At 37.4% G+C, this 72,089-nt stretch overlaps 1 protein-coding gene across 1 annotated transcript; it reads right to left on the reverse strand.

The window, feature by feature from the left end:
• Positions 1–6,520: 6,520 nt before the first annotated feature.
• On the reverse strand, positions 6,521–56,786 carry HSPA4 (heat shock protein family A (Hsp70) member 4). The gene is made up of 19 exons (XM_027849104.1): positions 56,657–56,786; positions 45,894–45,951; positions 44,886–45,026; positions 41,539–41,661; positions 36,982–37,081; positions 33,756–33,889; positions 26,676–26,920; positions 25,637–25,713; positions 20,917–21,068; positions 20,133–20,239; positions 19,623–19,756; positions 18,296–18,477; positions 15,080–15,169; positions 13,495–13,647; positions 12,730–12,855; positions 10,780–10,887; positions 9,446–9,565; positions 8,089–8,250; positions 6,521–7,735 (listed from the first exon to the last, which is right to left on the reverse strand). Exons 1-19 carry the CDS (start codon positions 56,761–56,763, stop codon positions 7,532–7,534), a joined length of 2,523 nt encoding a protein of 840 aa, XP_027704905.1. The 5' UTR covers positions 56,764–56,786; the 3' UTR covers positions 6,521–7,531.
• Positions 56,787–72,089: the final 15,303 nt, after the last annotated feature.

Here is a 72,089-nt window from a genome sequence, read left to right on the forward strand (position 1 = left end):
CAAGGGCGAGGTGTTTACTCCTTTCCTGGCCTCTGCTCTGGTCTATGAGTGGACCACAAGCACTATTTTATGTCTTGGAACTGTGAGGAGGATTTCCTCTCCACAGCCACTATAAGCTCCACTATGCCAGCACTCCTCCTTGCCCCAAGACCACCACCCAGAACTGTGACCAAGCACAAGCAAAGCAAGAGAATCCTTCACCAGCACAGAGATCCCTGCAATCCCAATCTGATCAGCCATTTGATTACCCCTCAGTTTGTGGGCCAGAAGCTCAAGAGGTAGCTGCCGCCCTGGCGCTGTGCTCAGGGACTGGGGCTGGGACCCCACGCTTCTCTCTCACCACAGACCTTTCCTACTGACCTTCTAAGTTGTCTTTAACGTTCATGGGTTGAGAAGTCTGGAAACTGCCATAGCTGCCCATGAATCAGCCCTCTGAGGCCTGCTCCAGGTTTGCTGCAGCCTGCGCACCCACGCCAAACTGCCTTCCTCTCTCAGCCTGGTGCGATATACCTTCCCAATCAACTTGTCTTGGGCTGGAAATTTGTTTCACTCTGTCTTTTTGTGGGTTCTACTGCTTTAGAATTTGTTTAGAGCCATTTTTTACAGGTACTTGAAAGGATTTGGGGAAGAGCTCAAGCAAGTCACTGCTTTCACTCCGCCATCTTGGCTCTGCCTACATGTGTTACTGTGGAACTGGCACTTGGTAGGAAGGGAGTCAAGCCTTAACTATATAGCTTGGGAGACTCCTTCCCCATTAAAGGATAGCAATTAGGAACTCAGCTTGAAACTAAAAATTCTTTTCCCCAGACGAACAATATTTAAGGGAATAGATAGATATCATTCTATGTGGCTAGCCCCTCTCTCTGAGAAGGGCAGAGTGATTAGCCTCTGGCCCCAACTTCCTATTTCCCCTCCTGGCAGGTATCAAAGGGTAGTGGGCAGCAGGAGTAGAGATATTTGTTCATGTCTCCCTGAATACCACATTTAGACATATTCATGCAGACACCCATTACTTACGTGGGCAGCACAATAAATTCTTTACATACATAATAATTTCAACTTACAGCTTTCAAAGCTATCCTGCTTGTTTATGCTTCTTTATGAGTTCCCTTCTGTTCCTTCTCTGTATTTTTAAAACAGATATTCCATTGACCCTCTTTCTTAGTTTGGTTTACTTTTAGGCAGCTGATGGCTCTGTGTCACAAAAACTGGGAGTAACAGGTTGTCATAGGAGTTTGCTAGCTGTAGCTGACTGCAGCAGTGAGTAGGAGCAGCTCCATTGAAAGGAGGGGTCATTATTTTATCACTGTCTCTATGGCTTTAGTTCTTTGTTTCACAGCTCTGTCTGCCCCCAACCAGGGATCTGTGGAGCAGGGGGATGTGAGCAGCAGTGGGACGCTTTGGAGGTGGTCAGGGCAGGATGTGAAGTTGGAATGGTGGTCAGGGCAAGCCTGTAAGTATGTAGTCTGAGCATTCAGCCTTCTGTAACAGTCTGAATGTGCTGGGCAGGGCCATAGAGAAAGAGTCCAAACAGTAATCACACCCAAGTCTGCTCAGTTTTAAGATTAAACATTAGGAGGCATCTAAGCATGTTTTCTCATACCTACCCCACCAATGCCAGTTGTCAGGGATAGAGTCATGAGCTGAAGGCATATTAGATCTCACCTGGGCTATTCCTGATGTGGCTGTATTCCTACCATGATTTCCACAATTTAAAAGGCTTTTGGAGATAATTTTCCTAGGTCCAATTGAGAGGTAATAGCTCTTATGAAGGCAAATATATAAGCTTTGGTAAAACTGCTGCCACCCTCCCTCCCTTAACCACCCAAACCTTTCAACTATCCAAAGGAATTCCTGGGATCATGATGAAGTATGTCCATTGAAAAAAGTCATTGGTGAAGAATTGCCTTTGACCTCAGGGACTAGTCAGAAGTCCCTTGTTTATTTTTCAAAATAAATTCTTATTGGTATCTTCTGTTATTACATTGCATAATTTTCCTCCTATATCCCTCCCCTCCCCCAATATAACATTTCCATATATAAGGAACAGAAGATCATATATGAAATAATGAATGTTATATACAGCTTGTTTTTTCAAGTATTTAGCAAATTTAACACATTAATATTTATTTAACTAATTCAACACATTAGTTCCCCATTCCATCACCAGAAAAGAAAAAACAAAACCCTTGTAATAAATATGCCAAGTCAAACAAGACAAATTCATGCTTTGGCCATGTCCAATAAACTTATATCTCAATCTGCACTGAGTCTATCATCTCTAGGTCAGGAGATGGGTAGCATGCTTTATTGCGGGTCCTCTGAAATCATGATTGGTCATTGTGTTAATCAGTTACTAAATCTATTTGTACTACTAAATTTGTTTGCCTTTTTCCAATATTATTATTGTATAAATTGTTCTCTTAGTTGTTTCCCTCACTCTGCATCAGTTTATATAAGTTTTCATAGTTTTCTCTGAAACTATCACTTTCATCACTTCGTGCAGAATAGTATCCCATTATATTCATATCATCATTTGATCAGTCATTACTCACACCTCCTTAGTTTCTGTTCTTTGCCACCCTCAAAAAAAGCTGCTGAAATTATTTTTAGATATATAGGTCCTTTTCTTTTTTCTTTAGTCTTTTTGGGATATAAATCTAGTAGTGCTATCACTGGACCCAAGTGCACACAGAGTTTACCAACTTTTGGGGCACAGTTCCAAACTGTCTTCAAGAATGGCAGGAGCAATTTATAACTCTATGAATAATGCATTAATGTACCTCAACTGCCTAATAATATTCATTTCCTTTTATTGTCACCTTTGCTAATTTAATAAACATAAGGTAGAACCTCAGAGTTGCTTTAACTTGCATTTCTCTAATTATTAGTGATTTGAAGCTTCTCCTCTCTCCTCCCATCTGACTATTGATAGCTTGGATTTCTTTCTCTGAAAGCAGCCTGTTTCTATCCTTTGACCATTTATCATTTCGGGAAAAGACTTTTGCTCTTATAAATTTGAATCAGTTCTCTGCAAATCTGAAATGAAATATTTACCAGCGACAGATTTTTCTGTTACCTTCTTCTCTTTGAATCTTAGCTACCCTGGTTTTGTTTGTGCAAACATTTTAAAATTCTATGTAATCAAAAACTGTCCATTTTCTCTTTTCATCTATCCTTTGGTCTTGAACTCTTCCCCTTTTTATTTTCTGAAAAGTAATTTATTCTTTGTCCCTCTAATTTGTTTTCTGATATCACTCTAAGTCATGTACCCATTTGGAGCTTACCTTGGGACATAGTGTGAGATGTATCTGCCAAACTGCTTTCCAGTTTTCCCATTTTTTTTTAAATCAAATAGTAAGCTTTCATCCTAGTAACTGGGATCTCTGGGTTTATCAAATACTAAGCTATTGTCTCATTTCCTTCTTTATATTGTCTACCTAATCTGTTCCACTACTCGGCCTTTTTTTTTTTTAACCATTTTTCTAAAAATGCTTTGTAGTAGTTTGAGATCTGGTACTTCTAGACTAACTCCCTTCCCACTTTTTTCCCCCATTATTTCCCTTAAGATTCTTGACCTCTTGGTCCTATAGGTGGCTCTCATTTTTTTCTAGTTCTATATGGCAATTATTTGGTAGTTTATGACATTTAGATAATAATGTCATTTTCCCTATATTGCCTCAGCCTACACGAGTAATCAATATTTCTTCATTTACATGTTATAATTTGTGTAAAGAATGTTTTATATTACTTGTACACTTCCTGTGTCTCTTACCACATAGATTTCCAAGTATTTTATATACCATTAAGTTCTCAATGAAATTTCTCTTCCTGCTAGGTTGTTGAAATATAGAAATTATTTATGAGGGTTTATTTTCTATCTTGCAATTTTGCTGGTTAATTATTTTTAGTTGACTTTCTAGAGTTTGCTAAACCAATCCTCCAACAATCTCCAAAATATTATCACTTTATTTTGCTCTTTTCTTGTCTTATGGCTATGCTTACATTTTCGCAGTGTAAAATGGTAAAAGGGATAATGGACATTCTTGCTTTACCCTTGATCTCACTGGCCTTTAACTTTTCTCCATTACCTGTTTGATCTTGGATTTAGAGAAATATTGCTTACTACATTAAGGAAAGGTCCATTTGTTTCCATTATTTCTAGTTTTTAACATTAAGTGATTTTATCACAAGTCTTTTCAGCATCTATGGATATAATCATGGCTTTGTTGATTTATGTTGACATTTTTCCTAATATTGAGTCAACCCTGCATCCTAGGCACAAATTCAACCTCATCATAGTGTACAAAACTCACATTATAATCTCCTTATTAACATTTTAAAAATTATTAATTAAAAATTATTACATCAATGACCATTAAGGATTTTGACCTATGGTTTAGGAATCAAAACTAAATTATTAAAAATTATTACATCAATGACCATTAAGGATTCTAGTCTATGGTTTAGGAATCAAAACTACCTTTTTATCACAGAAGAAATTTGGTAGTACCCTTGATTTACAGCTGATCTAATTATTCTTTGAATGTTTGATATCATTTGCTAGTAAATCTACCTGGGGTCAGAATTTTGTTTGGTTTCATTTGGGAGCTCATTTATGGCTTATTCCATTTTAGAGGGGCTAAATTCTCTATTTTCTGTTAACTTGAGCATTTTACATTTTTGTAAATATTAGTCCATTTCACTTTGGTTGTCAGTCTCATTGACACACAATAGGGTGAAAGTTTCTGTCAATTTAACTAATACTTTATCTTGGCCTGAAAGAGGTATACTAAAATCCTGTACTGCTTGAATTGTAATTTTTCCTAGAAACTTTCCCTTTCAGAATTTAGATGCTTTAATCTTCAACTGGAGCAAAACACATTTTGATCAAAACCCAAATTTTAATTCTATATGCATCATTCAGTTTCAAGTGTTTTTTTTTAATATGGCTTTCTTCCATTTAATATGGACGAGTTCATCCCATTCAATTATAATTGTTAATTACGTATTTCCTGCCATCTTATTTTCTCATACTTTTCAAGACACATCTCTGTGTAGTGACCTTGTGTCTCCTTTGTGGGTTACACCCACCCTTCAAGTTGCTGGTTCAGAAAATCCTCCATCATTAAGCATTTGTCTTTCATACCTGTACCCAAATCAGATTACCTCTCCTCTGAGGCAGTTTAGGTGGCACAGTGTATAAAATACAGAATCCAGCCCCAGACACTTACTAGTTGGGTGACCCTGGACAAGTCACTTAATTTGATCACCTGTTTCTTCAACTGTAAAATGAGAATAGCACCTGCCTCACAGGTTTATTGTGAAGATCAAATGAGATATTTGTAAAGTTCTTAGCACATTGCCTTGCTATTTAGGCTCTTAAATGCTTATTTCCCTTCCCCCCCTTGCACAAGGTCTTACATATGCCCAGTTCCTGACCATCTAAAAAAATTCCCACTAACTTCTGTTCTGGATTCATCTCACAAAATTTGACATTCTAAATAGCTATTCAGCCCTAAACTGAGCAGAATCAATCACCTCCTCCCAATTGTTAGATTAGCTAATAAAACCCCTTCATGCTTTAGATCAATGATCCTATGAACTAAGCTGAAGCTGAAAAAGGAATAGAGCAGTCCACACTACACATGTTCTATCTCCTCAGAATAGGAATAGAGAAGTAATCCAGATATCGAACCCCATGTGATGTAGGATAAAGGTGATAGGTTTTGAAGACGGAAGGTCTGGATTCTAAAACACATTCTGTCACTTTCTACCTGTGTGACCCAAGCTTTCTGGGACCATTTCCTCATTTTTAAAAAGAGGAAGTTCCCTTCTAATGACAATGCTATATCCTACTCCCCTTTCCCATTATGCTGTGGCATAATGATATAATAAGCAGTATACCATACACATGCAAATTATTTCCAATGTATGTGAATTACAGTCTGCCTTATAAATTTCCAAATTATATTATGTGACATTACTTACAAGAGTCACTAAGGAGGGATTATTAGTTTCACCACACACAAAAAAGTGGTTGATGACATTTCCTGTGGTCTCCCAAATGCTAAACACAACCACTATTTTCTCTCACTGGGTACATAAATATCGCTTTAACAAAAGTCCCCAACTCGTGGGCCAAGGATCCCTCAAAATTACTGCAAGGTGTCCATCTCACAAACAGCCTAAGCATTAACAATACTGTCTGTAGAGTGAATATCACACACGAACATGTATTACTAACTTGTAAATACATCCAGATGCTGTTGTGAATAAAATACAAATTCAATTAAGTCACTGAATTCATAGTAGTTTTAAGCTATTTTTTTCAACCCATGATATAAGTTGGGATAGGGGGTGGGAAAGGGGCAGATAAGGTCCATGAAATTTTTTTATGAGCGCTACCTAACATAAAAGTTGGAAATCACTGCTTTAGTGCAAAATTCTGAAGTCCAACACCAAGAATATATCCGAAGTTTCCATTATATCTATTCTAAACCAATTTAAAACTCATGCAGTATAATCCAGTGTATTTATTTCTTGTTAACTTTTTGTAGTTTTGCATCTATTTGATTCAAAATACACAAATGAGTATTTGCAGGTTCATCATAGATATTCTATGGTAACAGCCAGTGTGTGTCTGAACTTAAGAAATTTGCAACTCTTACTTAACTAACTCTTCAGCACTTCCCAAGGCGGACAAAACATTCCCATTAGAATAACCATCTAAGAGTACAACTCAATCTGAACAGAGACTAAAATGTACATTTCTTGGATGTGTTTATCTTGATATACACCCTACTTCATATCTACTAAATTCAGGAAAACATCTTAGCCATGATATCATACATCCATTAAAGATCTGCTTAAACTTTGGTGACTGGGATATATAACACAACTTAAGAAGCCTCTTTCAGGTCTAAAACCCTGATTAAAACACGTCCCCACTCATTTAATTTGTATTCCAAATAGATTAACATATTATGGAACTTGCTATGAGGGAATCTGTTCATTTAAGGAGTGTCTTAATATACAAGCAAAGAAAGAATTAGGACACCATCTTTTTCTGTGCTACAGAAAAACCTCAGAAAGTCATGCCTTTCTAGTTTCCCTCCTTCCCACCCCCAACAATGTTTAAAATACAGTTATATACTTGCAGGCCCATGGCCAGAGCATCCTAACAAGCTTCATCAACAGCTAATTACAGTTCTCTGGCCTAGATCTTCATAATAAACTTCTCCAATCTGATCAAATGTAAAAAATAAAAAAGGAACTGCTGCTTCAGGAAGTTTAAAGTAAACAGGTATAAGATAAGAACTATGAGGAAAACAGACAACATACTGGATGGTGTATTGACGCATTTTGCAGTTTTCATATTCAATACATGGATTTTCCCTTCAAGAGAAAAAAACTAGAAAACAAACTCTAAATAAATTGCAATATTAATCTGTTTCTTTGCTATTTTAGAACAAAGTTGACAACTTAAAGCTTTATGATAAGTGGGTTTTAATATAAACAAATGCTGGAATTAATCAATGTCCATTTCAGGAAGTTTCTTCTCAGAATCTGGGGAGGTGCTTGGATCTATATTCTGCTCAGTGGACTGAGCCCCTCCGTGGCTATCATCTTGTCCTTCTACTGGTCCATTCTGTTCCACATGTTCATCATCTTTTGGAAGCTCCACTCTGGGTCTAGGTTTCGTAACTATAGGGTTACAAATGCTTGTAAGCTCCTAAAACAGAGACAAAATCATTGGGATTTTTTTTTTTTTTTTACAAATGGCCAAGAAATACTTTATTTTATTTTAGTCCCACTTCTGATTCTTACTACGTGTAGGAGCCCAGGCAAGTTACTTAATTTTCCTGGGCCTCAGTTTACTCATCTGTCAAGAGTAAATGACCTCTACTGGCTCACTGAGCTCTAAATCAACAATCTCAAGAAGTGGCAACTGGTCACATTTTATCCCAAGTTCTATATATTAAAATACTTACATGTTGCTCTCTAAATTATACTCAAGAACTAAGTCGAGTCATGTAATTAAGCTAACTAAATGGGAATAAGGTCATAAACATGTAAGTAAATTACTTTGATTTTTGCTTCAATATCCTTCGTCTTCACGATTGGATCCACAGTAAGACTCTGCTTGTTTTGAAGATTTAGCTTGCTGTTCATCCATTCCATTGCTTCGTTACTGCTCTTTTCAACTTTCAGCACATCTGCTGCATCCAAATGGTCATACTGTTCTTCCTATAACAGGATGAAAAACTAATCAATAAGTCAGGTCAGCTGCCTTAAGATGTTTTTCCCTACCAAAATACAGACAGAATTTCACCTTCCATCAAAACAGGTCAGATTGTACACTCAGAAAATTAAACATCTTGATTAAAATACACAATATGAAACAAAGTGCTTTCAAATGTCTTTAAGGAAGAAATAATTCCCTGATACTGTTTTATTAGGACAGAGGTATTAAACTCCAAGAGCATCTGAAAAGAGTATTAATTGAAAGACTTCATTAGGATTCAAACCACTTTGCATATTTTTAAAAAAGGTGGTAACATAAGGAGTTGAAGAGCAAAACCAAATGTGTTAAAAATCAACTTTTATTCTTGTAAAAGCCATTCCCTCAGTAAAATCCAAGGTGCCAGTTTTATTGTATAAGCATTAGAAAGTAATAAATATCATTAAGCTATTAAATAAATATCAAATTAATGAATATTAGAAATAAAAATTAGAAATTAAAGGTCTGTACATCCAGTTTGTAGAGGCAAGTAGGGTGGGGCAGTGGATAGAGTCTAGGCTGGACCCAGAATCAGGAAGATCTGAATTCAAATCGAGCCTCAGATACTTACTAGTTGTGTGATCCTGAGCAAGGTACTTAACCTTTGTCTGTCTCAGTTTCTTCAACTATAAAATGGGGATAATAAAAGCACCTACCTTGCAGGAATGTTGAGAGGCTCAAATGAAATCTGTAAAGTGCTTAGCAGTGTCTGTCACATAGTAGTTGTTATAAATGTCTATTTATGTCTATTAGTATGCTGTACTGTCTACAAGTGGAGGTGGAGGGAACACTAAAATATCCAGCAATTAGAGTATATGCAGGGCAGTAAGTCAAAAGAGCAATGAGACTCAGCACCAGAATTGGTGCCAAAGACTTTGGCTGGAGTCCAGGTTCTTGACATGTACTAGCCGTGTAACCCAGATCAAGTCAACCTGTCTGTGCCTCCTTCTCCATATATGTAAAAATGGGCAAATACCAGAGACTATTATTATGTAGTGATACTTCCTTTGGAGTATTTTAAGATATCTCAAAAAAGAATACTGATACTAGAAACCTGGATGACTTTTTTTTTTGTGATAGAAATACTACTCTTTGAAGGGAATAAAAAAAAACTGAAAACTCCTCAAAACTACCCCTGCAAAAGGAAAAGGAAAAAGATACCTTGTTTCTGAAAGAGTCAATTATTTTCATAAACATTTGGATTTGTTTCCCCAGTTCTTCAAATGCCTTTGGTCTTTCTTCAGATTCCTGGAACCGATTTTTAATAGGCTGACCCAGATTCTTGGGGAAAAAGAAACACACAATGCATTGTTAGGGCAGTTTCAGGGTAACTAGAATATTATTTTTCCTACTGTTATGTAGAACACTGAAATACAGAAATTATTACATATCTGAACAAGTATATCCCATGTATGAGATGGGGATAATCATTTCCAAGTCTAAGCAATGAGTCAGCTTCTAGACCACTCCTCTCTATCACCTCAGCACTCACTGCTTCCCCTCTCTGTGGCTATCTCTACAAATTACAGCAGTCATGCTGAGGAATGCCCAAGTCAAATGCCACGCAACACTTATTCTTGCCATAAAGGAGAAAGGCAGGAAACTAAGCTGCAGGCCAGTCAGGTCACCCCTTCCCAGAAAAACACAGTGCCTAGAACATAGTAAATGCTTTAATAAGTTCTTATTGACTTGACATTGTTTTCTCCTTATTACACGTTATGCTAAAATTCTATTCTCCCCAATGCATGAAATGCTAATTTAATTTTAAATTTCTAAACCTCCCAATTACATTAATCGCCTCGAGTCAGGAAATTTTTTCTATTATTCAATTACATGAGCAAAGTTTTCAGTACTACACTTTGCTGACACCAAATAGGTATTAGTTACACTGAATTTCTTGATGTTATAACGTGTAACTTAACTATTACAAATGAGACTGACTAGGCTACAATGTAAACAACTTGAAATCACCACCTTATTGCATTTCGTCTTTCACTGTAAAGGCAGCACAGTGGATAGAACACTGGGCCTGAAATCAGCAAGACCCAAGTTCAAACCCACCTGAGAAACTTCCTAGCCGTGTGATCCTGGACAAATCACATAACTGTCTGCCTCAGTAATCCTTTCTGTCCTACCTCTCAGGGTTGTTGTATAAAAAATGGAACAATATTTTGTAAATCACTTTGCAAACCTTAAAACACTATAAAAATGCTAGCTATTATTATTGCTGTGATTACTATACCTTTATTCAGACAAGAAATCTTGAGTTACATTATCACTATACCTTGTAAGTAAAACTATCCTGTAATAGTTAGGTGGGTATTTTAGGAAGCCCCCAAACCTTCTGGGAATGAGGTCCAAGATGGACCTGACTTCCGCTGAATTTTTTCACTTGGTATAATAGGATTTCAAGAAATTTTAGTTCCAAGTTTATTGTAGTTTCATTATGTCACAATAAAACAATATTTTTACTGCACTAGTCAAATAGCAGTTACCTTCAATTCTGTTAATTTATCAATATAAACATGTTTGGGCTGGTCTTCTCCATCTTCATACAACCAATTTTCAGTATCTTCCAATTTCAAAGTAAAACTGTTACGATCCTAAAAGTTAAAAAAGAAAAATTTAATATATATAACCTAGAAAGAAAAACAATTTGCTAATAAAGTATGTTCAGACAATCTTCTTATCTCTCTCCTCCCTTTCACCACCAAAAAAGAAAAAGCTGTCCCCACTGGCTGCCTTGACTTCCTCTCCTCTCTCACTCAACTTGCCAACTCTCTACAGTCTGGTTTCTGATATCATCACTAAGAAGAAGCTGCTGTCTACAAAGGACTAAATAGGCTGGCCTCTTAAGTCCTCATTCTTCTTACCCCAACATAACATTTGACACTACTGACTATTTAATAAATGCCTGTTGATCACATCCTTCCCCTCCCTCCCATAACTCTCCTCTCTTGACTCTGGTGATACTGGCTTGGTGCTCTCTGGTCACTCCTCAGTCTCCTTTGCTGGGTCATCATCCATCTCTAACGTCATTACCAAGGATGTCCCAGAGGATTCCTTTCTATCTCAGTAGTCTCATCAGCTCTTATGGGTTCACTTCTCTCAATGTAGATGACTCTCACACCCATGTATTCAGCCCTACTCTCTTTCCTGTGCTGTAGTCCCACATTTCAAACAGATGTCCTTGGAAGCATCTTAAACTCAGCATGTCCAAAATATAACTCATTTTTTTTTTCTCCAAATCCATCCCTTTTCCTAACTTTCCTCGTTCTGTTGGTAACACCACACCCCTCCTAGCCACTCTCTTTCCCGGCACTGAAATGATCCAGTAAGTCTTGCTGTCCCCTTTCTCTACTCATAGAGCCACAAGCCTTTCCACTGACTAACTCTCCTCTGTCCAATCTATCCTCCACAGTATCGACTCTATCCAAACCCAGGTCCAACAATATCAAAAGCCTTGCTGAAAAAACTTCAGTGAATTCCTACTCTCCCCAGGATAAAGTACAAACTTCACTGTTGTACTTTTTGTGACCTTTGCAATCTAAACCCAGCCTATCTTTATAGCTGGACTTCACACATTTCCCCTCCTACTCCTCTGTTCCAGCCAAAAAGGCCAAAATGCCGTACTGAGCTCCCACCTTCCTGCTTCTGCACAGGAAGGGTGTGGTGTTCCCATTCCCTCTCACCCCCACATTCCTAAGCCTGGAATAGACTCTGTTCTTATGTGTACCCCTTAGAGTAATTAGCTTCCTTCATAGAAATTAAAGACAACAGGTGGTACAATGGATAGCTGGGCCTGGAATCAGAAGACCTGAGTTCAAACTTGGCCTCAGATACTTACTAGTTGTGTGACTTGAGGCGAGTCACAGGACTGCTGCCTGCCTCAGTTTCCTCATCTGTAAAATGGGCATAATAACAGCACCTACCTCCCAAGGTGGTTGTGAGAATCAAATAAGATATTTGAAAAGTGCTTAGCACAGTGCTTGGCACATGGTCATCATTATATAAATGTTAGCAATTATTATCATCATGACTATTCAAGGCTCAGCTCAACTGCCATTGTCTACAGGAGTTCCTTCCTGATTCCTACAGTTATTAGTATCCTTCTCTCCATGCCTCAAATTATTTTATATTTACTTACGTAATTTTGTATTGACTTAACTGTATACAAAAGTTGTGTTTACTCCCTCAACTCCTATGCCACAATTGAATGTAAACTCCTTGAGGATTCCTAGAATCCATTCTATTTTTATCTTAGTATCCTAACTAAATAAAAGCATGTTGAATCCATGAAATTCTAGATTGATCAACTTCAATCATTGCTCTCTACAGATTTAAATAATTATTCATTAGTTCATTCTGAACTAATTTTATTACCTTGCAAAACATACATGGATCTTCAAAGCGCACAAATTTTGAATTTCCCAACCAGTACTTACATCCTCACTAACAAATTTCTCATATAGGCCATTTAGTTTGTCTCTCATTTCATAAACATATTCTTCTACAGCATTCTTGGCATCATTTCTTTCCTTCTCCAGCTTATCCTGCATGATCATCTTACCCTGAGAAAAGGAAAAATTAGTAAGATGTTGGCTAAAAATGCTAAATTATGAATGTAAGAATGTTATGAATGTTAGAGTCCTACAATCTGCAAGAGCAGAAGGCGGAAAATACAAAAGTTTCTCATAACTCTCCCAACCAAATCCTTCCAAACAACAGAATGACTTTTTTAAGGATGAAAGAATGCATTTTCATTTCAGTATTGAATTCTTTAAAAATAAAATTCCAAAGAAGATTTTATGCAAATACTATTTCAGCATATGTGGGAGGGGGAGCAAATGTTATGGAGAACTAGAAACACAGGCAGACAATATTGTAACTGAACAGAATAAATGCTTTCTCTGGCCCATAACCTATGTCACTCTGACCAAAGTACCTGTTATGCACTATTTGAACTGGAAGGGAAGAAATGAACACTCAAGAGTTCATCTAACAGTACACTTCAAAGGATAGCTATACATCTCTAAATTTCACAAATTATTCCTTAGAACAAGACAATTTATAATGATGCAGAAGATTTTGCTACTTATATTAGCTACTATATCTCAAGTGAAAATCTACTTCATTCACTAAACTCAAATGTCTTTATGTTCCAAAGTATTAAGTCATTAGTTTGCAATTGAGAAAACATGAAAAATTACCTCATTTTCAATGTATAAGTTCAACATTTCTCTTCCTATCTGCCATAACAACTGATTCTCAATAGGGAGATCCACAGTAGTGGTTTTAACTTTTGCCTTCTTGGCTTGAGGTGGTTGATCCATTTTTTTATCTTTGGACCCAGGCTGAGAAGTCTACAAAACAGAAAACAATGACAATCAAACATGTAAGGACAGGCTGTTTTCCAGTTTTCATTTGAGTTCTGAAGCAAAATTTGATCTAAGTCAGTTTGATGCTGGAATGCATTCTCCTCCTAGAAATAATCTGATAAATTACCCATAATTTATACAAATACAAAGCCCAAATTATCCCTCACAAGTTCTTTCACTAATACAATTTAGATTTGAAAACAAAGAAATCCATCCGTCAATACTATTGTGCTATAAGAAATGATGAGCAGGCAGACTTCAGAAAAACCTGGAGAGACCTGTATGGACTGATGCTGAGTGAAGTAAGCAGAACCAGGAGAACCTTGTACACAGTAACAGCAACACTGTGCGATGACTAACTTTGATGGACTTAGCCCTTCTCAGCAATGCAAGGACCTAAGACATCTCCAAAGGTCTCATGATGGAAAACGCTATCCACATCCAAAGAAAGAACTATGGAGTCTGAATGCAGATCAAAGCACACTATTAGCAATTTTTTTTTCTTCTGTTTTGTTTTTTCTTTCTTGTGGTTCCTCCTATTGGTTCTAATTCTTCCTTACAACATGACTAATGTGAAAATACATTTAACAGGAATGTATATGTATAGCCTATATCAGATTGTGTGCCATCTTGGGGAGGAGGGGGAGAAAAATTTAAAACTCAAAAGCTTATGGAAGTGATTGCTGATAAAAATAAAAAAATTAAAAATTAAAAAAATTTAAAAAAAAAAAAAGAAAGAAATCCATCCATCAAAATTGGTCATTAACTTATCAAACTGGATAACAATCTTTTCTTAAGGTAAGGTCAATACTTTGACACCCCTTCCAAAGTATTTTAAAAAGTTAAGATGATGCAAAATAATACAAGAAGCAAAATAGCATTTCAAAAGACTTTCACAAATACAATTAAAATTAAATGTAATCACAGATACAATCAAAATTAAACGTAAAAGTCAAATTCAAAATAGGATCTAAGTAATTTAGAAACATGTATTTGTACCACTCGGATTAAATTTAAACTCAGTTATGCTAGTGTTTAAACAAAAGCTTTATTTACAAGAAAATCTAAAATCATGCACATTTTTAAAAACAAAAATATCAAATCAAAGTGAACTCCAAAATTCAGACTTTTATTGAAAAATCAGTTTAAAACACAGTTTAAAATATACAGTGTCTGTGGAATACTTTAATTACTTAAGAGCATTCTAACCAGTCATGTGGATTAGTTACTACTACCCTAGTAATGTTGAAATTTCCTGATGGCCTGTATTAATAGCCAAATGCTGAGGAACAAGTCTGCAAATGCTAGCCACAGTTAATGTAAACTACAAAATCTATAAAAAAACTATTCAGCACTAAAACAAACACAAAAGAATTCCTAATACTAATTATTTTAAAGATTCAAATGCAATCTATACCTCCATTTCTTCAGATTCTGTCTTATTTTCCCCTTGTATTGGATGTTGGTTTTCCTCAGTTTTCTGTTCATCTTGGTCTACCTGCATTTTCTGTGAAAAGATGAGACCAAATTTTATATTATAGCCAAGCCAGAAATACACATACTTTAAATAAAAATGTAACTGGGAAATATTGAACAAAACAAAACAATAAAATACAAATATTAATCTGTGGTCAATATTCACACCTTATATCATATTCCACAAAAGATTACAAATGTAGGCATGACTAATATTAAAGATCACACCATAAAAAATTAGAAGAAAAGTATATTATCTACTTTTCACTTATGTGGGTTAAGTGACATATTCTTCACCAAACAAGGGAAAGTGGCAATTACAAAAGATAAAATAGATAATTGACCATACGACATGGAAAAGCTGCACTGTCATTCCATAATAATATATGTAATAATAGCATTTTTACAACTTGAAGCTTGCAAAGTGCTTTGAAAAATATTATCTCATTTTATCCTTACAAAAACCCTGGGAAATAAAAGATATTCTTATCCCCATTTTACAGATGAAGAAACTGAGGCAGAGGTTAAGTGACTTGCCTGAGGTCACAAAGGTAGTAAATGTCAGGAAGGATTTGAACTGACATCTTCCTGAATCCAGGTACAGCAGTCTATTCAATGTGCGAAGGACATGAACAAACAGTTCTCAAAAGAATCGCACACTTAAAACAACCATACAAAGGAAGATTCCTAACAAGGTTTCACCTCACACCCTGAAAACTGGCCCAGAAGACAAAAGATGGGAATAGTTGATGTTGGAGTGGTTGTAGGAAGATAGTACATCATTGCACTAGTGCATTGTTGGTAGAGCAACTATTGTTGAAAGCAAGGTAGAATTAAGTAGAGCCAAGAAAACAATATGTGCAACGATCAAAAGAATGCTACAGATTTATAAAGAACAAGCATGGCTAGAGAGAAGAGATATGAGAAGATGCCCCCATGCCATCCCTTTGCAGAGGTGAAAGGTCCATAAAAGCGGTACACCACACATATTTTCAGACTTTTTCCCAAAGCATAAGTTGCTCATTCCCCCTCTTCATTTGTTTTATTATTAAAATTATTAATTATTATCTGGGATGGCTTCCTGGGAAGAATATTGTGGAAACTTTTGGTGATGCAACAAAAAAAGACTATCAATTAAAATATATTTTAAAAACTCACAGAAGGATGCATACTTGCATGTGAATCAGTTAACTACTTTTAATATCAACTTAAAGATACTTTCTCCAAATCTCAATCAGAACCATTTTTATTTTTATTAAACCAAGTCCAAACTCAATTTGAGCACTTTTCAGATTAATGGTTTCACTTTCTAATAGTATTAGTGGATAGATGAGGAAATAACAGCTGCCTCCCCCTTCTTTTACAACAGAATTGTATCAATTCAAACATTTATTCATATATCTGCTACATGCAAGGTATAGAGTCCTCACTCTCAAGCAACTTTACTAGGTTATTCAAGTTTGGCTTTTTTGTTTGGACGCTGGGTCTGGAGGAAATAACAGCAGAGCAGAATAACAATGATATACAAGGTGACTTACATACACATGTAATCAACCAGTAAACACCATTAAGCACCTACTATATGCCAGGTACTGTGGTAGGAGAAGGAGATACAAAAGTAAAGAAGGAAACCATCCTTACATTTCAAATGAAAAACAAAAGAAAACAAAAACAAAACAAACAAACCAAAAACAACAACAAAAAGCCCAAAACAAACACACACACACACACACACTCTCTCTCTCTCTCTCTCTAAGTCAGGGTGGGCACTAGGGGGAACAAGAGGGTTAACACATAACCATGATGAAAAGGCAGGCTGGAGTTGGGTTGCGAAGGACACAGAACATCAAAAGAGATAAACCCAGTCTCAAGAGGGAAGCCATGGAGTTTACTGAATATGAAAATGACAGGGGAGGGCAGCTAGGTGGCCCAGTAGATAGAGCTTCAGCCCTGGAGTCAAGAGGACCCGAGTTCAAATTCGATCTCAGAAACTTGACACTTAGTAAATGTTTGACCCTGGGCAAGTCACATAATCCCATTGCCTAGCCAAAAAAACAAAAAACAAAAAACACACGATCAGATGTGTTATGGGAGAAATATCTCCTGTTTGTATCCATATGGTAGGTAACTACCACCAAAACAGTTCTACTACAATGCTGAAATTAGAGAGGTAAAAGCCTAGGTTTTATCATGCTTAAGCAGAGGTTCCGAGGGATAGAAAAACAGCCCCTGAACAAAAACTAGGATTCTAACAAAGCTTCTTATAGACAAAATTATGTCAAAGTCACAGAGAAATAATCTTTTACATATTGCAATCTCATTCTTTCTTTTAGGCTATAAAAGTTAAAACAGATTTATAATTCCATCCTTCCTTCAATATCATAAAAGTTGAACAAATTTAGCTTAACAGAATCATATTGTCACATATCCCCTAAGTAAACAAACCTAATTAAACAGATACATTATAAACTAAGTCAAGTTACAGATTAAACTAGAGTTAGAGGGTTCACAATGGGCTGATTCAGAGAGGAGATTCACGTGCCTACAGAATCTGTCAATAGAATCTCTTCCTCAAATCAAACTACTTGGGAAGCCTTGACTCCCTTTTTGATTTATCTGAGGAAATTTTGAGGCCTTAAAACAGCTCTGACCACCTCCTCCTCCAAAATAAAAAAAAAAAAAAATTCCTACAAAACCCATGTATCATAGTTTCAATAAGACATAACTGGATTTATTATATAGTGAAATAAACAGAAATGGCCCATTCAAAATCTTCTAAAGCCCTCTAACACCAGAACAAACTAAGAGACAGAATAACGATCAAATTACCCACAAAAATCATTTAATTTCTCTGTGACACCAACTGTATTTATTTATGTTTTGATTTTTTTTTTTTGAGGGGATGTGGGGGAAAAAGGCAATCAGGGTTAAGTGACTTGCCCAGGGTTACACACCTATTAAGTGTCTAAGGCCAAATTTGAACTCGGGTCCTCCTGACTCCCAGGGCCGGTGCTCTATACAATGTGCCAACAAGCTGCCCCCACCAACTGTATTTAACATCCAAAAATTATCCTAGACAAGGACTGCAATCTGTAGCCAGTTTGTTACTATTTTTGTACTGGGTTAAAAAACGGAGGCCTTTAGGACCTGAGATTACCTCTTCCTCTTTTGTATGCTGATCTGTTTCCATAGGCTCTTCACATTCATCAGACTTGTGTACCTCCACGAGGGATGCACTAGACACACTGAAAATACCATGCACATTGACTCGAACTTTTACTTTCACTTTTGAACTGGATCCATCAGTCTGCGGAGTCACTTTCTGAACCAAAAATTGGGCTAAACATATCAGGGACAGAGGAGAACAATGCTTAATTAATAAAAGAAATTGTAACAGTAAAACAAGCAAAAAGAAGAAAATGAAAATAAGAAGCTACAAATGGAGGTCCCATGACACCTGCAGTTTGTTTTCAATGGTCACTTTAAGTAATATAAAATGTAGGGGTACTCTCAAAATTATTATCAGCCATCTTTAATTTTTTCCTTTTATACCTAGATAATAAGTTTTGCTAATTCTTGCTTCTACAGCACTCTATTCCTCTTCATTCCTGTCATCCTAATACAGGCCTGCCAATCTGTACCTGAATTAATTTTTATAAAAGCATCTATAATGATCAAACTGGCTCTACTGTCTCTTAACACTTCAAATTCATCTTTCATGCCACTGTCAAATTGTCTTACCACACAACGTGAAGTCACATTGTCATGGTCAGCCACATACCACCCACCTACCTTAATAATTTCCAGTTACTTACTACAGCTAAAATTCAAATTTCTAGCACCCAGGCACCCTACAACCTACCCCCAACATTATCTCTTACTTCTAAGTAAGAACCTTTTGCTCTAAACATACTCCCCCAAACACACACTGCCATTTCTATACCTGTGCTTGGGCTATCCTCCCAGTATGAGGTGTTTTCTTACCCCTCACCACAAATACAAATCCATCTATTATTCTTCATCAAAGCCTTTCCTAACCAGGATAGCCTGTCAATGATCTCTTCATTCTCTAGAATCAGACAGTCCCTATCATTCCTTTGGCATTTAACATGAACTGAACTGGAATATTTCTTTTATTGTTTTCTTAATATTCCATTTCTTTCTAATCAATTATATGCACATCAATGTGTACATATTGTAAGTATTTTCTGATTTAATCAGTTCTGAAGATTGGTAGGATCAGGGCTGGAAAGGCTACCTGAGAAATCATCTGGTTAAATCTCCCATATTTTATGGATGAGTAAATTGAAGATCAGAGAAATTAAGTGAACCCAGGTACTGACTTTAAGTTTTGCATTCTTTCCATTGTACCAAATTTTAGAATTTTTCCTAATCTCCAAATTTTTCTGATCCCTCAATTCTCCAAGTACACAGGAACAATTCTGAGAATATCCACCATCTTATTCCTAACCCCTTTAAAATACCTATAGCAGGATCTGGGTAAGGTAAATCCTTAGGAGAACTGTAATAGGCCTCAAGATTAAATGGTTCCTTTCTATAAAATGTGAGAACTTTAGAGAAAGGGGCTGCATGATTCTTCGGGAAGACTTCACAATCACTAGAAAGAAGGAAAAGAAAAGCACACATTTAGAATAGCCATAATACTTTAAAGTACATCCTAACTTTAATCTATTCTTGGTTTTTACTGATTCCAATTTTTTTCTAGAAAACATTTCACTATCATCTGTTAAACACACACACACAAAAAAAAGATTAAATTGACCATAAATTTAGGAGGGGCATATGCTATCACTTAATATTTTAATACCTCAACTCCCCTAGCATGGTGCCAAACAATATACATAAAATATTTGATAGCTTTTCTGATGATAAACCTGCCTTTTTTTAATCTATGCCACAGACAATTCAATAATTGTGAAAGATGCTACAAGGAACATGGATGCAAGTATTAAATTGCTGGAAGATTTTATTACCTTATTCCTTCTTCTGCTGGGGAATTCCATCGAAGAGATATTGGATATGGTACAACATCAGTGGTAGAAAACTCTCGTACTTTGAAAGCAGGAGACAATATCGCACACTAAAACAACAAATTCATCTATTACATTTTTACAGGTATAGGTAGTCAAAAAATACCATAAATCCAATATCAACATATCTATAATTTACTGATTTGTGACAAATTGGTCTTCCTTAAAATTGAATTCACATATTTGAATTCACATTCTTATTATACTGTGTCAGAATCAGCATTTGCTGGTAAGTTTTGTAAGCTTGTCTTACTTCTAAAAAATTAGCTATCTGTATGGCATGGTCCATCAAGAGCTCACCAAGCCAACAAAAGAAAACTTTAGTGACAAAGGAATACAGTCTAACCATATCTAATTTTACTTCCTTCCCCCTTTCTACCCATCAGCACAATATAATTTGTCAAAATTCTAGTAATCATTTAGCTTTAGTTTTAAAGTATATATTTCGCTATTTTTGTAGCCAAATTTATCTTAAATTTCTTAATATGTACACTTAAGTATTATTTCTTTTATTTTAGTGATGTTACTTTCCATTTTAAGAAGTTAGGAAAACATTTCAAAAATCTTAATTTGAAGAATAGTCAATACTATTTACATTCTGATACCAAACTGTGATCAATTAGATGGCAGAATGAGTCACCGCCATATTATGTCCCACAAAACAATACACCTATGGACTTGTGAGAAATCATCTGAAGCCTGTTAGTAGTTCATGAAATCAACTCACCTGTAATGCACATCCTCGTGTGACTGCTTCATCTGCATTTAATGTTGTACTAAGTTCTTTACCAAAGAATTTGCTGATCTTCTCTTTCACTGCAGGGATTCTAGTGGCACCACCAACTATCTCTACTGCATAAATATCCTCTTTCTTTAACTCTATTTGAAAGAATAAGAAGTATGCAACATTGCTAAGATATTTATTTGAATTACAAGCTTGTGATGAAATATATAGACACTATGATTTCATTATATTTAAAATTTCATTCCCAACTATCGTTTTCATCATTAGCCATATTGACTAGACAATAAAAGTGAAGTAAAATATAAATTGAATCAGAAAGGAAAGAATTATATCAATGACAATGACAGAAATACATCTAGAATATAATGTCATATGGCAATCTCTGGATAAGTGATTTTGTTTTCTAGCTAGAGTTACCCCAATATAAAGGTTACCCTGTTAGAGAGACAATGTTCTCAGTGGTTATCAGAGTTCTCCATTCTGAATCTATATCCTGACATTTGGGTCATATAAGTAAAATTTCCTATGAGACAGGGACATGTCAGGTTATCAGGTTTGATGGTACTATCAATCTGACAAAGAAAAAAACAGGTTTTGTTTCTGTTTTCTGGTAAAAAGAGAAAAACTTTTAAGCCAAGATGACATGAATGGTTTTAGCCAAAGTATCCTGGGTAAAGAAGCTTGTACTGAGATCCGTCCATCTCCAAAGACATGCATCTATTGTAGCATCTTAACCTCTTTCAAGATATCTTTGCTTCTATTCATTAGTTCAACAATCATTTATTGCCTTTATGTCTATTGCCTATTATGTGTAAAGCAATCATGTCTATATCTAACCTCAACTCCTCTCTCTGCAACTGAATCCATTTTCGCTTGCTCTGGCCTTCCTGGTGATAACGGTTGATCACCATCTTCCATAGAAAAGCTTTTCATATGTATACCTAAGGACAATTATTAGGGTACACTCAGCTTCTCTTCTCCAACCTAAATATAGCTTATATAACTATGATGAGTATAAGACTTAATCTTTTAGGATTTTATCTACAAAACTTGGACCTAGGCAGCACATAGAAAACATCACAGAATTTATATTTTTAAAAAAGAGAGAGAGACTGGCATAATGGTCAAAGTTAGTATCACATTATCAAACTTAAAAGACATTCTTGGAGCAGCTAGGTGGCGCAGTGGATAGAGACCCAGCCTTGGAGTCAGGAAGACCTCAGTTCAAATCTGGCCTCAGACACTTGACACTTACCAGCTGAGAGACTCTGGGCAAGTCATTTAACCCCAACTGCCTCACCAAAAAGCAAAAACAAAACAAAACAAACAAAAAAACCAAAACCCAACAAAACCAATATTCTTTCTGTTTAAAAAAGTGGATAAATCCAACCTTTTCAGGGAATGCACTTTTATAAAAGAGTTTGTTGGGAAAAGCCAGTCTATTTCAAAACAAAATGTCAACAATTTTACTTAAAATTTTTTTTTTAAGAAAGTCAGTGACAAGCAGCAGAACCCATAAAAAAAAAACAGAGTAAAACAAATCTCCAGCCCAAGATAACCTAGATGGCTGATCAGAAAGGTATACTGCGCCGGGCTGGGAGAGGAGCACAGTTCAGCATGCGCGCGCACGCCACAGCTTACTTGGAGCAGGCCTCACAGGACTGAATCGCGGGCAGCTGATGCAGTTTCCAGACTTCTTAACCCATAGACGCCAAAGACAACTTAGAAGGTCAGTGGGAAAGCTAGGTCTCAGCCACAAGCCTCGACTGCAGGCCGCAGCTGTTTCCTGAGCTTCCGGCCCACAGACTGAGGGGGAATCAAGTGGCTGATCAGAGGGGGACTGCAAGAATCTCTTTGCCAGGGCTGAGGCAGGAATCTCTTGCTTTGCCCGTGCTTGGATCTGGGTCACAGTTCTGAGGGGCACTCCTGGGCAGAGGAGGAGCGCAGGCAAGGAGGAGCGCTGACGTGGTGGAGCTTGTTGTGGCAGTGGAGAGGAAACACCTCACCCCTTATCATAACACCTTGGAAGAACTGACACTTTTCAGGTCCCTAGAAGTATCTCTGAAAACAGCTGTACAAACCCCTGAAGGTTGGGACAGTACATTCTTCACATTGGAAACAGACTCTTATCTTAACAAAGAGTTTAAAACTCAAGTAATTGGTTGGGATCATGAGCAAGCACCATAAAAAGAGTCAGACTATATTATCTTACTTTGGTGACAAAGAAGATCAAAACATACAACCAGAAGAAGACAACAAAGCCAAAGCTCCTACATCCAAGGCCTCCAAGAAAAATATGAATCAGTCCCAGGCCTTGGAAGAGCTCAAAAGGGATTTTGTGAAGCAAGTAAGAGAAGTAGAGGAAAAACTGGGAAGAGAAATGAGAGTGATGCAAGAAAATTATGAAAAGCAAGTTAACAGCTTGCTAAAGGAGACCCAAAAAATACTGAAGAAAATAATACCCTAACCCAAATGGCAAAAGAGGTCCAAAAAGCCAATGAAGAAAAGAATGCCCTAAAGAGCAAAACTGGACAAATGGAAAAAGAAGTCCAAAAGATTACTGAAGAAAATACTTCCTTAAAAATTAGAATAGAGCAATTGGAAGCTACTGACTTTATGAGAAATCAAGACACTGTAAAACAAATCCAAAAGGATGAAAAATTAGAAAACAATGTGAAATATCTCACTGGAAAAACAACTGACCTGGAAAATAGATCCAGGAGAGAGAATTTAAAAATTATTGAACTATCCGAAAGCCATGATCAAAAAAAGAGCCTAGACATCATCTTTCAAGAAATTATCAAGGAAAACTGTCCCGATATTTTAGAACCAGAGGGCAAAATAGAAATTGAAAAAATCCACCAATCTCCTCCTCAAAGAGATCCCCAAAGGAAAACTCCTAGGAATATTGTAGCCAAATTTCAGAGTTCCCAGGTCAAGGAGAAAATATTACAAGCAGCCAGAAAGAAACAATTCAAGTATTGTGGAAACACAATCAGGATAACACAAGATTTAGCAGCTTCTACATTAAGAGACCGCAGGGCATGGAATATAATATTACGGAGGGCAAAGGAGATAGGATTACAACCAAGAATCACCTACCCAGCAAAAATGAGTATAATCCTGCAAGGGAAAAAATGGTCATTCAGTGAAATAGAGGACTTTCAAGCATTCTTGATGAAAAGACCAGAGCTGAATGGAAAATTTGATTTTCAAATACAAGACTCAAGTGGAACATGAAGAGGTAAACAGGAAAGAGAAAATCATAAGAGACTTATTAAGGTTGAACTGTTTACATTCCTGCATGGAAAGATGATATTTGTAACTCATAAGACCTTTGTCAGTATTAGGGTAGTTGGAGGGGAAAAATTATAGGTACATATATATAGATATAGATAGATAGAGGGCACAGGGTGAGTTGAAAATGAAGGGGTCATATCTGGAGAATAAAATTAAGAAGTGAGAGAGGATTATACTAGGAGAAAGAGAAAGGGAGAGGTAGAACGGGGTAAATTATCTCACAAAAAAAAAAGAGAAGAAAAGGCTTCTACAGTGGAGGGGAAACGGGGGAAGATGAGAGGGAATGAGTGAATCTTATTCTCATAGAATTTGACTTAAGGAGGGAATAACATACACACTCAACTGGGTATGGAAATCTGTCTTACCCTACAGAAAAATAGGGGGGGAAGGGGACAAGAGAGTAGGGGGATGATAGAGAGAAGGGCAGATTGGGAAAGGGAGTAATCAGAAGCAAATACTTCTGAGGAGGGACAGGGTCAAAAGAAAGAATAGAATAAATGGGGGGGGTGGGATAGGATTAACGGAAATAGAGTTAGTTCTTCACAGCATGTCTACTATGGAAGTGTTTTACATAACTGCACATATATAACCTATATTTAGTTGCTTGCCTTATCAATGAGGGTGGGTGGGGAGGGAGGAAGGGAGAAAATTTGGAACCCAAAGTTTTAAAAACACATGTTTAAAAGAAATGTTTTCACATGCAACTAGGAAATAAGAAATACAGGAAATGGGGTACAGAAATCCACCCTGCCCTACAGGAAAATTGAAGGGGAAGTGGATAAGAGAAGGGAAGGCAGACTAGGTGAAGGGGTATTCAGAATGCATGCCATCTTGGGGTGGGGGGAGGGGTGAGATGGGGTAAAAATTTGGAACTCAAAATCTTGCGAAAGTAAATGTTGAAAACAAAACAATAAATAAATTTATTAATGAAAAAAAATTTTTAAAAATTTAAAAAAAAGAAAGTCAGTGACATTTAGAATTAGTTTGTCCAACAAAATGTTCAACACTAATGAAACTCCAAAATTCCTACAGGGAATGAGACAATCACTATTAGCATTTAAAAAAAAAATAAAAAGCAAAATTCTTAACTCAGAATATTAATAAAATTTTAATTTTAAAAGAAGGGAGCCCACATTTTACTAAAAGTATCTGAATTACAGTTATTAAGGCTTTATCTGGATTCTCTATCTTTGAATTTTTCTAAATATGAGAAAGGGAAAAGTTAAGAAGGTGGAAGGGGTAAAAATCATCCTAAGTAAATCAATCAAACAGTTCATATTATGGAATTTTTACAGGTAATTGTAGGAAATGATACTTAAAATATCTAAATTCCCATTGAAGTAGTTAAATGTTTGACTTTGAGACATATCAACCACTTATTCCCCGACAATAAAGAACTTACGGGCTTGTTCCAAAATACTTCGAAGTGGTGGCTCCACTCTAGCTAAGAGATCATCACACATTTCCAGAAATTTGCTCCTATTTTAAGAAATAAGTTAAGTTATATTCTCCTTTTAACAAACCAGGATTTAAAAAAGCAATTATCTACTTACCCCCTTAACACCCTAAGACTTCAGAACTCAGTTGGACAGTGTGCTTTAAATAGACCATCCAACACATAAATGCTAATTAGCAGTCTCAATAAAAACTGTTAAACTCTCCCTTCTACAGTCAAAAAAATAACCTTCCTTAATAAAGTTAACAACTGTAAAGTACTATCTTTAATTGTTCCTAACTTCTACTTCACACCTTTGAAGAAGGAGTTAGATCATGCTTTTCCCAAACTTATCAGTCAAGTATTTATTAAGCACCTACTAAGTACTGGGCACTCTACTTGCTAGTCACTGAAGTTGTAATACAAATACAAAGAATGAAACAATCTGCATTTCAACTTTGTCAAAAAGATTAGAATGACCAAGGGTGGGCTCTGGGTTCTTGAAAACTATGCCAAATAAAAATGAGCTCTGTCAGACTCTATATACCAAGGTAGAAAGGCCTGCAGACAGACTATTTGTTGTCAAGAACTAACTCACACAAATTTGAAGAGGCTTATAAGAGGGCCATCAGGGAATGATACCTTCTGAAGGAAAGACTAAATAAGCAACTATCTTAAATTAGAGGTATCTGTTTGGAATTAGCTGAAAATTTCTAGTTTACACAGGTTATTTATGGCAATGCTCAGCTAACTCAAATATTAATCAAAACTTGTCAATGAACAGTAACTTATTTTATTAGAAATTCATTTCTCAGCCATAATGAAAATAGAAAGGTCAGACATTTAATTGGAGGTTTCAGTTTTGCTCCTCACATAAACTAGCTTATTAACCATTTCAAACAACAATCACTGATATTCAAATTTCAGGTTTGTGGTTCAGAATAATACAGCAAAACTTAAGTTTAAAAAAGTAATTTAGCCCTTATTTTAAAATCCTAAGAGATACCTGTTCATAACTCCAGATACATCAACATCATTCATGAAACATTCTATGTTCATGGGGAGGTCTGAAGCATTTGCACTCATCAATTTCTTGAGCTTTTCACACTCCTGAGAAAGGCGCAACAATGCACGGATTTTGGACTTGATGTCTAGTTTGTATTTCTTCCCAAATTCTTCACAGAAGTGATTTACTAACATCTCATCAAATTTTCTACCTCCCAATGTTGGATCAAATGCAGTGGCAAGAACCTAAAGAAGAATGTGATTAAATTACTCCAATTAGCCATCAATTGAAAAATGTGTTACTATTAATAAGCATCAATTTTTCACAATGACACAGTACTTTAATGTTGGCAAAGCACTTTCTTTACAATAACTCCGTGAAGAAGGAAGATTTTCTGCTTAAGTTAGTACCCAAAGAGGGTAAAAACAAAGAAAAACTGGAAAAAACAAACTCACAATGTCTTTAAATGACAGGTACAATCTTCTAAATGAAAGGAAGCTTGGCCCTTTAAGTACGGAATGCTCTAAGAGTCTCAGTGCTGTTCTGTCTAAGTCTTGGAAGTTTACAGACCCTCCAGCTTCACCAAACTTCCCATCTCCACCGATTGACATATGGCTAAAACACACCTTGATATAGATGATTGGGTGCCTTTGCTCTTTTCAGTGCTCCTTCCTCTAAAGGTTTAATACTTGAAAAAGCATCATGAAATGAGTTTTAAACACAAACTACACCAAGTAAATGTATTTTTATGACTATTTATATTTGAGTACATTAATTTCATCATATAAAATGTACTAATTAAGTACATGTAAAATTTACTGGTCACTGTGTGTCATTTTCTTTTTATCTATTTGTTGCTATATGTCCACATACACATTTCCACCCCTTTTATATAAGTTGTTGGTATGTAAGCTATTTTTACCTTCCTGCTTCCTTTTTCTTCACATTTTTATAGATCTTTCTATAAACACTTACATCCCCAAGCTTATCTATCACAGAATCAAAGAATTTCAGAGCTTAAAGGAACCTAAGAGTCTACTGAGTTCAACCCAGACTTGAAAAACAATTCCCTCTAAACAACAGAACAAGTGCCACACAGCCTTTTCCTGAAGAACTCTTCATCATGAGGAATCTATCACCTCCAGAAGTAGCCCACCCATTCACCGAATCATAGAATAAGGTAGAAGGACTCTCATTTTACAGAGATAAAGTAACTTTCTTCCTAAGGTCAGAAAGGTAGTAAGATTGAGATGTAACATTTGAATACAGGTCCCCTAAATCCAGCTATCTTTTTCACTTAACCACACTGTTCTCCTACAATGCACTATGGAAAGGCTGTTTTTGTTTGAATCAAGCTTAAATTTAACTTTTGCAATCTCTACCCCAATGCTCCCTGAACATAAAGAACTATATAATCCTTCTCCAACATGACCACCCTTCCAAAACTCAAACACTGTTATCAGCCCCAATTCCCCATCCCAACCCCAAAAATCTTCTCTTTTCCAGGTTGAACATCCTTAGTTCCTTAAACTGGTCTCATGACAAGGAATCAAGTCCCTCCACTGCCCTGGCTTCTCATCTCTTTATGGCTCTCCAGTGTATCAACAACACTCCCAAAAGGCAGCAGCTAGAACTGCAGCGACAGCATAACCATCACCTAACTCTTATTCCTGAAATCTATGCCTCCCTGAACATAGCCTAAGCTTGCATTAAGTTTGGGGAGTTTTTAGTTGCCACATTACAGTGGTCTTACAATGATCCTGACTTTTGTCCCAAGGAAGCTGGTAGATCTTTTTCAGACAAACTACTGTCTAACCATGCCTCCCCTCATCTTATACTTATGAAGTTAAATTTTTGAGCCTTTGAAGTTCATCTTATCAGACTGAAATCACTGTTGCAGCCTGACCAGATTTTCAGGGATATGTCACATTAGCTATCCCTCCTATTTTCAAATATCTGAGATGGATGGCCTATCCAAGACACTGACAAAGATGATAAGCAGTATAGAGCCAACTAGAGATCTCTGGAGAGCCTCTTTCAAAGCTGACATTGAACCAATTACAAAATAATCTTTGGATCTGACCATTTAACCAGTTCAAAATCCACTTAACAATACAATTGCCTAGCCCACATCAATCCATCTTTCCCACAAGATATTACGAAAAATAAGTACTACACCAAAAAACTAGGCAAATCGTATCTACATAGCATTCCCATGATAGGCCAGTTTTGCAATCTTGTTTTTAAAAAAAAAGAAATCAAGTTAGAGTACCATGACTTGTTCTTGCCGACGCCAAGCTTGCTTTCTGATCATCACTTCCTTTTCTAATTGTCAATCGTTTTTTTAATAGAACATTTTAGAATTTTGACCAGAAGTGAAGTCAAACTCACTATAATTTGCAGGTTCTACACTCCTCCCTTTTCTAAAAATCAGAATGCTTGACCTTTTTTAGCCTGAGATATTTAAGATAAAAGTGGCTCAGCAAAATCTGCCAGTTCTGGAATAGTATAATTAAATTACACTATTCCCATTATGTCAACACACTATGACTTTAGTCATCCTTTTCCCAACTATAGGACACTTCAGTTTCCAGGTTTTTGCAATAACAATGTTGCTATAAGTGTTTTACTATATACCTTTTTTCTTTTATAATATTCTCCAAGTAAATGCCCTCAATAATAAGATTACTGGGGCAAGTTTGTTTCTAAAATAACTTACACGGTTTTCTATCAGATTTTTTTCTCCCTAAAGATTGCACCATTTTGAAAATAACCACAGTAGTATATGGCTTTACTTATTTTTCCACAGGCCCACAAAGCACTGAGTTACGGCATTTAAATTAGTTTAGCCATTTTGATGGGTACAAAGTGGTACCACAAAGTTGTTTTAATTTGTTGGAGTTCAAATCTTTTTCGCAAGGGCCAATTTATAGTTAACTTCTTCTTTGACAAAATGTTCCTCTCGTTTGACCATTTATCCACTGGAGATTGGATTCTATCCTTCAATATTTCATTCAATTCCTTTTAAGTTTAAAAAATTAGTTTTTTATCTACTATCTTACAATGTCTTCCCCAATTTTTTTTAATCTTGATTGTACAGTTTACTGTGCAGGAATTTTTAATATTTTAATAAATATCAGCATTTCAACCTAATCCTTACTAACTTCTATTTATATTTTTAACCCTATGCTCTCCTCAACAATTAGAATATAACATTCTACTTCTTCCATCTTTTAAAAAAATAGGCCTTTATGTTTAAAGTCTATAATCCAATTAGAATTTTAATGTGGTACAGATCAAATTTATTTTTCATTATGCTAAGCTACATGTGCCTAATGAAGGAAGTCTTTCTTCAGTTTTTGTTTTCTATATTTTTACCAAACATCCATATTTTACTATTTGGAAGCTCTATTCTAGTACATTGTGAAGAAAGCAATATGAGATGAGCAGTCAAGGTTGTTGTTTTCAAAGAGGACCAATGACATCACAGGGTAATGTCTTGACTTGTCATCAAAGTCCAGCAACAAGACAGGCAATGGCCAGGGATGCAGTGGATGACCTTGGCGTCTTCAATGTCTGGCCAAGCTCTAAGAGATCCACAGAACCTGCTTCAGCTGTTTTCATGGCAGGGGCATGGGGGTCTTTGCATGCTTGGGGATAGATATCCCCCTAAGTTACTGACAGGTTTGTGGCCTGTCAGTTACTCTCAACATGGTTTGGCCTGTATGCCAAGATGGTTTACCAGGATGCAGCTGCTTCCTGGAGTCACAGATGAGATTTGGGTGAAGGTGGAAACCAAAGGTGGACAAGCAGCCCTGAAAAGGGTTTGGTAAGCACTCACTCAAGAGGTGTTAGTCCTCCTGGAACACCCCATATACCCCATGGTGTCAAGGTAGTCTTGGTGTGAAAGAAAGGTGAGAGTCTACCCATCAGCTGAAGGAAATCCCCGTGGGCACTAAGCATGGTCTGGGGAAGACCAACCCAGAAACCTGAGGTATAATTTGCCACTGAGGAGGGGCTGAATATGCAGGACCTACATGCAGGTCCCGTCTCTGCCAGGTCCCACCTATCAGTTGTGGGACAGGGAAGATATAAAGCTCTTACTTTTGGGGTTGAGGAGTAGCTCAGCAAAATGCAGTAATAGTGATTGGCAACAACCTACAAACCATCTCTTGAGCCCTCAAAATATTCCGTAAGGGCCTCCAACTAGATTTTTTTCTTCTTTTGCCTTTAAAAGGTTACATGGGTTTTTTTGGTTTTGCCTTTCATAAGGTAAAGCCAGGCTCCTTTGTTCCTTATTATTTCACTATCTTACTATGATTTGAACTACAGAGAGAGGAACAGGTATAAGTTTATAACCAAAAAAGCAAAGCTACTACTCAGATGCCATGCTACTAAGTTACTACCTAAATTGCTACTTAAATGTGCTAAGTACTGAAAGCTTTACTTTTTTAAGTAACTTTTTTTTAGTAGATCACTCAGTCAATAAACATTCATAAAGTGCCTTCCACACTATGCTAAGTGCTGAGTACACAAAAAGAAGCAAAAGATAGTTCCAGCCACAAGGAGCTCACAAACTAACAGAGACAACATACCAACAAATATCTACAAAGCAAGCTATACTCGGGATAAATAGGAAATAATTAACAGAGGGAAAGCATTGGAATTAAGAGAGGTTGGGGGAGGCTTCCAGTAGAAGGTGGGATTTTATTTGGGACTTAAAAGGAAATCAAGGAGTTCAGTAGCTAGAGTGGAGAAGGGAGAGTGTTCAAGGCATGGGAAATGACAAGGGAGAATGCTTGGAGCTGAGAGATGGAGTATCTTGTTTCAACTACCAGATAGGCAAGAGAGGGCTAGGTGATGAAGGGCTCTGAATGCTAAACAAAGCATTTTTTACTTGCTCTTCAAGGCAATAGGGAGCCACTGGAGTTTATTCAGAAAGAGGAGTGACATGGTCAAACATGTTTTAGGAAAATCATTACAAATTTTAGGCAATCATGCAAACAAATACTGGTACCTAACCTTTCCTACTTAATGAAAACAAAAGGCTCCGATCTTCAAATTAGCAAGAAAAATAGTAACAATAACTTTAAGCTTTGCAAAACGCTTTACTGTTATCTCATTTTATTCTGACAACTCCTGATGCTATTATTAGTCCCATTTTACAGATGAAGAAACTGAGGTTGAGAGAAAAGTGACTTGTCCAGGGTCACACAGCTAGCAAGTGTCTGAGGCTGAATTTGAACTTGAATCTTCCTGACTCCAAGCTGCAACTCAGTATAGCGAGGTTTAATACAAGCATTATCTTCAGTGTGAAAATGGAATTCATGGAAGAGGGTAAGTTTACCAAGTGAGTGCAGATAAAGAAAAGGAATGTCCAGAACAGAATCTTGGGGTACACACAGTTGAGTGAAATGTGGATGATGATCAAACAAAGAAGACTGAAAAGGAATGGACAGGTGGGGAGAAGGAGAATCAAGAGATAGCAGTAACATGAAAACCTAAGGAGAGTCTATCAGGTAGAATGTGTTTATCAGTGTCAAACCCAGCACAGAATTCAGGATGGATGAGAATCATTGGTAACTATGGAAAGAACAGTTTGATTTGAGTGATGGAAGTCAGAAGCCAGATTACAACAGGCCAAGTAAGTAAAAGAACGAAGAAGAAATGTAGGCATTGAATTTAGAGAACTTTTTCCAGGAATTTGACCCTGGAAAAGGAATAAAGATAAAAGAGAAGAGTTGAGTGATGGTAAGGTTAAGTGAGGATTTTCGTTTGGTTTTTCCTCCTAAGAACGGGGAAGACATCAGCATGTCTGATGGAGTAGGGAAAGAGCCTATGGACTAAGAGAAGATGCAGATAAGACAAAGGAGAGAGACTGAAGATAAGACAGAAGAAAGACTGAGGAAAAGAGAGGAGAGAAATTGAAGAGAAGAAGAATAAAGGGAGAGATTCAAGATGAGAAAGGAGAGAGATGATTACAAGGGCTACCTACCAGAGGAGACAGTAGGGAATGAAAAGGTGCATTTAAGGAGGTTGGCCTCACATTCTGTTCACCCCACCTTACTAGCCACTCCCATCCAGATCCTTAGATCCCTCCTCCAGACTACTTGGCCACTCCTGGATCCCTCCCAGTCTTTCTATATATAAGATTCATCTTGTCTCCATTAAGGCGCTCAGATTCTTAAGATCTGGCCCACTTGAATTAGCGATACAAATGCTTAGATTCCTTAAGAGTCTGGCCAATATGGCTGATCTTTAATAAATCTTGTTTTTGGCTGGGGAAAAAAAAAGGAGAGGGGGTTGGCCTCAGAGAGAAAGAAAATGGAAGAAAGGAAGACAGAATGGGGGATGATCGCAAGGAATTTTAAGTTACAGAGTAGTAGCCATTATCATGGGGAAGACATTAGCATATCTGTTGGAGTAGGGACTACTCCAACAGACTAGAGAGCCTTTGGACTAAAAGAAGATGAAGATAAGGCATAACAGCTAATATTTACAGAATACATTAAGGTTTTGAAAGGACTTAATGTATATTATCTCATTTGGTATTTGGTTTATCTCAATAACCCTTAAGGTGTTATTACTATCCCCATTTTGCAAAGGATAAAACTAAGGCTCAAAGAAGTGGGAATAACAGGAAAGGAATAAGCATTTATATTGTACCTCCTTTGTGCCAAGCACTGTGCTAAGAGCTTTTACATGTATTATCTCATTTGATCCTGAGACAACCCACTGTACTGCCAGCTCCCTCTAAGAATTTGTCCAAAGCCACAGGGTCAATCAACACCCGAGGCAGAATTAGAACTCAAGACATTCCTGACTCCAAATCCAATGCTCTATCTACTATGCCAATATGCCTTTAGTACCTATCTTAAATTTTAAAAGACTTATTAGAAGACTATATAGAACAATGCTCTATGATGATACTATGCTACTTTAGCACACAAGTCATAAAATCCCTAAAGCCAATTTTAATTAGTGGGTACTAGTTTAAGCACTACTAGACCATTTCAAAATCCACTCCCTCCCCAACCCAAATACCATAATCACATTACTCGATAGAAAATGCATATTTACTTTGAGTTTTCCTTTGTTGAATGCACACACAGACACCTGGTAGGCAGAATGTCCCATGTCAACAAACACAACATTTCTTGGTTTCTCTTCCAGAGCAGGCAGATCTTGTTTATAGATTCCATATGCAAGGGCAACTGGAGAGAAGAGAAAATGTTCTAAGTTTATTATAATATACTATCATTCAATAACAGGCAATATTGCACAATAGTAAAATTAAAGGCATTAAAATGGATTTCCTATATTCAAATTTCATTTAAATGGAACAGTATGAGATATAAAGGAAAAATACAATACTTATATCCTTTCAGTTTCAGTTGCCTCATGTGTAAGATGCAGATGCTTGTACTAAAAGTATTAATGAACAGAGTTATCTTGAGGAAAGTGCCTTGTAAACCTCAGAACATTATACATAAACGTAACTGCTTTGAGGCTTTGTTTATTTTGCTGACATTCCCTCTATAATTTACTAAACAAATTTCTGTGGCCGGAAAATGTGAATTACCACAATTATTCTTTTTTTTTAGGCAGTTGGTGTTAAGTGACTTGCCCAGGGTCACACAGCTAGAAAGTGTCAAGTGTTTGTTCTGAGGCCAGATTTGAACTCAGGTAGTCCTGACTTCAGGGCTGGTGCTCTAACCACTGCGCTGCCACCCACAATTATTCTTAAAAGCAAAGTTTCTTAAAATTTGTGCAGGTGTACATGACTTCTGCTTCTTGAAGCATCCAAAATCAGAGCCCTTTCTTCATACAGTTTCACTATCAAACTGTCATTTTTGCTTTGTGATGCCCTTATTAATGTTCTCCCCCTCCTATCTCCTCCAATGCCTTCACCTGGGAATCCTGACCCTCAGCTGCCCCTATTCCTTTTACCCTCCTCCTCTCTACCCCAACTACCTGTCAAGCTCTCCTGAGTTTCTCCCTACCCAGCTCCTCTACACAACAGAGAGCCTACACAATTAGAAGAGAAACAATTACCGAACCAATGATTTTCACTGACTTGTGATCGTATACTATAAGATTTTTCAATTAATTTTTCTAAAATCAAAACAATAAAGTTACTACAAATTTTAAAAAAAGGATTTTTAGCTGTAATTAGGATTTCAATATGTTTACAAATAACAAGGTTTCAAGAATACCATTTTTTAAGTCAAGGCACTCACACCAAAGCACTAAGACTCCATTTTTTTTTTTTTTTTTTTTTGCATTTAGACTCATGATTTCACTAATGTAAGGAGTTCTTGCTGAGGACCCTTCTACCAATCCAAGGGAGTCAACTATTCTAAAACCTTAGTCTTGGAATGTCGCCTAGGGCACTGCAAAGTTGAATGACCATCCCAGAATCACACAGTATGTAACAGAGACAGACTTGAGCCCCGGTCTTCTAGATTCCAAAGCCAGCTCTATCTGCTAATGCCACAAGTGAATCAGCCTGACATCATTAACAGAATTGGACTTAAAGTTATGGGACCACTCTGTATCCCACTGCAAGGCATTTAGTAACTATGTAACCAAGGGCAAGTTATAACCTCATAGAGACTCAATTTACTTATGAATAAAATGGAAATATTACTGCTCACACTATCTATACCATACAAAAGAGAGCTACTTTGCAAATCTTAAAGTACTATATAAATGTAACTTATTACTTACTGCTTACAAGTTTAAGACAAAACAATGGTTAGATGTACTATTCAACAATTACCAATCAGAATATTTCATATCTTAACTTGCTTTTATTGTTTATTAACCATATATCATTCCCTATAGTCTCACCAAAACCCCAGATGAAATATGTCCTGATCTGTTTTGTTAGGGGTAACCTGATACAGCCCTTTATGAATTAGCTAGAATGCCAAAAAGCTTGAAGCCTTCCAAATAAAATTAAATCAGTTTGTACAGTAAACCACTATGTAACTAAATAACTAGTGAGTGAGGGTAGAAGCAAAAGAGAAAGAATGTGACTAAAGAAAAAGCAGCAACAAGAAAAAACAGGCTCATATCACTGATTCAATTAAAAGAACAACTTAAATGTTATAACACATCCAGCGCACCTCCTATACCTTCAACACCTACAGAACTGTATAACATCAGACACTACTGCCAAAATCCAAACAAAAGCAAAGCTAAGAATCAATTTGCCTTTTGTGATAAAATATGACCCAATTTGGCAAACCCTAGGCATTATACAATCCTTAGAGGTTAAATTATGCTCAATGTGGTCTATTTTGTAAGACAGGAATGCAGACATTAATAATACAAACCAATGCCAGCAATATCTGCACAGCATTCTTACCCAATTAAGTAGAACACTCCAATTAACGATTTTTACTATGGCTCTAGTTCAGAAATTTGTAATTTAGCAGGATGCCTTGAAAATGTGAACAATGACAGCTTTAATACTACAAACACACAAATAGATCATCCTTATCACCATTCAAATCATAGGCATTTTTTACTATATTTAACAGTACTATCCCTGTGCTTTGTGTTGGAAGATTAAAGCTAGTGCAAAAATAATTCCTCACCTCAAGGAGCTTACAACTAACTAGAGAGATAAGATAAATGTCCATTAATATGCAAAGGCATAAGGTGCCAGAGTGAATGGTAAAAATTTAAGTGTCCCAGTAACAGACACACTGTGTGATGACTAAGACCTGGCTCTTTTCAGCAATGCAATGATCTTAGACATTACCAAAAGTCCCATGATGGAAAATGCTATCCACATCCAGATAAAGAACTATGGAGTTTGAATGCAGATCAAAGCATATTATTTGCTCTTTTTTTTCCTTCTGTTTTGTTTTGGTTCCTCCTATTGGTTCTAATTCTTGTTTACAACATGACTAATGTGAGAATATGTTTAATAGGAATGTATATGTAGAGCCTATATCTGATTGCAAGCCCTCTTGGGGAGGGAGGGGGAGAAAATTTAAAATTCAAAAGCTTATGGAAGTGAATGTTGAAAACTAAATACAAATTAAAGAAAAAAAGTAAATAAGTAAAATAAGTAAAAAAATAAAAATAAAAGTTGTATTGAAAAAAAAAAAGTTCAAAAAAATGGCTGGAATATTCAGAATATGTCTCCAGAAAAAGATGAAACCAAGAATCTGGAGGAGATAAGATAGAAGAAAGGAAAGCATTCCAAATGTAGGGAACAGAACAAAACAGTAGTTTCATCATCTGATGACTTTATTTACATTAGATAGTCAATTCATGCATTCCCTTTTACCTGCAGTAGTTTCATTCATCAATCGCAGACAATTAAGACCCGCAATCTGTGTTGCATCCAGCACTGATCTTCTCTCCGCATCTGTATAGAAGCAGGGGACCTATAAAAAATATTAAATTATAACAATAAGAAAAATCCTTGCACTTGCTTAAATAAGATTAATTACAGTGCTTTGTAAACCTTAGAGCACTATATAAATCCTGGCTATTATTGTTACTGGGCTCAAACTACAATACTACATCATGGATATAATCAGATGCCTTATAACTCTAACAGCCAAATGACTTCTCATACAATCCATGCAGTTTATTCCATAGAAGTGGTCGTCTGAAAACAGCACAAAAAAGCCTGAAGCTTAGCACAGTGCCTCCCAGGTGAGCAGAGCCCAAATTTAACATGAAGTTCATAGTGAAGAAAGAGGCTGGGAAAATGAGCAAACAACAAAAAAGAACTTGACAGGTAGCAGGGAAGATAAGACCAAGACATAAACTTAGAAAATAACAATGAGAAAACAGCTACAAGCAAAACCTCAAAGAAAAATGCTAACTGAAAACGAGGCCACCAAAGATTCCTGTAAGAGTTAAAGAAAGAGATAAGCCTAGTAGAGGAAAAATTGGGAAAAGACATAAGTGATGAAAGGAAATTATGAAAGGAGAACTAAGTAACAGCTTGGTTTAAAAAAAAAAGATACAGGGGGCAGCTAGGTGGCGCAGTGGATAGAGCAACGGCCCTGAAGTCAGGAGTACCTGAGTTCAAATCCGACCTCAGACCAAACACTTGACACTAGCTGTGTGACCCTGGGCAAGTCACTTAACCCCACTACCTCGCCAAAAAAAATTAAAATTAAATTAAAATTAAAATTAAAAAGTTAAAAAAATTTTTTAAAAAGGCACAAAAAATGCTTAAGAAAATGGCACATTAAAAATGGAACTGGCCTAATGGTAAAAGAGGCACAAAAATTCCCTGAAGAAAAGAATTGCTTAAAAAGTAGAATTGGTCAAATGGAAAAAGGGGTACAAAAGCTCACTGAAGAAAATAATTCCTTAAAATTTGAATTTGAGGGGCAGCTAGATGGCACAGTGAATAGAGTTCCAGTCTTGGAGTCAGGAGGATCTGAGTTCAAATCCAGGCTCAGATACATGACACTTTCTAGTTGTGTGATTCTAGGCAAGTCACTTAACCCTGATTGCCTCACCAAAAAGCCAAAAAAGAAAAAAATTAGAATTTGGCAAGTGGAAGCTAAGAAACAAAGTCAGAAGAATGGGGGGGAAAAAAAGAAGTAAATGTGAATTTTCTCAATGGAAAAACAACTGACCTAGAAAACAGATAGAGGAGAGATAATTTAGGAGTTATTGAGACTTGAAAGACATAATCAAAATAATCAAGTCTAAACATTATCTTTTAAGAAATTATCAAGGAAAACTGCCCTGATATTCTAGAGAGGGTAAAACAGTAACTGAAAGAATCTAGGGGGTAGCTAGGTGGCACAGTGGATAGAACACTGGCCCTGGAGTCAAGAGGACCTGAGTTCAAATCTGGCCTCCGACACTTACTAGCTAGCTGGGTGACCCCTAGGCAAGTCACTCAACCTCCACTGCCTCCAAAATCTTAAAAAAAAAAACAAAGTCACTTTGGATGCCTTTAGAAAGCTTAAAAAAAAAAAAAGAATCTACCGATCCCCTCTTGACAAACATCCCAAAATGAAAACTCCCAGCAATAATAATTTCCAATTCCAGAGCTCCAAGTCAAGGAGAAAACACAGCAAGCAAACAGAAATAAACAATTCAAATATTGTGAAGCCACAGTCAGGATCACATTTCCACATTAAAGGAGTGGAAGGCTTGGAATATGATATTCTGGAAAACAAAAAAGCTAGGATTACAAGCAAAAATAACCTATCCAGCAAAACTGAGCATAATCCTTCGGTGAGGGGGAGAGAATACATACGTATGTTCGTTTATTTATTTATTTGTTGAAATAGGGGGCTTCCAAGCATTCCTGATGAAAAGACCAGAGCTAAACAGAAAATCTGATATTCAAATACAAGATCAAGAGAATCATAAAAAGGTAAACATGAAAGAATTATTATAAGAAACTCACTAAATTGTTTACATTCCTATGTGGGAATATGATACACGTAACTTATGAACTTTATCATTATTGGGGCAGTTAAAAAAGTCTATATAGACAGAGGGCACAGGTACAAATAGATTATGTTGGTATGATCTCTGCACTTCCCCTGCCCCCTCACCCCAAAAAGCAAGGGTGAAAAAGAGAAAGAGGAAGAGAGGTAGAATGGGGAAATTTTCCTCACATAAAAGAGATACATGAGAAAGTTTTTATGTGTCGGGGGAAAATGGGGCAGGAGGTATAGCAGGCAATGATTGAACCTTACTTTCATCAACATTGGTTCAAAGAAGGAAGGTTGTATGTACACATTCAGTTGGGTACAGTATCTTACCCAATAGGGAAACAGGAGGGGGACTAGATAAGAAATAGGTTGGAGGAGAGAGATGATAAAAGAGAAGGTGGATCAAGGAAGGCAGCGTCCAGAAACAAAACAAACTTTTGAGGAGGCACAAGATTAAAAAAAGAGAGAAAAGGATAAACAGAAGAAAACAGGATGGATGAAAATGAAATGACAAATGCTAGAGGGGATGAAGGAAAAATAGGTACATCTGTTGATAGAGGAGTAAACTGGTCCATCCATTCTGGAAAATAATCTAAAACTATGCCCAAAGGACTATAAAATTGCACATACCCTTTGATCCAGCAATATCACCACTAGGTTTGTACCCCAAAGAGATCAAAGAAAAATGATCTATATATACAAAAATATTTATTGTAGTTCTTCTTTTGATGGCAAAGAAATGGAGGAGATGCTCATCAATCAGGGAATGGCTGAACAAGTTGTACCATATGATTTGTGATGGAGTACTAAGTACTATGGAGCTATAAGAAATGATGAGGGAGGTGGTGTTTCAGAAAAAAACATGGCAAGACCTGTATGAACTGATGTGAAGTGAGAAGAATCAAGAGATCACTGGGCACAGCAATAGCAATATTGTAATGATAATCAACTGTGAAGGACTTGGCTACTCTGACCAATACAGTGATTCAAGACAATTCCAAAGGATTCATGATAAAAAAAAAAAGCTAACTCCAGAGATAGAACTGATGAACACTGAGGGCAAAATGAAGTATAATTTTCTCACTTTATTTTTTTTTGCTTTATTTTACAATATAGCTAATATAGAAAAATGTTCAGCATGATTTCACATGTATAATTGATATTACATTGCCTGCCTTCTCAGTGTGTGAGAGAGGGGTTGGAGGGAGAGAATCTAGAACTCAAAATTTCAAAAGAAAAGAATGCAACAAATAAATAAAAGGAGAGGAGAGTGTGTGTGTGTGTGTGCGCGCGCGTGCATAAAGGATGGTTTCAGAGAAATGTAGGAAAACTTATACGAACTAAAGTAGACTGAAATAAACAGTCAAGAAAACAAATTATATAATAACACCAAAACTGTAAAGGCAAACAATTTGGAAAGACTTAACAAGTCTACACAATGCAGTGACCAACCATGAACCATGCTACCTACACTTCCTGACAGAAAGGTAGTGGACTCAAGGTACAGAATAAAACACAGATTTTTTTGCTATGGTCAATGTGAGAATTTGTCTTTGTTTGGTCATGCACAATTGTTACAAGAAATCTCTTTTTCTTTTTTTCTTTCCAGTGCAAGAAGATGAGGGGGAGAAAATAAATACTTGTCACCTGAAAAAGAGAGAAATAACGGTGTTTGAGGTACTCATAAAACATCAAGTTTTAAAAGTCTAGCAGACAGATGACATGAAATTGGAAACTAAGAGAATTTAATGTTAACAGATTTACATAGCTTCTGGAATCATCTGCTCAAGTGAGAGAGAAAAGCACAGGAATGCTCTGAAACCTTCAAGGAAAGGGTGAAAGGTCATAAGAATTGATAACTAACCTGAATGATCCAAAAAAAAGTCAGATTACATTCCTTATTATAGTTTATGAAATCAGGGAAGCACATGCTACATCTCACACAGATTTTCAGCAAAAGTTACAGTGGGAAGGAATGTATTGTGATGGTCCTTAACATTTTGAAAGTCAGTTACCTGATAAATTCACTTATCGAGAACATCTCAATCTCTAACCACGAAGGAGGTATTTTGTATCTAGGAACTGATCAAGATCTGTTACAAAATAAAAATTCTCTACCACAAAAATTTTCATTAGAAGTCCATCTTAAAATAATGGCTAAGGAACATGAATAACAGCTATACAAGGAAACACTAAAAACTGGTATTCTAATATAAAACAAAAATTAGAGGTAGTGTGGTATTAGGAATAAAGTGCTGGGTTCTAATTCCAGTTCTGTCATTAATCAGCTATTAGGCAAATCACTTCAACTCTCTAAACCTTGGTTTTCCCTATCAGTAAAATGAGGGGGGTCTATGATTTAATTTCACTTGTAAGCACCAGCTTTCAAACAAATGCTTCTTCACAATGAGTCCCTGTTAACTTACTGAAACTACACAGTCAACAACAGGTTTCTTCAGGGCATTTTCTGCAGTTTCCTTTAATTTGGACAAGAGCATTCCTGTGACCTGCTCAATGGTGAAATTCCGCTCTTCCTCCATATATGTTACCTACAGGAAAAAATTCAGAAGTCAAAAATATGAAAGACAGTTATACTGACTAGTTAAAATAACTAAAAATTATTTAAACCAAATTTATCCTCTCATATGTAAATCAAGTCTACTCAATAAATTTTGTGTGTTTTAGCACCTATGAACAATTGTACTAGACTGGTGATTTTAACATTGTCAGTAAACAAGTAAAATGGGAAAGAAATAATTTTGCTTAGGAAAAACCTTGGAAATAAATATTTTCTGATTTGTACCTTGCTCATCTCCTGTTAACCCCTACATGCAGGGCACTAAGACTTGTGATCACTAAGAAAATGGAAATTTTAGGAAAGACTGTGGGATTATTACCTACTACTTCCAAGTTTTAAAATAGAAATTAATTAATTGTAATTCTGCTTTTCCAACACTCCCAAGGTATCTCTAATAATTAAGGGGGGGGGGATCAAGAATTTCTTAAAAAAAACTTATTCCAATGCTTTATGGAAGTCAGCCAGGGTTCAAGAAGGCCACGACAGTGAAGCAGGTTCTACAAAAGTGGAAAGGCTTCAAGTACAAACCCAATCATATCCTTCTATTATTACTACCTTAGATAAATTTAGAAAGGCTCATTGCCACAAGATTGGCCAACCAGTGGTAAGTGTAATGGATACAGAAAATCATGAACGGTTTATACTAAGGTATAAAAAATTTATAACCTCTATCAGTAGAGGTAGTATATTCACTGGAAAACGTCTTTTTTGAAATACGATACTGCTCATATAGTACTGCTAGGGGAGGCTCAACAAAGTTTGGGAAGCTACAACCTGAATGTCCTGAAGTCAGAAGTATAGGTGGCTTTTATCACAGCATTCCATAAATGGAGAGCAATACATTTGTTTAACCCACCAGTGGAACTATTTCAGGATTATTGGACTACCAGGAATGTACGCTATTTTTACTAATTTTCTTGTGTGTAACTTAACAGGATCCATCCACAGTTAACAGCTTTTCAAAAGGCAAATGTGGGTTGAAGATAACGAAAATTTCCTAACACACAGAGCTATTCAAAAATGGAAAAGGCTAACTTGGGAGTGAGGGGGTTCCCCTTTATTAGGTCTTCAAGCAAAAGCTTGCTGAGTATTTGCTGGAAATATTATAAAACAGATTCCAGTATCAGTCAGACCAAATGGCTTCTTAGATCCTTTTTAACTCGGATATTCTGTGAAATTTTTCTTTCAAGTGATCCATTTACTGTTTATTCAGCTTCATTTTTATCACTGTATTCCTGCTCACTTCTAACAACAGTCCCTAACACTTAGTAGACATTTAAATGCTTACTGATTGATTTCTACCTTTTAACTATAAATGTTATAACCTTCTCTTTCAACACTCATCACTCTGCAAAGGCTCATCCATGGCTTCCACCATCACCTCTACATAGGTCATTCATATACACAAGCTTCTCTAGCTACCTAGACAATAAATGGAATGTCCAAAACTAAAACCAAAATGCCTAAAATTAAATTCTTCCATTAAAAGTTAGTTTCTCTGATCCAATCATTTTGGAGAGAAATTTGGAATTATGCCCGAAGAGCTACAAAAATGGACATACCATTTGACCCAGCAATAACACTTCTAGGGCTGTATCCCAAAGAGATCATAAAAATGGGAAAAGGACCCACATGTACAAAAATCTTCATAGCAGTTCTTTCTGTGGTGGCAAAGAATTGGAAATTAAGGGGATGCCCATCAATTGGGGAATGTCTGAACAGTTTGTGGTATATGAATGTAATGGAATGATTGTGCTATAAGAAATGATGAGCAAGGGGACTTCAGAAAAACCTGTGAAGACTTGTAAGAACTGATGCTGAGTGAAGTGAGCAGAACGGGGAGAACCTTGTACCCAGTAAAAGCAATATTGTGTGAGACTAACTGTGATAGACTTAGCTACTTAGCTCTTCTTGGCAATGCAAGGATCTAAGACATCTCCAAAAGTCTCATGATGGAAAATGCTATCCACATCCAGAGAAATAACTATGGAGTTGGAATGCAGATCAAAGCATACTATCTGCTCTATTTTTTTTCTTCTGTTTTGTTTTGTTTCTTCTTTCTTGTGGTTTCTTCTATTCTAATTCTTCTTTACAACATGACTAACGTGAATTTAACAGGAATGTAAATGTACAGCCTATATCAGATTGCATCAGATTGTCTTGGGAAGGGAGGCAAGGATGGAGTAGGAGAAAATTTAAAACTCAAAAGCTTATGGAAGTGATTGCTGAAAACTAAAAATAAATTAATTTTAAAAAGTTAGTTCCTCTTTCCAATGAACAATTACATGGTCAGCAAGTGGTATTACTGGCCAATACTCCTCTTACTTATCCCATCTAGTCACTAAGCCAAGTAATCAAAGTCATCATTCTCCCTTCAAAACGCATTTGCCACTTTCACCTTCCTTTCCCCAGAAAAGGAAATCTAGAGTCTTAGTCTTAGTCTAGAGACCCTTCACTATTTCTACAATAGTTTACTGATTTACCTGACTCTAGGGTCTACTTACTTCATGACACACAGAACAAAGTTGCCAAGAAAATTCTTACTATGAGGTGAAATAAGGGTGATTAAAAAGTAACACATGGTCTTCATGTGTATCTGACACAGTCTCATTCCTCAAAAAAAAAAAAATTCTTACTATTACTGTTACTTACTAATTATTTACTAATACTGCCATTATCCCATCAGCTGTTCCCTATCAAATCTAAATATTCAAATTGAGTATTCATCTTCCAGGAATTCTTCCTCACAAAGAGGTTATCTTCTATTTCTTTTGCATCCCCAAACAACTCATACACGTCTGACCACATATTAGATGAACACAATACTATGTCAATGATTCTCTGAATACTGGCTAGCTACCAAGCAGGTAGCTACATAGGTTGAGGGGATACAGTGGGAAGTCAAATAGCTCAGTTTAATTTCCACTTATACTAGGAGTTACTCAATATTGTCATCCTCTATCCCACACCAAATTTAAAAATTGATTCAATTTGCTTTAGACAAAAAAAAATGAGTCCTACAGAATACCTTTCCCATACTAGCTTTAATTCTAGGATTACGAAAAAATACATACAAACACACACACACACACACACACACACGACTGTTCCTTATGAACAAATAAAATAAACTTTGTATCAATATATGCTATGCTGGATCCATAATTTTATCATAAAATTTTGTCTTAAGTTTACCTTGATACCAGCTGAACCTGTTGGTAATTGCACAACTTCGTATGCAAGGTGAGACTTCTCCTCTTGAACAAATGGATCTGAGAATGCTCTGCCATGAAATCTCTTAAAACCTTGGACTGTATTCTTTGCATTTGAAATAACCTAAAAGAAATGAACCTAGAATTAAACAATATAGACTAGCTACTGCTAAATATCAAAGAAACAAAACTGTATGACCTCAATTTTAAATGTCTTTCCTTCAAGGGGGTTGTGGGGAAGAAGAGAGAAAATTTGGAATTCAGAAATCTTATAAAAGTGAATGTTGAAAACTATCTTTACATATAATTGGAAAAAATAAAATATTATTAAGTGAAAAAATAAAATAAAATAAAATTTCCCCTCAGATCTGTTTTGGCTGAAACCCCTAAGTTTTATGTGGTGTTTCATTATTGTAATTTCCTTTGATGAAATTTTCTGTTGTTTCTACCATTTATTTATTGTTGCAACAGTTCTTTAGAATCGTTAGTCTCACTGCACTTTATTTTAATAGATTTTTATTTAATACAATTTTATTAAATTGTGACCAGTAAAAAAAAAAGTCTTTCCTTCTTATAGAGGGCTCTACTGAAAATGACCCTAGAAACCTTTCATTTTATAGGTAAAGAAAATTAATCCCATAGGGTGACAAAGGGAGTTGCAGAATTAGTCTTGCAAAATTCTAGTCTAGCTTTCTTTCCCCAACATACTTATCATTCCCTAATAATTTTTTTCAATTCTTCCTTTAACTTTTAATGAACATGAACAAAATACAGCTATGAATTGCAAAGATTATGCTTTTAAAAAGTCTTCTGAATGTAGAATTAACTTCACACAATATTGGACACCTGAGAGGCTCTATTATGAGTTATATGGTCTTTATTACCTCTACCAGGAGGGTTATTCTTCATTGTTAACTTGGAAGGAAATAATAGAGAATCCTTAAATGGGTTATAGTTGTCTAGGGGAAGGAGTGAAAGGAAAAACTTCTACCTGGCTTTTAGCTGCAGCTCCAATTGAACGATTCTTAGGACCAAAAGAAACACACGCCCTAGAATAAAAAACATTTATACATTTTTAGAAAAATTTTTGGAATTTATTACAGTATAATAAAAATGCTATAGACCAAATCTTATTGCAAAGAGCATTACAATAGAAATGCTAGAACAAACAAAAGTATTCCAAAGTCCTAACGAAAGGTACTCATTTCCAGCTATATAATTTCAGAATAAAGTGATGATGCATTGTAATGGGATCTGGCATACATTTCATCCAAAATCATAAAGGGGGAGGGGAAGGGAAGGATCTTTTTTCAAAAGAAACAACTCATAACCACTGTATAGTTCAGACACAGAAAATTCCCTGTAACTAAATTTTCCTAGCTATCATTAGCATACTTGTTTCTAGTGCCCCTATTCTTCAGATACATAACTTCTCTTTATCACACCTCCCGGATGCATCTTTCAAAGGCTGGGGACAGCAGATATTTAGTTCTCTAATCCCCTATTCCACCTGTTCTATTAAATCATCTCCTCCCAGTAGCTTTCAGATAGATTCACTTCTTTTGCTAGAAGGAAATAAATAGCAAATTGTTACAGAGCTACAAAGTCTAAGCAGTCAATGGTTACATGAAAGCAAATGTGTATAACTGTCATGTCTAGTACTATGGCTGAATGAATGAAAAATCATTTAAGTCCTTACCATGTGCCAAGTACTATATTAAGGACCAGGAGACACAACAGAAAAGCAAGACAAGTCTCTGCTCTCAAGGAGCCTACATTCTATGGGGACAACAGTAGATTTCAACTACAAATCAAATGGAAAAGATCAGTGGTTTTCAGGGTACAAAGCATATGGCAATGCATTTATAATAGTAACAACTAAGACTATGTTCAAGACACCATGCTAAGTACAATTATTATCTCATTTGATCCTCACAGTAACTTTGGGAGGTAGGTGCTATTATGATCCCCATTTTATAGATGAGGAAACCAAAGGCAAACAGTGGTTAAGTAACTTTGCCTTTTAAATATCTGAGGCTGGATTTAAACTCAGGTCTTTCTGACTACAGGCCAGACACTCTATATAGACTATACTACCCAGCATCTGTATTAACCATATTTATTTCTGATACTGAACCATTTTATAGTGCCAAAGATTTTTCTGGTTTTTCAGTAGCTGTAGTCAAGTCTGTTGTTGTTCAGGCATTTTCAGTGGCACCAGACTCTTTGTGACCCCATTTGGGGTTTTCACGGCAAAGATACTAGAATGGTTTGCCATTTCCTCCTCCAGCTCATTTTACAGATGAGGAACTGGGGCAAAGAGGGTTAAGTGATTTGCCTAGGGTTACGCAGTTAGTTAGTATCTGAGGCCACATTCAAACTCTGGAAGATAAGTCTTCCTGACTCCAGGCCTGGCACTTTATCCAGTTGCCCAGTGAGTATACTTGCTTCCATATACAGTTTACTAACTAGCATGTTGCCAAGATATGTCTCATTTTCTTTCTTTCTTTTTTTTCCCCTCAAACTCAGAGCATACTAAGCAGAGTTGCCAAGTCCTCCTTTACAAAATATTCTGAAGTCAATGAAGAAACCTCACTGGCTTCTTTTCACCTCTACTTCTCCAGGTTATGCACCCAGCTGCCCAGTGACTCTACTTACTTCCATATACAGTTTATGTAACTAGCATGTTACCAAGATACATCTTTTTTTTTTTTCAAACTCAGAGCATACTAAGCACAGTTGCCAAGTCCTCAAGCCATCGAGGCTGAATTCAAGTGCTAATTTCCATGAAGATTTCCCTGATTCTTCCTCCCACCCCTCCCCAACCTACAAGTGATTGACATAACTTTTCATCTCACAAGATTTTTCTTACTCATTTTAAAAATATACTAAAAATTAAGACTATTTCTCTAGCTATACAACATCTCTCTCAAAAGACTGTTAGGTCACTGAGTAACAGGACTGTATCTTACTTATCTTTGTAACTCCTCTAGCACCAAGCAAAGCACTACATAATGTCAAGCACATAAAAGTAGAACAGAATTCTCAAAATGTAGGAAAAAAAATGAATGGATACCTCTGAAAAACCCATGATTATGATAAATCTTCATTCAGGCTTTTGGTAGAGGAGAGATATGATGAAAGTAATGCATAAAACTACCTTCCATGGCTTTCTATTTTCTATCAAAACAAGCTTAAACTCCTCTGTCAAGACTTTTAAAACTTCCCACTATCCAAAATAATAATAGGTAACATTTATATATCACTTACTATGTGTGAGGAAGTGTGCCAATAAGCACTTTACAATTATTATCTCATTTGCTCTTCCCAATAACCCTGGGAAGTAGGTACTATTATTATCCCCATTTTACAGATGAGAAAACTTGGGCAAACAGAGGCTGTAACTTGTACAAACTTGTACAGGGTCATACAGTTAATAAGTGTATGAGACTGGATTTGAATTCAGGTCTTCCTGACTCCAGCACAGGCACTCAATCCACTGTGCCATCTAACTGTCCTCCATTGAGGAAGGAAAAGAAAATACTAGTAACTGAAGTGGCCACAGGGAACTTATAAGATGAGTTTTAGGGGCAGCTAGATGGTGCAGTGGATAGAGCACCAGCCCTGAAGTCAGGAGTACCTGAGTTCAAATCCGATCTCAGATCAAACACTTGACACTTACTAGCTGTGTGACCCTGGTGAAGTCACTTAACACCAATTGCCTTTAAAAAAAAAAAAAAAAAGATGAGTTTTGAAGAAAGAAAAGGTTCTAGAAGGAGAAGAGGAAAGAATACATTCCACACATGGACAACAGTTTATGTAAATGTACAGATGTGGGAGATAGAATGTCCAATTTGGGGAACCAGGGGGAGTCCAATTTGGGGTGTAATATTAAATCAGAATAGGGCGGAAATCTAGAACCAGACTGTAGAGTTTTTTGGGTTTTTTCTCAGAAGCAATAGGGAGTTGTTAAGTTTTCATTTTTATCAAAATGTGGCCTATGAAGTTTATTTTGATAATGGTGTGGACAGATTGAAAGAGGGAACCAGGAACCAGGAAAACCAATTAGACTATTACAAGAGATCAAGCCAAAAGGAAATGAGGACCTGAATTAGGGTGACAGCTGTGTAGAGATAGGTGCATATGATATACTTTGTGGCAACAGAATCAAACAGAACTTGGCAAAGGACTGGCTGAAGGGAGAGAGGAATGCAGAGGAAGAGAGGAAGAGAAAGAAGGAAGTGGGGGAGAGAGAAAGAGGAATCAAGAATGATTATATAGGACAGCGGAAAAGAAAGGCTGGATTTGGAGCAAGAGGACCTTGGGTTCTTATCCTGGCTCTGACCTTTACCCTATTACCTATGAGACTCTTAGGGTAAATCACTTATCAAGTCTCTGGGCCTCAGTTTTCTCATCTGTAAAATGAAGTTTGACTAGATGACCTCTGAGGTATTTTAGTTCTGGATGTATGATACTGTAATTTCCAGGTTACAAACCTACATGATTGGGAAGAAGGTGGTAACCTGAACAAAAAGAAATTTGGTGGGCAAACCTGGGAAGATACTGACATCCATTTTGGGTGTGAGATGCTACAACATACAGCGGGGATTTAAAGAAGCATAAATAAGAGTATACTCTGAGCATGGATATGGGCAAAGGCATAGAGGTAAGAAATAGGAGATGGAATATGAAGTTTGGATAACACCCAATAATAGGTCAATTTTACTGGAACAAATGGGAGGGAAAGTTCAGTTTACGAGAGTAATAACAATCTCAATGGGTAATGTAGTTGTATGAACTCAATCTTTTATGAGAAGAATGGCTAAGTGAAAATGGTAGAAGAAACCTGCCAATGCCCATCAAAGCCCATCTCCCAGCCACAGTCCAGGGATGTGAGAGAATAGGTACTTCTAGAAAAGAGTGACAAGGGATGAGGTATTTCTAAGAGAAAAACAGATTTTCATGAACACCAGAAGATGGAAAGAATTTAGGAAGAAATCAAGAATGAAGGGTACACTACCACACAACAGAAGGGGACAACAGAAGTGGATAGGAAGTAGGAAGGGGCAGGACTGAGTTGGGTAGAGATCAAAGAACAACGATATACAGAACAAAATATTTTTTACCGCATGGGATACAAAAATGAATCATGGAAAGTGAGAGGTAGGAATTAGCTAGTCCAAGGAAAGAAATAAAAAACATGAAGCTTACAGACAAAATTGGTCAAGGTTTTAATTAGAAATCTTGTGTTAAGATGTCTGTTAATGGTGGTAAGTCTCTAGTTCTAAGAGCAAGACAAGGTAAGTGTTGAATCTGGAAAGATCATGTGGTAAAGGAGGTCCCTCGTTCATTTCCTTCCAACCATAATCCTTAGAGAAATCAGACAGGGTATATAGTATAACAATAGCCAGGACTAACACTACTCTCAAAGAAAAGAACAATATTAAAGCCTGAAGAAAACAGACAAGCAAAAGAATCTTGAAAGTTACATGTTTAATTATATCTTTAAAAGTAAATCAAATTGTTCCTAATAAAGATTTGAAGTCTGGTGTATAATCCTCTTTTTCTGTTCTTTATATATGGTATTTTTATTCAATGCTTAAGTTCAGAATAAAAACAAAATTTTTTAAAAAAAGAATTCTACAGTTCCCTAGCAAAAATTAAAATTAGAAACAAAGGCTAATGTATTTTCATCTTACTTCAACATTCTATGGTTATACTTTGATACTAAATACATTCTAACCTAAACCTTTCTCTAGAATTTGGAAGAGTGCTTGAAGGAGGAAGATCATTCATTGGCTTTGTTACAAACCTGCTGGCTCCTTATGAAATTAAACCCAAATCCTGAAACATTTTTAAATGAGTCATCTTTATTCTAGTTTTTACTTTGAAATATGCCCCAGTTTCTAGTAGCTTACCTTTTTATTGTTTTCAACCATGCATTTAAAACATAACAAAAAAAAAAACACCTCATTTTCAAAGAGCAGGGAAACATCAGCTTTTCTCAAGTCTATGAAGTCTAACCTTTATTTTATCACTATAAAGAGAATCCTTTTTAACTGTAATTTCCAACTTTTTCTGAGGTTCCAACAGAGAAACTAGTTTATCAAATACAAATTCAGAAGCAAAGTAATACTGAATTACTTTTTCTTTTTTTTAATTAGACAAACTACCTGTGACCTTGGGAAAATTACAAACTCTCCAGGCCTCATTTTTGTGATCCAGGGGGTTGGATTTTACGACCTTCTAGGTCCTTTTCAGCTCTAATTCTAAGAGAGCTATGGTCACATAAGAAGCAGGAGAGCTGGCATTCAAACCCAGGTCCTGACTCCAAATCCAATACTGTTTCCAGTATACCATACTATCATCTTCCATTAAAACACTCTAGTACCATGGCAATGATCCAATCCCCATCAAATCCAACAACAAACTAGAAATGCTTTAAATGGTCAAAGTCAACTAAGTTTAGGAGCTTATTACCATTAAGTTTGGACACTAAGTGATGATTTTTTGTCTACAGCAATCCATGAAACTATACTAAATCATGGAAAGGTGGTGATCTACATCAATGGGAATACCCAAACCAATGAAGCATTTCTTTTTCTGAAATATTCTATCTCAAGGGTTAGTGGGCTAATACAGCAACATTTTCATTATCGTCAAAATTATGCCATAGTCCAGATCACTTATTACCCCCAATCTTAAGATTCTCACTTTGACTTACTCAAGAGTCATCTGTATGCTACAGTGCCTACAATTTTCCCCTTGCTACTACAATTGAACCTATTCCATGTTAAAGCAAAGTTACAACTTCTGATTTTGAATTTTGTGGAGTTGATGATTTATAAATAATTTTAAGTGAAGACTGGCTATTTGGAAGGAAAGTACCTTTTCTTTCCTGCTTCTTTTAAGGTTCCTTTTAGGGTTTAGCACTGTTGATCCCAAGGAAAGAATCAGGGAGCTGTCAAGCCCTACTTCACAGCCTCCCCAAAGTACTAGAGGTACACTACTGGTCCTGTAGCCTAGGCAACCCTAGTTTAGAAGTAAAGGAAATGAATGATGACTCAGAGTCTTTCCCACCCCAGCCTCCCACATTAGCTTCTTTAGTGTACTTCTGTATACATCAAGGCAAGGACAAAATATTTTTTTGCTTAGAGAATCCTCTGTTGGCAGCTTTCTTGCTATTTCCCTAGGGCTCCTCTCCACCCATATATCCAATTAAATCATCAGCTCCTCCTCTCAGCCCTTTTCACTTATCAGTTTAATTTTTACTCACTGAGGCAGCATGACATAGCAGACAGAATGGTGGACTTGGGAATCATCAGAAAAACCAATCTGAATCCTGACACTCATATTTACCAGCAGTGTGACCACAGGCAAGTCATTTAACTTCTATGTCCCAGTTATTCAGTTTATATATAATATATAATATCTAATATCTAACTCCAGGGTTGCTGTGAGATTAAATGAGATAATGTATGTAAGGTACTTTGTAAGCTACAAAGTGCTATATAAATCAGTTATCATTATTACTTGCCTTTAAATTTATTTCTCCACTGTCCCGGGACACTGCACCCTTTCCTTCTAGATGAGGTTCTGAAAACAGCAAAAAACCAAGGTGTGCTCAACTGTGTAGCTAAGTGACCCCATTTCAGGTGTAATTATAAAGGCTGATCTGGGGAATTAACTTTGATTATATACACAAAAGTATATTTGTCCTAATATTTTTCAAGTACTATTAAAGCATAATATTTCATCATTCTAAAGTGGAAAGTTAAGTTTAGGAACTGCCTATCCATGGTATATCTTCAGTTCATATTCTAGACAATTCCTAAGTGATTTGATGGAAGAACCTTCCCTTTCTTCTGGGCCAATTTTAAAAGGAGGAGCCATTATGTTTTAAGTTTAGTAACTTAGTTTAACAACCAACTATTCACTCTATGAATCAGGGTAAAAATTTTTTAAAATATATTTAAAGATTCTGTTTTACATGAGTTTCTCTAATTTTATTATAAATCTCAAACAAAAGTTTTTTCTGAAATATGGAGACCTCCAATGTGCTTTAGGAACTCCAGTAACTGTTTACTCCGAATCTTTTCCAGTCAAGGTGACAAACATATAAAGCACATTTGAAACCCCGGTCATGTGATTCTTATTCAGAACTACACATCCAGATGCAAAATGGCATCAGGCTTTAATGACCTGTAGAACATTTCCTATTTTCCTAATTTAGGAATATGTTTAAGTAGTATGTTACTGCTGTCACTAGTAACTCTTTAAAATTTTCTTTTCAAAACTAATTTTTCCTATTAGCAAGACAATGTTTAGAATTATACTAAAAGGTAGCATTGCTATTACCCCAAATTCATTTAATGTTCCAGTCAAGGTCATCCCAAAAACACTTGAGAAACGATATTTTCTTTTCCATCCTTCAAATCTGTATTAAACATCCTCCACATTTGATTGTTACTTTCATCCTCATTATCTCTCACTTCCCATTTTGAAGCTGTTGCCAAGTCCTGTCAATTTCACCTTTGCAACAATTCTCAAATATGCCCGCCTTTGATACTGCCACAACTCTAATGCCTGCCTTCTTCATCTCACACTAGGATTATTGCAGTAGACTGAAGCTGGCTCTGATTCCTCAACTTTGTTACAACTCCAAGTCATCCTCTATTCAGTCACTAAAGTGATTTTCCTAAAGTGCAGGTCCAATCACATCACCTCCCTATTAAACAAATTTCAGTGGCTCCCTATTATTTCCAAGAGCAAATACAAAATGCTGTTAGAATTCCTTCATAACCCAGCCCTCTCCTACCTTTCCAGTCTTCTTTACCTTACCTCCTGCCACTTATTCTTTGACACAGTGACACTGGTCTTCTGGCTTTTACATGAACAAGACACTCCATCTCTTGGCCCTGGACATTCTCTCTGGCTTTCCCTCATGCCTGGAACATTCACCCACCAGGGCTCCAACTACCTGACCTCCCTACTTTCCTTTAAGTTCCAAATAAAACCTGGTCTTCTACAGGAAGCCTCACCCAATCTTTTTTCCCTCCAGGCAATGGGGTTAAGTGACTTGTCCAGGATCATACAGATACCAAGTGTCAAGTGTCTGAGACTGGATTTGAACTCAGGGCCTCCTGACTCCAGGGCTGGTGCTCCATCCACTGCACTACCTAGCTGCCTCACCATGCCCCACCCCTCTTATTTCCAGTGCCTTCTCTCTCTTATTTCCTACTTACCCGGTATATAGCTTGCTTTGTGTGTATTTATTTATATGTAGTCTCCCCCATTATACTGTAAGCACCTTAAGAGCAGGGAGAGCCTTTTGCCTCTCAGTACCTCCACTTCTTAGCACAGCACCTGGTACAGAGTAGGCGGCTTAATATATGTTTACTGACTGATAATTTGTGATCTATTCAATTTACATTTCAAAAACTTTCAAATTCACTCAACTAAGAGGGGAAGTGTTTGAAGTTGGGGGCATGCCACCTCTTCTTTCAAACTAGCAAATCACATGTTAAGTAAAACTGTCCCAATCCTTAAGGAACTTACAATATTGCTTGAGAGACAAAAAAAAAAAAAAACACAAAAGAGCTGGCATCACAGCATAATACCATGCATTATATCTAGTCTGTACAGCAATCTCCCCTCCAGCAACATGAGAGCATCTCTTCAATTTTATTATTAGAAGTCATTGGAAAAATAAGTAGCAGTCACTAGTTGCCCTGCAATGCATCTATTCTGTAGAGTAAGTGATATCTATATTGCAGAGCTAATGGTAATTCAGAGACACTCAATGATAAGGGGAAAGGTTCATGCTACAGTGGAAAGACCCTGCCTGCCTTCCAGTACTACTTTTGCGACCTTGGTCAAGTTATAAATTTTTCAGGCCTCAGTTTACTCATTTGTAACTTGAGGTTGGATTAGATTAAGGGTTGAGCCCATGGGCCCCAATGAAATTCATGGATAGATTTCAGGGTTTGTTTTTGTTTTTCTTTAATAAATATTTTGATAATTATATTTTGACTCATTTTCCTTTACAATCCCTATATATTTTATGCATTTAAAAACATTATTCTAAGAAGTTCATGGGGGCTTCACCAGACTACAAAAGGGTTCACAACACAAAAGAGTATAATGCTAAATGAGTTCCAAGTTCCCTTCCACCACTTACATTCCATGATTCTACAATAAGTATGATATAGTGAATTGAGGAAGAGTTGAGAGAGGGTGGTTCCAGATTGGAAATCCAGTCATGCTACTTTTTCACTGTATGTCCCAGGGGATGTCTCACTTTCTCAGGGCCTCACTTTTCTCAGATAAGAGGCCTGAACTAAATCTCAAAGCTAAAATCATTTTTAAGTTTTATGATCCTATGATTTGAAAGACGGTGTTCTCCGAAACAGAATGATCAGCTGCTTTTGTAAAAATTCATTAGGACTAGTCCTCCGTAACTTACTTTAAAATTTGGGATCTCTTAATGATGCTGCCCATAAAAGGTTTGTTAACCTGGTTTGTTCACATTGGGGGGAAATAATCCAGAATATGATGAAACACCTTCAGACAGAAGTGAGAGTCTCAAGATGTAAAGTGACACATTTTTTGGACATAGCCAATGCAGATATTTGTTTTGCTTGCCCAAGCATAGTTGTTACAGATATTCTTTTTAATCCAAGGGGGAAAGGGGGTGGGGGATTTTTTTAAGTAAAGAAAAGAATTGTGGGGAATAGCTTTGATCATGTTCTAATTCGGTAGGAAGGCTGAACAATAGAGTGGTCTAGTCTAACCCTGCAGACAAGCTAGAAGTGGGGACTGGAAAGGATAAACCATCACTAAAGATAAATATCTATTTCTTCTCGGATTATCAAGCATACTATTAGACCTCTAAACCTTGAGATCATAGGGTTTGAAGTCAAGAGGGCCCCGGTTCAAACCCAAGCTTTGCCAGCTCCAACCTGTGTGACCTGGGGCAAATCGTTTACAAACTCTCTGGGCCGCAGTTCCTCATCTACAAAATGAGGGCTAGGATTAACATTTAAGTCCCTTCCAGCTCTAAATACACGATCCTATGACCTCCCCTAGCTCGATCTGGACTCCAAGGTGAAGTGGTCTCTTTACCAATAGCCCTGGTCTCTCCAAAATCCCACCCTGTCTCAATAACCCTCCTCCCAAGCAATTAAAAAAAAAATCACTCCAGTGTCCTCCCTCCCTCCCAAATCCAGTGGCTTTTGGGGGTCCCTCTAGGTCCCCCAGACTCCCTCGCAAGAGCTCTCTTCTCTCTCCTCCCCCATGCTCTATCCTGGGACCCTATTTTCCAACAGACCCTGCTAATCCTTAGGCCTTGGGACTCCCTTACTTTGGAGCTCGGTGCTTGGTACGGGGTAGGCACTTAATAAATGCTATTTAACTGATTCATCCTCTGGTTCTCTGCCCCCCAACCCCATACACCCATAGCCCGACCATCTCCTTCTAGGCCAGCCCCAAATCCCATGCCCTCCCTCGGCCTCCGTCCTCGTGGCGGGAGGGGGGGGTGGGTTGTACTGAAGAATCTCGGACTTGGACAAATGCCTTGGCCCGTCTGAGCCTCCGCTTCCTCATCTGTGGAATGGGTACCCTCCAGCGAATTGTCAGCAAAGCACCAGGGGTACGTCAGCTACTCCGTCTCGCCCCGAGCCCGACCCCACGAGTAGTCGGGCCGGACCCTGACCCGCTCGGTGCCCGGCTCCCGCTACCCTCGCCCTCACTCACGGGGTGCAGCGGTCGCTGTACTCATTGGCGATCGTCTCGATGCCGCCGGCCCGGGCCACGGCAACGTAGCAGCTTTGGAAGCCCAGGTCAATGCCCACCACCGACATGGCCCCGGCCTGGGACGGGAGCCCGGCGGCCCCGCACAGCACCGGGGGAGGGGCTGGGGAGAGCGCGAGGCGCACGCACGAGGCCCCGCGTGGCTGCCCAGGAGCGCGCGCCACCCGCCGCCGCCGCCGGGCCTGGGGACTGACGGACAGACGGACGGACGGAGGGAGGGAAGGAGGGAGAGAGAGAGGCAGGAAGAGACAGAGGCAGGGAGCGAGGCAGCGCGCGAGGGAGAGAGCGAGGCGAGCGCACGAGCTGGAGCCGGCTCCGCTGCCGGGACACTGGCGGCCGAGAGGGCTGCGGGGGCGGGGGCGGGGGCGGGCTGGGGAGGGGAGAGGAGAAGCTCTCGAAGGATCTCGTCGCGTCTGGAAGAGGGCGGGGTCAGGGAGACGGGAGAAAGAAGGGCGCTTCTCGCGACATTTCCAGACTTTTCCTGTCTCCCCACCCCCACCCCCTCTTTCACTGGGCTCCTCCCCCTACGCTGTCTACGTCACACACTGGTACGGGGCGAGGGAAGGGAGGGCAAGGGACGGCAGGAGGGGTGGGGAGGAAGACTTTCATTTTGTTTCAGTGCGCCTGCGCCGACCAGGGTGTCGTCCCTTCTACAATTAACTCGAACAATGAATGGGAACTGGGCCAAAGAAAAATTGTCTTTTGGACATATTCACGACGCTGTATATGCTGTCGTCATCCGCCTCTGTCCACCCCACGTCAGAGTGGACAGAGTGGACGCGCGGAGTGGAAGAGCGCGGAATGTGAATCCAGGTAACACCTGGGTGACCTGGGGCAAGTCCCCGACCTCATCTCTTCAGCCTTAGTTCCTCCTCTTCTGTGAAAATAAACCCGTTGGACTCGGTGACCTTCCAGCTTACAAATAATTATTATTAGTAGTATTATCATTGCGAAAAACAGTAATGGCTAACATGTATATAGCGTTTTAAGGTTTACAGATATCTCGTTTTATCTTCACAACAGGAGGTAGGGGCTGTTCTTATCCCTATTTTACAGTTTAGGAAACTGAGGATGAGAGGTTCACAGGTTTACTATGACTATTAAGTGTTTGAGGCTGGATTGAAGCACTTTCCATATATTATCTTATCCATTTCCATACATTATCTCCTCCCTCAGGAGGCCAACTGGCAGATACAATCTCCCAGTCTGAAAATGTAGATTTTGCTAGCTTCCGAGGATGAGCAAACCAAGGACAGTCTCTTAACCTCTCAATACCCCCAAGGCAAATCAATTTAATTGCACAACAGTTGCCTGATCAGTTGCCCTGTGCTTAGTACAAATTGTTCAGACTTTCACTTGTGTTGTACTCTTCCTTACTCGGTGGACCATAGCATGTCCATGGCGTTTTCTTGGCAGATATTGGAGTGGTTTGTCATTTCCTTAAGACAAACAAATGACTTACCCAGGGTCACACAGCTAAGTCTCTGAGGCTGTATTTGAGTTCATATCTTCCTGACAGTGAATGGAGCACTGGGCCTGGAGTCAGTTCAAATATAACTTCTGGTACTAGCAGTGTGACCCTGATAAGTCACTTAACCTTGTTTGCCTCAGTTTCCTCATTTGTGAAATGAGCTGGAAGAGGAAACGGCAAACCACTCCAGTATCTTTGCAAAAAAAAAAAAAAAAAAAAAAAAAAAAACCAATGGAGTCAAGAAGAGTCAAGCTGAAAAGACTAAACAGCAACCTCCTAACTCCAGGCCAGGCACTCTGTCCACTGAGCCATGTAACTGCCTTCAAAGCGCACGGGCACGTGGTAAGCACTTAATATATGTTGTTGACTGATCTTCGAGAGGGCAAGGAGTTTCCTCAACCCTAGGTTCCTTTCAATAATAAAATCACGGATGGGGACAAAAAAAAAATCTTTGCCAACGGCTCTATGTTATTCCCATTTTGTAGATGAGGAAACAAACCCAATGAGAATGGAACAGCCTTATGAGCTCCTCAGGTCATTTCCTCAGAGCAACAGTTCAAGGTTTTTCTTAATCCTCTCTTAATCTCTTAATCACATTCTCTTGATTTTTAACTCTATAGCTGATTATCTAGTTTTGGTTCACAAAACAGATATGTGCTTAGTCAACTTGCTTCCATTTCTCATAACTTTTAAGCATTATTACCTTCTCTGGTCACAGAACGGGTAATGTTCTTCTGTTTCTGCCTGTGATCCCATTCCCTCCCTCCTTTTGGATGGCTTTTGATTTTACACCAGTCATTTCCAGGGGCCTTGCAATAAAGGAAAATATTTCAGTAAAAACCAACTGACACATGCACTACATCTAATAGTAAATGCAACATTCTACATCCATAGACCCCCAATTCCATATTAAAGGAGGTAGGTGCTTCCTCATCTCTTCTCCGGACCAAGAGTGATCATTAGAATTACATAGCCTTCAATTTAGTCTTACATTCTTTTCATTTCCATTATTGTAGTCGTTGTAATATATTCTTCCCCTGGTTCCGTTCCAGTCTGTAGAAGTTCATACGTTTTCATATGTTTCTCTGAATTCCTCATATTTGTAATTTCTTACATCCCATTGTTATTTTATTCCATTTATGTACTGTATTATTCCATTCAGTCATTCCCCAATTTATGGGATACACTGTTTCCAGGTTTTGCTACAACAAAAAGTGTTGCTCCAAATATTTTGCTATATTTGAAACCTTTCATTCTCTCTTTAGCATCCTTGAGATATTTGCCAAGCAGTAGGATCTCTGGATCAGTGCCCTCTCTCTCTGTCTATAATATCTGTATTATAGATCTTTCACTCATTACTGGCTCCTACAAACATGTTTCACTCACCTCAGTCCAAAAAAAAAATGTTTGTGATACTTCTGCAGTACCAATTCCCTTCTTCTCTTCCCTTTACTTGCTAAGTTTCTTAAAAAGTTGTTTGCAACAAATGTTTCCACTTCTTCATTACCCACTCTCTTTGTAAGCAGCAGAAAAATCTGGTTTCTGCTCCCACTACTTTACCCAAAGAAGGCTTCTGGCAAGATAGGTAATGTAAGCTTAGTTCCCCTAACCACCTCAAAATAGAATCAATAGAATCAGTCAAACAATAAGCCTTTATTGGGGCATATGGGGTGTTTAGAGAGGACCTCTGTTATGAGGGCTTTTACTAAGCCCTTTTCAGGGCTGCTCATCTACCTGTGATGTCCACACCCTGGCACAACCATCTAGGCAGATGGGCTAAACCAGGTTGAGGGTAGCTTATAGGCCTCAAACATATTGTCAAGTTAAGGTGATGTCTACACTAAGCATATGAAGACTTACCCTGGTTGAATGGGCAGATGAAAACAATTTGTTCCAAAGGCCATGAAGGAAGCTAAAGCAAGCCTTGTGGAGTGCTTAGAGCTTGGTCAGACATCTAAGATGCCAAGGTTATCCAAGGGCATCCCGAGCCATCGCCAGTGATCTTAACTTTTGTCCTGCCATTGGACTTTGATGACTTTGGAAGAGAGAGTGAGGCTGATGACTTTGTACAACATTGCCTCACTTAAATCTCTCCCCCTATAATTGGTCCTCTTCAAAAAAGGAAGGACTAACAACAGTTAATCACCTACTCTGTGCCAGACCCTATGTCTGACACTGGGGACACAGGTGGTTCAGTGGACGGAGTACTGGGATCAGGAAGATCTGAATTTAAGTCCTCCCACAGATACTAATCTTGTGACCCTAGGCAATTTATTTAATTTATCTCAGTCCTTGTTTTCTCATCTGTAAAATGAAGGGGGTTGGACTCCAAGGTCTTTCTAGTTTCTTCCAGCTCAGTTTCCTTCTACCATTTGTCTTCCCCATTGGAATGTAAATTCCTTGAGAGCAAGTACTGTAGTTTTGCTTGTATTTGTATTCCCAGGGTTTAGCACTGTGCCTGGTGCTTAGGAGGCACTTAATAAATGCTCATTGATTGGATATTATGGAAGTAGGAAAAGGGAAAAGGGAAGAAGGGAAGGAAATAAGCATTTATATAGAACTTACTTTTATCCAGTACAGTGTTAAGTGCTAAGGATACAAAGAAAGGTAAAAGACAGTTCTAGCCCTTGAGGACCAGCTGATGGGAGAGACAACATGCAAATAATTATATACAAACAAGCTGAAGACAAGAGAAGGAAAGCTGACTGTATGGGACAAGTGAGTGTATCTGGAACAACAGAAAACACTAGCCAGAGGACTGAATTAGAGGTTAGCCGCATCCACCCACCCCTTTCACCAAACCAGATTTTTAAACCAGTTACAAAGGGAGTAATGAGGAAGCCGTAACATCTGACAACTTTTTAAAGAAATTTAGCAAGAGATGACAGCATATGTATAATTTATATCAAATTGCTTGCTTTCTCAAGGAAGGGAGAGGAAGGAAGAGAATTTGGAACCCACAAGGAAACCTCTACTAAAAATTCTACTACTCTAACAAGAATAGACAGAGATAAAAAGCAGTTAAAGAAAAACTCCCAATTATGAAGGAACAGTACAGGGTAAAAGAATACCAGAATACTAAAACTTCAGAAAAAGAGAATAATACTGAAATAACAAGAACTAGAACCACAGAAAAGAAAAAAGAAGGGGATGGCCACTAGAATCACTAAGGAAGAGTGATTAGTAGGCCTAATAAAAGAATAGAAGGAAGGAAATTAGAATTCAATAAAAAAAATTCAAAAGGAAAGTCCACCTGCTTAGAATAGACATTGGAAAACTTGAGCAAAGCAGTAAACCTGAAAAAAAAAAAGAAAGAAAACAAATTCAAAAAGTTCAAAGATGTAAGAATTATTAGAGGAAAGTCAAAAGTGCAAACTTGAAAGTGTGCTGAGATAAGCATGATTTTTTTTTAAATGATCTAGAAATAGAGGTGCAAGTGAGAATCTAAGAATCATTGTTCCTGGAGAAAAACATGATGGGGGAAAAAACAACCCTGAATATCTGTTATAATCTGGAAAAATCTCTCAGGTTTTTCTGGCTTGGTCTTTTCTTGTCCAATAGAATGTGTCTGTTCCCTAGCCATGCTTCTTCCTCCTGCCTGGGATCCTCTTCCTTCTGCCCTGCCCCTTTTCTGCCCCCAAAATCTTGGAAGAGATAGGAACTTCTGGCTATAGCAAGAGGAAGGAAAGCTGGTGGCAGCAGCAAAGGTAGTGTAGTAAGACTTGTGTCCAGGGTTCACAAGCAAAGCCAGAAGTTCCAAAAGCCACAACAATGTGTTAGTGCCATATAGAACATTGCAGAACTGTAGTCCTAACAGTTGAGGGAGAGGAGATACCCACCAAGCACGAGAAAGCAGGAACAAAAGAGCAAGCTGATACTCCAGAGAGAAGAGGGAAAATAGAGGTGCCAACTCAGCTCTTCAATATGGTCCTTACCTCCAATTACACTGCGATGTCTTCGCCTTGTGAGGTTATTTTGCAGGGTCTGTGATTGAACTGTTGGGAGGTTGGAGGAAGGAAGGAGAGGGGAAGAAGGAGTAACACTCACCAGAAGGTGGCCTATAACCAAACCTTTGTTGACCAAGGCTGGGATACTAACTCCTTCTTTGTTCTTATTTGTGTTTTGTCATATTCATCTATTTTTCTAGACTTGTGATTTCATCAGTGTAAGCAGGCTCCTACTACCAAGTATGTTGGCAATTGTTCTGCAACGTTGTAGTCTTAGATAGTTACCAAGGAACCCACACTTCAATGACATGGCCAGGGACACATAATTTATAGGTGTCAAAGGTGACACTTGAACTCAGATCTTCCTGACTCCAAGGCCATCACATTTCATCACACTACCTTTCTCTTACATACAATTTTAATAAAACCTGCTCTCTACTCATTACCTTGTTAGTATGATGCTTTCAGAGGAGCTTAATATCCTAGAAGAGAGTTAGAAAAAAGTCAGACTCTCATGTTCCCAGGGAGGTTTCCAAGTATCAACAAAAGGAGTCATAGAGTCATTATTTGATCCTTCAGGATTGATCTCAATCTATGTGAACTTAAAGATATGGTTCTGATGCTAATACAAACAGTCAGTACTACCCTCCTAAACTATACCCTTTCCTACGTACCTCAACTGGGTCTTTCAGAAAGCTTCCAATTTCAAAAGGCTCTCCTACTGAGGTTATAGTTACTTTTACTATAGCTTTAACAGCCAAATAGTATGTTTAGAATTTGTCCCCTGAGGCTGGCAGTGTTTGAGAAAACTGAAAAGAAAGTTAATAGAGTTGGTTTAAGAAAAACTATGAAGAAGACAGAGAAAGATGAGAAAAAAACTTTTTTCTTGGGAAAATTGTCTTAGCTATTATTTTATGGAGAATCATAAAGATAATTTTATGATTGAGTTTTGAGAAAGGTTTCACATGATGGCTTGAGAAAAAATGAATAAACTTTTCATGTCATGGCTGGAGTAAAGTTAGAAAAGACAGAGAGAAAGAAGATAGAAAGGCCTTTTTAAAATTAATTTTATTTATTTTTTAACATTCTTTTCTTTTAAAATTTTGATTTCTAGATTTTCTCACTCCCATTCCTCTCCCACCTATTGAGAAGACAAACAATATACCAATTATGCAAGTAAAATCCTGCAAAATGTGTTTCCATATTAGCCATATCACAAAGAAAAAGCAAAACAATTTTACTTCAGTTTGCACTCAGAGTTTGTCAGTTCTCTCTCTGGAGTTGGCATTTTTTCATCATGAGTCCTTTGAAATTGTTTTGGATCACTGTATTGATCAAGTAGTCAAGTCTTTCACAGTTGATCATCATTACCATTGCTGTTACTGTGCACGATGATCTTCCAATTCTTCTCATTTCACTTTGCATCAGTTTATGTAGGTCTAGCCATGTTTTTTTTTTTTTCTGAAATCACCCTCCTTGTCATTTCTTATAGCACAATAGTACTCCATCACAATCATATACCATAATTTATTCAGCTCCTCAATTATTATCATAATTCAATTCCTCAATTGTTAGACAGCCCCTCAATTTCCGATTCTTTGCACCCACAAAAAGAGCTGCTATAAATATTTTTGTACAAAAAGGTCCTTTTCCTTTTTCTTTAATCTCTTTGGGGTATAGACCTAGGAGTGGTTTTGCTGAACCAAAGGTTATACAATTTTATAGTCTTTTGGACATAGTTTCAAATTGTTCTCCAGAAGGCTGGATCAGCTCACTACTCCACCAACAATTCATTAATGTACCTATTTTCCCTCATCCCTTGCAGCATTCTTCATTTCCAATAGGTATGAAGTGGTACCTCAGAGTTGTTTTAATTTGCCTTTCTCTAATCAATAGTGATTTAGAGCATTTTTTCATGTGACTATAGATAGCTTTGATTTCTTCTAAAAGCTGCCTATTCATATTCTCTTACCATTAAGGAATGGTTATTTTTATAAATTTGACTCAGTTCCCTATATATTTGAGAAATGAGGCCTTTATCAGATAAACTTGCTATAAAATTTTTTATATTACTTCATTGTCTATGATACCTTTTTAGCAAAATATAGTTTTCCTGATTATCTCTTTCGATTAGGTCTATTTTTGCTTTTGCTTTGTCTGAGATCATGTTTGCTACCCCTTCCCACCTCACTTCAGTTGAAGTATAATAGACTCTTTTCCAGACCTTCATTTCAACTCCATGTGTGTCTTTTGGTCCCAAGTGTATCTCTTGTATACAACATGTTGGATTCCGGTTTCTGATTCATTCAGCTACCTGCTTCCGTTCTATGGGTTAGTTCATCACATTCATATTCATAGTTTTCATCAATGACTATGTATTTCCCTTCAACCCATTTTCCTCTGTTTATTCTTCTCTCTCTTTTTATCTATCCCTCCTCAAAAATCTGTTTTGGTTCCAACTACTACTTTTGCCAATCCTTTCTCCCTCTTATCATCCTGCCCTCCCCATATCTCTTATTCCCTTCTCATCCTATATTCCTGTTATAGATAAAATAGATTTCTATATCCAACTGAGTGTATGTGTGCATGTGTGTATACACACATTTTAAACCAATTCCCTCTTTGAATCAATTCCAATGCACATGAGGTTCAAGCATTGCCTGCCACCCTCCTTCCCCATTTTCCTCTCCACTATAAAAGCTCTTCCTTGTGCTTCTCCTTTATGTAAGAAACATTTCCTCATTCTAGCTGGAGAGCCCTTTCTTGACAGATTTTTTTAACCCTCATCTTTCATAGAAGGTTAAAAGGATTCTTGGGAAGACTTTATCTTTATGTATTTTTAGTGAACTGAGTGGTAGAACTGTGCTTCCAAAAGTAAGAAGTCATTTGCAATTACAGAAATGGTTAGTGATGACTCTGGCTGTCCTATTTCTCATGGCTAAACTATCTAAATGGTGATTTTTATGTCTTCGAAGCTCAGGAAGGTGAGAGGATTTGCCTGTGTCCGTACAGGTAGCAAGAATCAGGGAGCAGTGGAAAGCAGATCTCTTATGAATTCAAGCCCTGAATGCTTGTTTTGCCCTGTGCCTATAACAAACTCTACTCTGCACTTGCTGAAACTTTACACATCCTTAAAAACCCAGCTCAAATGATGCCTTCCCTGATCCCCCACTCAGAAATTATCTTGCCTTCCTCAGACTTCACATAATGCTTGCATCTTTCTTATGAATCACAGAATTTGAGAGTTGGAAAGAACCTCAGCAGGCATCTTTGTTCAGTTGTTTTTCAGTTGAATTCAACTCTTTGGGGTTTTCTTGGCAAAGATCCTCAATGGTTTGCCATTTCCAGCTCATTTTACAGATGAGGAAACTGAGTCAAATGGGGTTAAGTGACTTGCCCAGGGTCACACAGCAAGTAAGTGTCTGATGCTTCAGCAGCCAACTAGTCCAATACAAACCTGAAAAGAATTCCTACTATAATGTACCTGACAAATAGCCATTCAACCTCTGCTTGAACATCACCAATAAGGTGGTGTTCCATTATGATTGATAGTTATATATAGTTATTTTATAATTATTTGATTTATATGATGCTTTATATCATAAGATCACAGATTTAGAACCAGAAGGAAATTTAGAGATTATCAAATCCAACCTCTTCATTTTATAGATTAGGAAACTGATAGACAAAGAGAAAACCTTCCCGGTGTTACACCATTAGTGAGTGGTGGAGGTGGGATTTTAACTTCAAATCCTAGGAGTCAGAGCACCTAGATTTGGTGCTCCGACTCCAAATTTACTGCCATTTCTCCTGAAGATCACTGCTTTTGCACAGTGAACTTCATCAGAGAAAAGTTTTCGTTTTATTAATAGTTTTTATTTCCCCAGTGCCTAGCACAGTGCTCTGTACCTAGTAATACCTCAATAAATAAATAATACCAGTGACTGTTGAGTGAATGACTGAATAAGCAAATATAATAATTATAATTTATGACTATCTATCCAGGAGTAATAAGCACCAGACATATACAGCAATCTCATCAATCCCAATTAAGTGGGATCTCCTTTCTCTGTAGACCTCAACAATAAGTCTGTCACTGACACAGCAAAAGTGAACAGAGCAGACAGTTGTCTCAGTTTATTCAGCAGAGGCCTTAACACTCCTGGTTTTCTTTGGCACAATACCCAGCAACCTAACCCATCATCCTCACTGAGATGTTCCCTTCTAAAAATAAACTGCGACCAACATCAGCTCCAAAACCCTTGTCCTGCTATAAATAGTTCTCTGTATCATCAAACATATGGTTCATGAGGCTATTCTGGGACATTTGAGCATCAATGAATCAGATCAACAGAGTTCAAAACTATGGCAAATCTAAAGTATCACGTTTCCAGGAATTCTGTTGTAGAACAAAACATTTACAACATGGTTCTCAAAACACGCAGCCTGTTGGTAGTGTGAACAAACAAAATACTTTTGCCTTTAATAAAAGCTTCTCAAGTATGATAGGAGCATGACATTGTTTAATTCTTTACTTTGTTAAAATGATTAAATTTAGATCAAGTCAATAAGTATTTATTGAGCACCTTACTGGGCTCTGTTATAGGATCCAAGAGAAAGAGGTCTCGGACATAACAAAGAAATTATTAGTTGACACCTATAGTCCTGAGAGATATTCCTGCCTGGCTTCTTAGGAGATACAGAGAAAATCACAGGATCTCATGGTTAGAACTGGAAGAAACCTCTGTAGCAATTTAATCCAACCCCCTCATTTTAAAGATGAGAGAACTGAACTTAAAAAAAAAAGTTAAGTTAAACTCAATCAAATTTAAAAAAAAAGTTAAGAAACTCAATCAAGGTCACATAAGTAATGTGGCTGAACCAGAATATGAACCCACATCTCTAACTCTAAATCCACAGTTCTTTTCACTGTAACATGGATTATATGACCTCTAAATTCCCTTCTATCTCTGGGATTCTCCAATTCTGTGAGGGACACTCCATCCACATTGCCTTATATGGCATACAGGATATCCTCTTCCTAGGAGAGAGAATGAACTAAAAAAGGTAAACAGTTTAACCTTGTCATAGTAGCAGAGCTTACATGTGGGGAGAGGGTAAAGGGTGGGGAAGAATTAAATACTGTGCAAATATGCTTACTACTTCCCCAATATGTTACTAGTAAGTATGATATCCATACATCCTGAATTTTATATGACAGTCTTAATTTCAATAAAAGGAAGTATGCTTCCTTCCTTCATTGTAAAGGTGAAGGACTATGAACATGGAACATTGTAAATAAATACTGTTAGACTCAGCTGCTGTGTTAGTTTTGCAACTGCTTTTCCTACTTTTTTTCTTATTCTTTTTTTATTCTTTGTAATAGGGTTGGTTCTCTGGGGAAGGAAAAGGGAAGGGATATATGAAGGTGATATAAAAACAAAAGATACTAATGAAAAGGATTTTTTTAAGTTTAAAATATTCAAAAGGAAAAAGAAAAGGAAATATAATTTTAATAAAACCCTTGCAAAATGAATTTCTTTTGTCAGATAAAATTCTGATATCCCCCATCCCATCTTGAGTAGGTGACACTCTGCATAAACATAGTCATTGTCCTGAAATGTTGACTCTGGAGTGTTCAGCTTGGTTTCTAGGAAGCTCTTTTCCCTAACTTTAGAAATTCCCTTGGCCTGGTAGCCTGTATTAACCAAGTTATCTGGTAGTACCAAGTGCTTGTCCATCATAAGGGAAAACCCTAAACTTTCTTGCTGTAGAAGAGCCCTGAAATTGGAGTCAGAAGACCTGGGTCTAGTTCTGCTCTGCCTCTCACTATCTATATGACCTTGGGCAAGTCACCTCCCCTGCTGGCTTCTGTGTTTCCTCATCTCTAACTGGGAATACTTGCACTATATACCTCAGGGGACTGTTGTAAAATAATATGGAAACTGCAAAACCCCACATAAAAGTGAGTTATCATCATTATTATAACTTGCAAAACTGGTGTTGAACATTAATCCATAGAAATGAATCCAGAGTACTCAAGGTCCGAACATAACTTTGCTTCTTCCTATAGGATCCAAACACATGTTGTGGACATTCAATAAATGTTCAATGGACTGTGAGCCATATAGTGAGAGGTATCAGATGACCCAGATTTACTTGACTGGGTCATCTCTTATACAGTTGGACTCATATGAAGGCTTAATGCTAGGTTTTGGCCTTACTTGAATGACTTACCAATTCCTCATTGGTTCTAGTCATGTGCTCTGCCTGACTTAAGCTGATAGCCTGGTAATTTAGGTCTGATATTGAAATGAAAATGATTTTTACTTAGTCATAGCAGGAGAAAAATATTCAATAAGAATATTCAGTAAGGACACCACATTGATTTAGCTGAGCACAGCTTCCTAGTGTTAACCATACTATTGGTCAATGGTCAGAAGCCTTACAGGGGAACTGACCCTTTGGTAGGGCCTTAGGAAAAGCTAGCCCAGCATACATAACAGGACGCTGGGAAATATTGCTTGTATTACAGTCCCCATGATCTTGATTGAAGAGAATTGGCCCCTGAGAGTCAGGAGAATGAATTCTTGTGAGTCAGAAGGAGAGACTCTAGTCAGATTATAAGAGCTGTAGAAACAGTCCCACCTGTACAATTTGTGAACTCTTCTAGTGCCTTCTCTCCCTTGGGATTCTAACAAGAAAGGGAGGAGATTTTACTTCCCTCCCACTTCTCCCAGGAGCACTTTATAATAGGAGTGCATGGGAGCAGAGACCCATCTTTGCCTACGCAAGGCTAAGGAAGAGCCCTGAGTCCTCAGCTGCCCTCTTCTGCTTTGTTTGTTTTTTTTTTAACTGGATAAAAGAAGCCGTTCTCTGCCTCATTTCTTGCCTAGCCTTAATCATCGAATGGGTGTTGCCTTAGACAAACTGAGACCTGGGAAAGACCTTAGTTTAAAAAGGTCAGGTTCTCCTACTGCATCTCCAGTAGTCCTGATCTATATTTTGTCACTGGACCCAGAAGGCTCCAGAGAAGAAAGTGAGGCTAGTGACACAGCCCTCTCTCACTTAAATCCAATTCACTTGCATGACGTGGCATTACCCCTCTGATGTCATGGTCCTCTTCCAGAACAAAGGACGAACAACGGTTTGTTCTCTAAGCATACCTTCGCAACAAGTAGTCTTGAGAAATGGATATTTCTAGCCTTGTTGGCTTTCTTGTGAGTTTAAGAGTTCCTGATCTGGATGCTGGCTGCCCAGGCAGAAATGAGAGCAGTAAAAGCGTTACTTCTCTGAGGAGAAAAAGCAGCACTTCTAGGAGTAGCCTGTGACTAAAAACTAATGAAAGTCATCCTTGCTGGCCAAGATATCTGGACCTTGTGAGTTGCTTGTACAGAGGTCCGAGGTGAACATAAGTGTAAATTATCTATCCAGATGTCCCATAAAGTTATTTTTACCTGCCTTAGTAGTAGAAGAAATGAAATGAGTTATTTGAGATGTTTTATGTTTTTGTGTTTGCTGATGCACACCTGTGATTCTTTTGCAGGGATATGTTAGCTAGTACATGTTAGCAACTGGGTCTCAAAACAATGTGCACAGTGACACACTTCGAAGTCTAATCTACATTATTCACATTTTTGTCTGTCACCTTCTTAAATTTAGTCCAGGGGTGGGGAATCTGGACAATCAGCAAAGCAATAAATTAAGCCCTGATTTGTAGTGTTTACCCATTTCTGAGGTATAAATGCTCACATTGAAGATTTAACAATTTTCTCCTCTGAACTTGTTTGAACTAGCTTTAGCACACCCTGGGCACTCTGTGGCATCTTCAGCGTTTTCTGCTGTGGAGGAAATTAATGACTGTTCTGTGCCTGATATTCATGTGATATACTGAGTATCTTTTCTAGAAGGTACCCTGATAGCCTTTTTTCTGGTAACTTTATTTTAAAATATATCTCTGAAATTTTAATTTGTTTGTGGGGGCAGACTCAGAGACGAGAGAAAAAAGCTTGATGCCCATGAAGTGAATCCATATCTATGTAGGCTTAGATCTCCTTCCCTAGTGCAGTCCCCAGGGCCACAGAGTATAGTCATTCCAAATGGTATGTTTTATGTCTACCAATAACGTTTCTTCCTATGTCTCTTCCCGATAAATTCTTCCTTATAACAACAACAAAAAAAAGTTCAGCAAAACTTGCCAAAACTGTAGCCACACCTGATAGGCACAATTCTCTAGACATGAACATCATCATCATCATCAACAATAATAATAATAGCTAACATTTATATAATACTTTCAGATTTGCAAAGGACTTTACATGTGTTATCTCCTCTGATCATTACAATGGCCATGGGAGGTAGCTGCTTTCTTATTATACCCATTTTACAGATGAGGAAACTAAAGCTGAAAGAGGTTAAATTATTTGCCCAGGGTCACACAACTTTTAAGTGTCTGAGGCAGCATTTGAACCCAAGTCTTTCTGACTCTAAATCCAAGGCTCTATCTGCTGTGTCACCTAGCTAAAAACATAGGCAGGAATGTGTTTTATCATCTTTTCTCTGGGACCAAGATTGATCATTACAATCACTCAGCATTCAGCTTCCTTTCAGCATTCTTTTTTTATATTTATATTATTGAAATCATTATATATATATTGTTCTGGTTCTGCCTAGTTCACTCTGTTCACTCTGATATTCATACAATCTTCCCACATTGTTCTGAATTCCTCACATTTATCATTTCTTATAGCACAATATTATTTAATTATATTTATATATCACAATTTTTTTCAACCATTTTCCTGTGAATGGGCATCCACTTTATTTCCAGTTTTTTTGCTAGTACAAAAAGTGATGCTATGAACATTTTGGTACCCCCAATAACATTTTATTTTCAGGTTTCTTGTCTGAAGAAGACTCTAGTTAATCCTAGGATATGATGAACAACCGAAACCAGAATGTCTTAAGTTCATTCAGCATCTTGGCCAAACATGGCTTCATGTCCCAAAGGGGACCATTTATTAGTCGTTGACAAGTAGTTATATCTAATGTTCAAATGAAATGTGAGTTCAAAATCTAAAAATATCCCAGATGATTAGAGATGATTTGACACTTGGAATGCCTACTACAAAAGCATTAACCAGGAGAATGGGTAGGACCTTGGTAACCAACAACATGTTTTCCTGGGAACAGCACAGAGCTATGGAGTTCCCCATGACCAAATGGAGTGTCAAATTCCCAGGAGTGAAAAAAATGCACATTGGAAGTAGGATCACAGGATCATGGGTTTGAAGGGACTTTGGAGGTTGTCTAGTCCCCTCCCACCCTCATTTTACAGGTGACTTGCCCAAGGTCACAGAGCTAGTAAGTATCAGGCAAGGTTTGAGTTCAGGTCTTTCTGACTCCAAATCTAGCACTCTAGCCACTGTAACCTCACGGCCTCTCAGATTGGAATAAAGTTCTTCCAAACAAAGACCAATTTCATACCTGATGTAGGCAGGTCTGGTGGTTCAAGATTGGGGCTAGAATGAAGTCAGATCCTCTAACATTTAACAAGAAAGAAAGAAAGAAAGAAAAAGAGAGAAAGAGAGAAAGAAAGTAGGAGAAAGAAAGAAAGAAATTTTATTTACCAGTAGCATACAATGGATATTCAGCAAAGATACAGTCCTGGTTCAGGTAAACATAGTCCTCCTTGTCACCATGTGGAAACACCTATTGTCTGGAGGATGTGTTGGCTTACTTGGCAGTATATAGCACACTGGTGCTGGCAAATACTTCACAACGGGCTCTCAGTGAATGGAGAGGAGGGAAATGTACTCATGACACACTTTTAAGTTTAATCTGCAACATTAGTGTTGCCTCCATCATTTTCTTAAGTGCAGACAACCAACAAAACAATAAACCAGGCCCTGACTTACAGTGTTTGGTGATTATGAATATTAAATGATAATTTAACAAT

This window comes from Vombatus ursinus, unplaced genomic scaffold, assembly GCF_900497805.2.
Source record: "Vombatus ursinus unplaced genomic scaffold, bare-nosed wombat genome assembly UNPS02007284.1, whole genome shotgun sequence".
NCBI classification, from domain to species: Eukaryota; Metazoa; Chordata; class Mammalia; order Diprotodontia; family Vombatidae; genus Vombatus; species Vombatus ursinus.

Coding starts and splice junctions, on each gene's coding strand:
- HSPA4 (XM_027849104.1), bottom strand. CDS start 56,763: ATGTCGGTGGTGGGCATTGACCTGGGCTTCCAAAGCTGCTACGTTGCC. Junction 25,714..26,675: donor GTATCTGGAGTTATGAACAG/GTATCTCTTAGG, acceptor TTCTTAAAATAG/GAGCAAATTTCTGGAAATGT. Junction 15,170..18,295: donor AGCATACAAAAGAGGAAGAG/GTAATCTCAGGT, acceptor ATCTTTTCACAG/AAAATGCAGGTAGACCAAGA.